Consider the following 66,440-nt stretch of genomic DNA (forward strand, 5'->3'; position numbering starts at 1 on the left):
ACGTCTGTCCTAGTTCCCATCCCAGCGCTGTCAGCAGGGGGTTGTCATCGTGGGCCCGGCCCGCTTCACGCCATCCAGCCAGAAACATCGGTGGCAAAAGGCTTTCCAGCAGAGAAACCCCACAGAGAGAGAGAGAGAGAGAGAGAGAGAGAGAGAGATGGCCCGGTATAGGCAATTTCTTCCTGCTCAATGACGAATACCTGTTGCCTTCAATTGATGCGGACTGGAAGAAAAAAAACATGCCTGAGATAAAATAGATGCAAAAAAATTTAGAATAAATAAATCAACTGCTCTCAAAGGTATTCTGAAATGTCATTAGTATTCCAGAGAGAGATGGGAGCTAATTTGTCGTGTTATGAGCAGAGCAAAGGCTGGTGCCTTTTCTCTTCCTCTTTTGCACGCTAATTATGCTGTAGTTGTTAATTAGAAATACCATGGATGGTTTTTCAGTGCAGGAGTAGCTAATGTAGTCTTGACCTTCTAACAAAGTATTCCCTGATCAGTCTTTTCCCTGACAGATATATGCAAAATATTACAAATCTCTGGGATTATGCATGCTGAGACTAAACACAAACACATGTGCAAGCACATAAACACATGAATGGCGCTATTCATTTGTGTTTAACCAGGTTTTATCCGGGCCAAAGTGTGGTAATTTGGGACACACTGGATGTAAAGTACACCGCTCTCTTCCTCTCCACCTCTAATTCTCTCTCTTCCCCTCGCTCGGCTTCTCTCCTTTGACTCTCATCCTGTTCCCAACCAAAACTAATCCTGACTTCATTTCAGGATCTCTCCTCTTCTTCTCTGACCGGCCTCCGCTCGCCACCCCATCCTCCCACTCCACCTCCTTTCTCTCTTCCTTTCCTTCTGTCTCTCTAGTCTTCTGTCATTCCTCAAGTGGCACTAATCCTTCCCTTCTCTCTGTCTCCTCTCCGCTCTCTTCTTCTTCCCTTCCTCATTTTTTATGATCTTTCGCTACTGGAGCAAAACTAATCTGGATACCATCCACAGCAGTCTCTTATACGCCCCCCCCCCCCCCCCCCCCCCCCCCCCCCCGATCCCCCACTTCCCACACCCTCGTCTCCTCCTCCCTATCTCTTTGTAGTATCTCCCCCGTAACTACAGTAGCTCATTCACAGAACTTCCTCCACCATGGTCGCCTCATCCCTCCCGCCTGCCTGCCTCCCTCACCTAACCCGGGCTGATCTGAGCTGCGGGCTTCGCATGGATGGGAGTTACATGAGGCCAGACAAAGTAGAGGGGACGAAGATGGATGAGAAGAGAGATGGAGGAGAGTTGGAGGAGCGCGCTCTCTCTCTCTCTCTCTCTCTCACTCTCACTATCACTCTCCTTTCCTTCCTGTTCTCTCTGGTTCTCTCTATATTGGGCTGCCCATTAGTGGTGGTTTACCACAGCTGTTGTTGTGCTTTTCCCTGCGGTAATGCCTCACACACTCACACACTTTCAGGTTCCCTCCGCGCATGTGTGTGTGTCCGTGCGGTGTGTGCGGTGTGTGTGTGTGTGTGTGTGTGTGTGTGTGTGTTTGTTTGCGCATGCAGGGCCCTTTGTGAAGGCATGTTTTATTCAGTTTAAAACTACACATCCATCTCGCTGCCTCTCTCTTTTGTCTTTTTCAACTTGTTTTGTGTTGAAAACAGAGTACCATTAATGGAGGGGAGAAGGGGGGGGGGGCTTCCCGAGAGAGGTCTCTGGCATGCTAATTAATTGTCATTTGAACATGTGCGCAGTGCACATCGATGTGGGTGCATCACGCACACACACACATGAAGGACAGGGTAGTGATGGAGAGGAGAGGTCCGTCCGGTACGATGTTATTGAGCCAAGGTCAAGCACGGCACACCTCCCCAGTCCCAGGCTCTTCTGCACCTATGCCCAGCGCAGCTACGCCCAGCGCAGCTACGCCCAGCGCAGCTACACCTAGCGCTCAGTGCCTTAAAGCAAACACAAACACGCACTTTACGGACAAGGTTATGGGGACGCGCGGATTCAGAACAATGCAAGAGACGAGTAATTACGGCGCGGTGAGTGTTGTTGTCCCTTAAGGGTCCCTGTAGTTCCTCTCATCCGTCTCTCTGATCCCTGCTAGCCCAGTAGTAGGACTGCAGAGTGGAGGACCGAAATGACCCAGCCCAGTCTCTGGAAACTCGCCTTCTAATGGTCTTTGTAGTTTTCTTTGTTTTTTTCTCTCGAGCCGTTATCTTGTAGTTCATCTGGTTGGTCGTGTTTGCTCTTGCGTTGCCCAGCCAAGAATTGTGCAAGAAAAACAAGAGAAGGGCTTTAACCGTGTTTGCCTCTATTGCATCAGAACCAAGCCTCTGCATCCGAGACACCAGAGTAGTGTTATGTTAAACTCTACTGACTCCCCCCCAAACCCCCCCCCCCGACATACACACACACACACACACACACAGACCCCTTCCTAATGCTCTTGTAGTCCTCTTCTTACCCTGCTTCCACACTCTCCAATCTTTGCTGTTTTTTCCCAGATGTCTTCAAACTCAAGCTTCCTACAATTACCACTTCCTCTGCGTTTCTCTCGCCCAACTATTCTAATTGATTCTCTTTCTTCATCTCTGGATGTATTTTTTTTGTGTGTTTCTGGCTCCTGCTGTGAGCAGTCCAAAGCGGTCATTTCAGGTTGGAGAGCTGCGATTCTCCCCCACTTCTTTCAGTCTTTGAGTCCTTAGGTTTTCTTTTTTGTATTTTTTTTATTTGCTTCCATTGCTGAGCCCCCTCCTGCCCCGTCGCGTACACACATAGTATACTGTCTATCACGCGCAACCGCGCACACACACACACACACACACACACACACACACATGCACATGCACACACACACACACACACACACACACACACACACACACTCACATACACACCCACTCTCATACACACTCACTCAGACACTCCATTTTCCTAAATACCTTTGTCCTTCCCTGAAACCGATGCACACACACACGCATGCATGCACACACACACACACACACACACACACACACACACACACACACACACACACACACACACACACACACACACACACACACAAGCACAACTTTAACACACACACACACAGCTATCCATGCCTACCGCTCTCTCTCTCTCGCGCGCGCACGCTCTCGCTCTCTCTCTATCTTTCGCCTGAATTTAAAACTAGAAAAAATTACTTTACCAATTTCGCCGACATTTTTGTAATTTGTTTTTCGCCTCATTTCGCAGCGCTCAGCATTTGGGGTTCTTAGTGGTCGTGCCTGTGTTGGTAAAATGGCGGCTTGCAGGAAAGTAGGTGGCGGGCTGTCTGTCTCTGCAGTGGGACGTTCTTGCTACTAGACAGACACGTGTGCACACACACATCCAACGATGAGTGTACACACACATACGCCACCATGACCGCCATTTTGTGGTGGAGCTCACCATAAACACAATGTTCTGATCCACACTCCACACAGCGCTCATGTACCCACAACGCGCTATGTTTTCAGAAAGAAAATGTTTCATGGTTTCACGGGTTTTCATTAAAAGGAATCTTGTGGAGGTACATTTAAAAAAATACTGTTTGTAAAATAAATGTATTAAAATACTAAATGTCACTGTATTTGAATTTAATTATTTCGTATGAAATTATACATTTGGTTCGAAGTTAAATAAAGGTTATAAAGGTTAGTAAAAGGTCTATGTTACTTAATTAGTTGGCAAAATATTTCAATAATAATAGTATGTATTTGGTCCGCCTTTTTATAGGTTTATACATTTTTGAAAGTGAGGCTTTCACGTCAATAACCTTCCTTAAATAGTTTTTGTACATATTTTGAGCATTTAAATTCATTCATCGACATAAACAGATATATTTTTCACCTTTTTACATATATGCTGAATATCAATGCTGAGTACACCGGTCCGTTAAGAAAATAACTTGCAAACCTTTAACCTTTGCGTTATATTTTCAGTTGTCCGTTCACACGCACATGCATTGACACACACAGTCTCACACACAGAGACCCATTGAACGGGGAATGTCTCTGACCCAGCATGCCATTTAATGGTTCGTTAACCCACGGCTGGTTGTTAGTTGTACCGAACATTATAGTTAGTGGTACACGTCTTTAGGGGTGTCCTGTGAAGACGGAGGCCCGAGACCTGTGTACGTACCACAAATACTTTCTCATTCAATAGATCAACTTCTGCACCTGTGCCACAATTTTTTCAACCGATTGCTTTCCTCTGTGCTCCATTTCCCCTCCGATGATCTCAGTCAATCACTGAAGATTAGAGCTAGTGTTGTAGATACACCCGTGTGCGTGCACTATTATCACGTCGATCTGCATCTATCACTGGGGAATGTGCATACTGATGCACACACACACAAACACCTTTATGTGCTCTTTTTATCAAACAGTTGACCCGTGTCCTTTTCCAACTGTACCATCCTGGGAGCCGTTACCATCTGCGTCAACTCCTCTGTCTCCCTGCCCGCCTTTGTCCCGCCTCCCGCCGCTCTCGTGAGCCCATCCACCTCCCCATCACACCACCGCTCCATTATCTCCTTTTAGTTCACCCCCTGCTGAGTGTGATGCCCAGACACAAGCACCCCCCCAATGCGTCTCTCCTGTTCTCCTTTTCTCTGTGTCTCTCTCCCTTATTTACCTATCTTGCTGACCTTCCATCAGTCTCTCATACTTCTTGGTTCTCTTCCTGAGTCCCCACCTCCCAGCCTTTCATCTTCAGTCCATTTCTTGGCTTCCCTCTGTCATCTTGATCCACCCCCCTCCACGCACACAGACACACACATAATCTCTGCTATTCCCGGCTCTTCCTTATTTAGATAACACTATCCTTTCCTGTAGCCGTATGATTCCAGGCCTTCTTCTTTATCCGACCTTTACCAGAATTTGCATAGAGGACATCTTTAAGGTTCCACAGCAAGAAGTTATTTTTCATACTGTTGGGCTTTGAGTAACGGCAAATGCCATGCCCCGGCCATTTGTCAGTGTGTGTGTTTGTGTGTGTGTGTGTCTCTCTCGCTCTCTCTCTCTCTCTCTCTCTCTCTCTCTCTCTCTCTCTCTCTCTCTCTCTCTCTCTCTCTCTCTCTCTCTCCCTCTCTCTTTCTCTCTTTCTCTCTCTCTTTCTCTCTTTCTCTATTCTCTCTCTCTCTCTCTCTCTCTCTCTCTCTCTCTCTCTCTCTCTCTCTCTCTCTCTCTTTATCTCTCTCTCGTGTTATATTGGAGCATGTGAACTCTAATTCAGTTGTTCTATCCAGAAAGCAAACACTGATATATTAGCAACCTCTTTGTTGAATCAAATCAAATATATTTCCTTTTTATCTCCCTCTCTCTCTCTCTCTCTCTCTCTATCTCTCTCTCTCTCTCTCTCTCTAGCGTCAGAGGGATCCAAACAGCTACAAGGTGAGATGTGACCTATCAACATGACTTATTTTAAACAAATGTGTCTTAATCCTGTAATGCAAATGCAGTACAAATACAATACAAAATCAAATTGCTATTTGATTAACAAATAATAATCTCTCTCCCTCACTCTCTCCCCCTTTCTCGCTCTCTCTGTGTCTCCCTCACAGAAGCCCCGGGGACTCAAGGCCATGCAGGTCCACGTGGGAGAGTGTCCCTGTTGCTTCTCCTCTGCGTCCCCCTCCTGCTGGCTGTCTGAACCCCCTGGTTCCCCTCTCCTCCTCACCTCTGCCCATGTCTGTGTGGAGGAAGTAGAGCTACGGCACAGACAGACACCAGGCACAATGCCGTCCGTGCTGAGCTATGGTGAACCCACACGTCTTACGGGACACCAGGACAACTGGGCTGGGGAGGGCTTGTGTCCCCCTGTGGAGGGGTGACTACTCAGGGAGCTGTGCTCAACCATTTGGGGAACTCTGCAGGTTATTTAGCTGTTCCCTTATCCCCCGCCATGAGTCTGGTCTTCACAGGTTCAAGCAGACTCACAAACATGAATGGGTTTTACGTCCCTGTACTCGTGTGAAGACAAGACTTTTCTTTTCCAAAAAGGGGTTTAATTATTAGTCTTTAATGTGCTATTCCTAAGCCAGTCTTTAGTAGTGTTCCGTCAGAGTGCCGCCCTGTAGCAGACCCGTCCTACTGAACACCACATCCCACATCCAGGCCCCTCACCGAGACACTCAATGATATGATTTGTCTGCCCTCCGTCCCTCCCTGGACCTGATGTACGGATGTCTGGCCGCACACTAAGTTTATAGCTGACTATAAACTGATGAAATCACATCCAAGATGGGACTGGTGAGAAGTCTGTGGAAAATACAAAATTATGATTATTCTGTAATTTATGGAAAAGCAAAACATGTAGCGTGGGGGGCAGGGCTGTTGCGCCCCCTACTGGGATTAAACTGGTCTCACTGGGAGCTGCCTGGGTTGGCCCATGCAGAAAATGGACACTACAATGACTTTCTCCAGTTAGTGGTTGGTCAGGGAGCTAAGAGCCTGGACCCAGGGCCTGGCTGAGGGTAGTTTGACCGGGGGCCCGGTGTGCTGCTTCACCATCCGTTCTGTCTTCTGGGGGTTAATGGGGGGTCTTGGGGGGTCGGGGGGCCGTGGCTCGGCCCACTGTGTACAGACCCCTGTAGTTTCATCGTGTTAACGTGCCTACCAACCATCCAGGTGTTATGCACCATATTTGAGAATGTCTACTGAGCACTTATTCACGCAATAACTTTTTAAATAATAAACCATAAAGCGAGATGGATGTATTTTTTTCTTACATGCAAGATATTTTAATATAAGGTTTCCTGCTTTAGAATAATCTGGAATCTTAAAATTTTGTGGAAACAATTTTGCTGGCGAATAATTAGTAGGCCTGTGTGGTAGATATTGGATGACCATGAATTATTGCAGAAATCACAAGGGTTTGTTGTGTTTTTGCTAACATATTTTGGATACAGTTTCCATGTTGATGTGTTTCTGATTTAGTTTGGTTGATATAGTATCCACATTATTTTGTTTTTTTGTTATTTTTAAGTGTCAAATTCCAGAAGGTTCTTTTCCAAATAAGAAAGGTCATACAATTTTGCTTTTTCTTATATATGCAAATAGGCACAATAACATTTGTAATACATGTCATTTGAGACATCCTTAATGCACACATATTGACTTGATATGTCACATTTATTGTCAGGAGATGTTATTTAATTTGGTTTAAAAAAAAAAGTGTGATGATTTAACTCAATGATGTATGAATTATTCTAAATAGAATTTAAATGTTAGAAACTGTAGAACCTTGTTCAGCTTTTTTAATTTTACATGAGTCTCCTGGTTCACCTGACACTGTCTTCCTCCTGTGTCATTTACATTTGTTTGGTTTCACATTGTAGTGGAAAATGATGCCTCTTCTATGAAGATTCAAGCCAATCTGAGCCCTTGTTTTATACATGGCCTGTCAAAGCAAATTAAATGATTGCAACAAAGCCTGTCACCATTTTTTAATTTAGTAGATATCCTGAGCAGCTGTCAACACAGTCGTGCACACATCAAGTGAAAGCCATGCGAGCATAGCTGTGGGTTGTCCTCAATGTCCTTGGAGTTAAAGAAAATAGAATGAAATCAAACGTGATTCACTACGATTACCAATGTGAGTTTTAATCAAGGGAAAGCCATTGTCCAGATTACTAGAAGACTCCAGAGAACTAGTACATTCACCAAACAGTAATAAAGAAGTATTAAATGCTTTCTTATTCATCCTTCCTCTGGACAGATACTACACAACCTCAAATACACGTGTGTTGTTTGAGGTTAAACTGTATTGGAAATTCTTCACAGTTGTGCTAATACTTAACTAATACTAATCCCACACAACCTACATTGTGTAGGATTCACTCAGGATGCCTTTCCAACCCACTTTCCTTAATAGCGTTATTTGTTATCCTACGGAACTTAATAAAACAAAATTGAAGATATATGTATTTTTAAATTGCACATAAACATTTGTCAATATAATAATTTTATAATTGCAAACTGAATTAATCAAACAAATATATTTTTAAGTTATCTTATTGCCTGATAAAACAGAAATAAAACATAAAAAACACATTGAATTTAGATTTTTTTTAGATGCACATCAGAAAACTGTAGTATAGAATGATATATAATGATATATTAACAATTAAATGTGATCCAAGATTACCCGATAGTTAGTGCAATCAATGTTCACTTGTTCCCTATGGTCAATCTTTTGTCCATTAGGCGCAGCGCCCCAAACCTTCATTAGAACTTTGTGATTATTTATGGGGTTTCATTGATCTTTTTTTTACCCCTGATCCATTCCCCTTTTCAATATCTAGCTCAGGAAGACAGATGCTTTGGTTTATCTTATATTCCAAGTATGTGGGAGTATGAGACTGAGATGATATGCTTGCAGGGACTTTCTAAGCATTTGAAAGTCTCTCAGTATTTTCCAAAGCCAACATGTACATTGGGTTTATAAAGACATATGGTTCAACTCTGGGCATTTATATGTGCCCTTCATATCCTGTACCACAAACAGCAGGAACATCCATATCAGTTCTTTTTGTGAACAATTAAAACAAGGTTTATATTTAGCTGTTCACCTGGGGCTGTGTTCTTTGAAAGCATTACAACATAGCAGCTCTATGCATAAAGTAATATGATATGTTTAGCATATCTCTTTTATCTTGTATAGTTATCAAGAATCATATCATTTTATTTGAATGCTGTTTTATTTGACTACTGAATACTTTTTTTGACTCGAAGTCTGGGATTTCCTACCTGCCACAATATGACCTATTATAATTGACCACCACTATCCACGTTGTGGATGTTATCTTCACTGATCATCTTTAAACAGCAAAGTCAGATTTTGTATTATTTATTTGACTTGTATTCATCATGTCCTCCCATTTTCAACAGCGTCCATACATAATCATTATTAATCTAAATTAATATAAATCGCTCTTGATATCCTTGTTTTGATATCAAGGACCAGCGGATGATAAAAAAAAAAAATCATTCATGGCAAGAAGACAGGGATGACCTCCAGTCCCACAGCATTACCCGGGGCCAGGGGTCGGGGCCGGGGCCGGGGCCTGGCTCAGACCAACGCCCTCCTGCTCCTTTCTTCCCTCACTTTCATTTCCTTTCTGGTGCAAAGCAATTTGATACAGAACATCTAATTTCCTGCGTTCTGCTTGCTGCTTAGAAATTTGCATCGACTCAATGCTTGTTCTTCCTTCTCGATGACTTCTGAAGTCCCGGCGTCCGTTCTGTCCTCTGCTGGGGCCCCTCCCGGCCCCTCCCGGGCCCCCGGGACCGGCAGAATGCTGTCTCATGCCGCATCAAACCCAATGTTACACCGCTCCAGCTCTGGTGGAATTGGATTAGCGTCGTAGACGGACAATCGCTTTGGAAGAAAAAAGACATTCACCAAAGCAGACGTGTTTGGGAAGTAATGGCAAGTGGGTTATATTTTCCGTGTTCAAACCGTTTATTGTATGTGTTTTATACGTTGAGGTGCAAAAGTGTCACACTGACTCCACATTATCTATCAGGCTTGTGAATTGATTGTTCTCAAATTACAAATAAGCCTTGTATGAATTGCAAAACGTGGGCAATGGAATGAGTAGCCCTATGGGTTATTGAAGTCTCCTCAACATTAGGCCTACTAGTCTACTTCAAATCAGGACTACATTAAAGGATGAGCAGGATGAGCGATGGGTTAGTCAATAAGAGTCTGCCGCAAGACCAGGTGACATTAAGGACCATCCCTCTCTGTTCATGAAATGTAGACCAGTGGCTTCAACCTGTTCTACCCGTAACTACTGCAGGTGCATGGGATTTTATCTGAAATAATTGTCTATTATGAAAGTTGTTCAGTAAATATAGGCTTATGGAAGGTTATTATTTAAAAAATAGTGTTGTCTTGTACATTCCGTCCTGTTTTCCATTGTAATGTTGTCCATTGATGTTTTATGTTCAATTATGTTTGCTAAATAAGCCCACTGGATCATGAGTGGAAAGCCTTTCTCTTTCCACTGTCCGCCATGACCGGCCATGGCCTCCTGTAGTGATCCTTGTGTATAAAGGGGGAGCATTGTCAAGTCACTGCACGTGCAGGCCTTATATCTTTTTTACCGTTTGCACGAGGTGGTCCGTCCGCGAAAGGTCTTAAAGACAGCAGACCGCAGTAAAAAGGTGTGTGTGTGTGTGTGTGTGTGTGTGTGTGTGTGTGTGTGTGTGTGTGTGTGTGTGTGTGTGTGTGTGCGTGTGCGTGTGTGTGTGTGTGTGAGAGAGAGAGAGAGAATGCAGGCATTAAAGTCAGCAGTTTGAAGTTAGGGCTACTATTAAGTGTCCAGTTTGGTGTTCTGACTAAAAAATAAACGATTCCCGAAAACCGCTCATATAATACAATAAAATTAGAATCTGATCGGAGCGCTAAATATGTTTTCTTGCATATCGTTTTATTTAAATACACCGGTGGTACCGGTATAATTCAGTCGTATATCTGCCTCCAGCTTGGACACCTAGCTGTGGGTGATTGTAGTGTTAGCGCACCATGCACGAGTCACCGGTTTATTAGATCGGCCCTCATCGATCTCTGCAGCAGGCCAGTGACTAATCTGCAGTTAGGAAGAGGGGAAATCGATCACTTGTGGATTGAATCATGTTTGAAAACAGAGAACGTAATTCATTGTACTCACGGTCCTTAATGGAAAACGTGAGAACAACGCTCCCTGGAGGTTAACACTGCTCATTGCACCATTACACATTTTGAATAGTATTCCAATTATTAAGCGTTGGAGAGCCTATTTACAACGTTGACGGCGCATATATATCTTAGTACTTGCAATAAATGGGTCAATACATTCGAAGCAGAAGGATGAAACATCATATTTTATTGAACACATGGATGGAGCAATTAGTTTATACTGAAATACAACAAGGTATACACATGGAATTGAACAAGGGCGCGCACACACACACACACACACACACACATAAGCACACGCCAGACAGCAGTTGTATCTTGAACAGTTGAATCCTTCAGTCATTTCCCGCCTCCTCCTCCCCCTGCCCTACATCAGACGGCAGGTGAGGTGAGGGCCGACCCCAGAGGCCTGAGGCCCAGGCATCAGGCCCTGGAGTTGCGCTCCTCTTCCTCGTTCTCCAGCAGGTAGGCCGGCCTGTAGCGCGTCACGCCCCTCGCGTCCACCCTCTGCAGGGACTTGTTCCGAGAGGTGTTATCCATGCTGCCCAATGACGTGTACCTGTTGGGAGACGGGCATCGGTTCACAGCCAATCAGGAGAGTGGAACCAAGGGCCACATACAGAGGGAGGGACGAAATTTCATTGCCGGACAAGTTGACATTGTGGCCGGTTCTCACCCTTTGTCGTAGAGGACGCAGTAGGGAACATACAGCGTCCTCAAGAAAGACCAGATGTCATGGTATGTCCAGTCCTGAGGTGAGCACCAAGGAAACACATGTCACAAGACCACATAGGATGAGCACTGAACAATTAACATTACTAAAGTATGGGGTAGGAGCATGTAGTGGCTAGGGCATACGTTTCAGTCTCTGAACCCCTACCTTCTCATTAATATCAGGTACGGTTCATAATAGTATAATCATAATAGTAAACAATAAGTTATGTATGTTGTGTGTGCAGGCATCTCACCAGTAACGGGTTGACCCTCATGTAGTCGGGCCAGCCCGGGTCGGTGGGACACATGGCAGTGAGGGTGTGTGAGTAGGGGTCACTCCTCCTGGTCCCCATGAGGACCGCCTTGAGGGCCGGCCTCCTCTCCTGCACCTCACTGAGTGCCTGGCGAATGCTGCCCTCCACCGAGAACAGCTCCAGGTCGTACCTGGGGGACATCGCTTCCGTTCAATTCATCAAAGACCATAGAAGATCCACTTTACCCTCACACCAAAGATGTAGCAATACTCATGGCCCCTATACCAATATTTTAGTAATAATTTGTGATGCTTCATGAATCCTCTTTAAAGAGCACAGTCTGACCTCTTGATTGTGTCCTGAAGGAACCTCTCCATCTCTGGGAATGGAGACACCACACGTATGTACAGAGCGTTCAGCTTGTCTTTACCATCCGGAAACTTCCTGAGGGGGGGGGGAGGGTGAGACAAACACAGGAGAACAGAGGAGAGAGGGAGACACATATAGAAGAAGGTTCCTTCCAGTGTCTACTGAATAAATGTAAACAAGTTGGAAAAAGCCGTATTAACTTGTTGTGGTGTCTTTTACTGTGGGACTTCTTGTAACTGGGTTTCTCAAATCCATAAAAAACCCTACAGTCGCACCAACTTTTGCATCATTGTTATTCACACCACCACCGAATAAGCCTACTACTACTGCTACTACCAAGGGCAACTACCATAGACACACAGCCTCACTACGAGTAAAGTTTGAAAACAAGTGACTCTCCCGCTATCTTTTGGCTGGTAAGCATCAGTCAACATAGAATGCTAGGCATCCCCCTACCGGGGGCTAGCTGTGTCAGTGAGCGTTGATGCTTGTGGCGGTCTGAGAACACTGGAAGTGGGGTGTGATGGATTGCAGCTGATTAGGAAGCAACCATTCATGTAATGAGGGGTGGCTAATGTTGTCTCGCCAGCTAAGTATCCGCCTGATATGGAGACTGTAAAGTACCTGTGCTGCACGGCAGTCATTGCTACGCACAAAGAGTAATGGCTAACAATCTTATTTAATGTAAGTAGACTCGTCTCTGCTGTCAGCAGCGAGGCAAAAACAAGTGCATCCTATTAACACTGTGTCCTCTCCTCACCTGTTAATTAGTAACAGTGAGGCGCTTGCTCTGGCAGCAATCTTATTATTAATACACGGCTGGGTTTCAGAGGCGGCTAATCAACTAGTGAATCCCTGTAGCATTCCCGGCCAACCTTGTCAACGTGTCTTAAAAAGATCTTTATTCATTTAGTGCTTGTAGAAGATCACTCCATGCCGAGGTGCTCTCTGTCGGTGATCTGGTTCTAGAATATAGCTTATAAGCTCAGAGAAACTAAGTTGAAGCCAATTATTTATCACTGCATGTTGACATGAATCGACTGAACCTCACCGCGTCTGGCCCCAAGCACAGAGAAATGAAATTGTTGCTGTGTGTTCAGCATTCTAATGCCTAATTCTCACCAATAACAGTTAGACCATAAACTATATAAACCATATATTTTGAAACCTAAAGGGGCGATGGAAGTGAGAATCTGTTTCTGATCCTCGAATTTACCATTCATATCTGTAAGACCCACTTTCAACGCCTTAATATCAATTACTGGTTTCAGGAAATGGCGAGGAGTAATGCACTTGATCTTTCCCTCTGTGCTCACAGCATTCATGTCTCTGACTGACTGGTAGTAAGTACTTAAGGCCCCTAACTCTCCTCTTTGTTAAAACACACCGCTCCTCTCCAGTCAGCCTCACTAGTGATAGCCTTTATTGAACCCATTCTCCCCGGTCTTCCTCTGCGTTACCGTCTCAGAGCAGCATAGTAGAGGTGCAGCAGGGCTGTGCAGTCCTTCCCTCCGTTGAAGCCCACACAGATCTCCTCTGCGGTGTACTGATCCAGCGCCGCCTCCATTGTCTTCAAAGCAGTCAACACTTTATCCCCGAGCGGCGTTCCTTTAGGAGCACAACATGAACATAACCACAAGAAGTTATTACTCTTTTCATCAAATACTAAATGTGTCAACAAAGGTTGTTATGACGGATTATGCTTCTTTGAAAATCCATGAGTATACATTTTAAAATAACATATATATATATTTGGATAATAAACTGTACAGTAATTCTAATCAAAATTCCCAATACTCTGTTCTGTACTGATTTTTGACCCACGGTTCGATACATCCCACGATATTTTTTTTTTTAAAAAAGCAGTTTATTTAAACAACACTTTTAACAATTAACTTAATGTAACATTTAATAACAAATAATTTGGAACACTGAACAGATTTGAACCGAAAGAATAATATTAAAGTATATCAAAATTAATAAATAAATAACCAAAAACAGTTGGAGGATGCTTGCAGGTAGGTAAACAAATCCTCAACTAGTTTTATAGTTTAGGCTTACATATTTTAAAATATTAATGTCAAATAAATAATAGTAATTTGAATCGGTTGGTAGCACTAACCAGCGTTCCCGCTAGAAATAAACGGACATAAACGGTCAAAGCGACCTGAATAAGTTTCGTTTTCCAGACATTTTGATCATATGCCGGTCAAATATCCTATTATCACTTCTTATTAGGCTATGTAGCTTAAATAATGACATAACCAGGCATTATAGAATGCAACATGTTTAATAGCCTAACTTTCAAATAGATGGGAAAATACATGAACGTCTGTTTCGCAATAATGAGGCATAGTGTTACGAGTAGCTTATGCGTGTCAGCGCGTCAGCGAGTGAGTTGACGAGTGAGGAGAGAAAGCGGTAGCGCGCGCGCGCGTGCGTGTGCGTGTGTGTGTGTATGTGTGTGTCAGTCTAGTGAAGAAACGAACGAGTCCGGTTGTGTGTAAGAATAAAGTACCCAGCCTGTCGGAATCTGTGGCCGCTTCATTGCGACCTATAAGCAGACCAACTGCCGGTCAAATAATGGTGCAACGGTTCACGGGTTACCCGTAATCCGTAAGGATCAACCCTCACGGTTCGGGATGCGAGTGATCCGCGGATCGGCTGATAAAAAAAAAAGTTGTGCGTTCACGTGATCAGCGCATGAAGGACCATTCCGGTATTTACAACATCATCAAGTATCGTAGCGAAATACAGTTTCTGTCGTGTTTTATTTGGCGCTCCGTAAATCCCATTGAAACGGAAACCGGAACCGGAAATGTTTGTTTGGTTGTAGTCTTTTCGCTCGGTTCTCCGTATCAACAGTAGGGCTAGAACCGAGCGAAAAGACTACAACCAACCCCCCTTGCAATGAGCAATGAGTCTTCCAACAGAAATCAATGGATTTACAAAATGCCAAATAAAACGCGATAGAGACTGTATTTCGCTACCATACTTGATGAAAAAAAAGATGAGGATGTCACTGCCCTGGGAGAGCGTAGACTCTAAACTCTCCCCAGGCAATGCAGACATCTTGAATTTAAAGTTGTAAATCCAGGGTAAGGGACTATTTACTGTCCATGTTAAAAAGAAGGAATAATGCCTCAGATTGCAATTTTTTAAAATATTGACTATGCTTAAAGGAAGAAGGATTATTACCTAATTTTTCACTTTATTTTGTTTTTACACATTTGAAGATTTTATTTAAAGTCACATTTGTCTTGTTATCTTTTTTGTTGTTGTTGATCCGAAAATGATCCGACTCGTGACTCAAAAACCGTGACACGATCCGAACTGAACCGTGAGTTTTGAGATCCGTTGCACCAGTACGATCAAAGCACACAAAACACTAGGGACAGGGATCACACAGGCTAATTTTGTATGCTTGGCCCACTCTGGATAAATGTCGTTCAGATCGCATTTGAGGACTTTGCAGGCTGTGGAGAAAAGCCATCCTCCGTAGCCACGGAGTGCTGCCATCACAGCGAGGGCGTCTCGTCGCAGACTTACGACATCGATAAGAGGAGCGATGTCAGCATACTATTATTTGGACAGATTATTAGCAAATTTCAATCGGACAATTAGACCGGAGAGATACAATTTTGTCGGACATTTAATATTTTTATTACCGTACAACGGAAACCCTCATTCATGGCTGGATCTAGACTGGAAGGATAATGGGAGTTAGAAATACCGTGTCGCGCTTCTGCCTTCTCACACAGCGAGACAGGTTTGTGGCTCGCGAGTGTCAGAATATGCGATTCTGCTTTCGAATCGCATATTACAGCCCTATCATCCAGTCAACCCTGCTACTTCTCTCCTTTGTTCAAACAGCTGTGCATACTGGTCTCCAGTGTTGTGACTGTTTGCCATTCTCACCACTATGGGCCAGCGTGTAGACCTCGGCGGTGGCGATGGACACGGGGTCGCTCACCAATGGCACCACGCTGCCCTTGGGCAGCACCTCCAGCAGCTGCACCTGGGCTTGGTCCACCACCTCCTGGCTGTTGGAGTCCAGGACCAGCCTGACCCGGTGGTAGTTGCTCAGCCAGTCGGGGTAGGAGCCCAGGGCCACCCTGCGGCCCCAGTCCGCCTGCAGCCTGCTCAGCGCGGGGGCGATGTCGACCTCGTCCGCGTCCACAAACACCTGACACAGACACATGGTCACCTGGAGGCTCACATACGGGGCCTGGAGGAGAGGCTGGGAAGAGGACCAAGCCCCCGTACCCACCCTTCGATAACCTTCTATTGATTCCGGGGCAGGGCTGCCGGTGTGGGTACATCAATGGCTCGGCCAGTATTTGGGTTCAGGGGTCCATTATATGAGTTATGTGTAGTATTTTATGTGTCAGCTTTACTAACACCTGGCATTAAGGCAGAGAAGGATTGCATATGAATTAATATATTATTAACTCAATATTGCTTATTGTTAAGGGAATATTTGAATATATATTGTTAGTAAATGCTACGCGTGAACCTCCTTAGATGGCGCAATTTGATTGGTTCGCTATCTCGGGATATTGGGCAATATCCCATCATTGAGATCTCAAACTTGGGGTATTGTGACGGTCGTCTCGTCACATTAATAAAAACAAATAAACCGCTAATAAAAACAAATAAATCCCGGCAAAAAGTATTATCTTGTTTATTTTTGGAGTGTTCACGTGTAGGATATACTAAAGGCTAGTATATACTAAAGGTTTAGGGAATAATTAGGTGAGTGCTGCATGCAGCGCTCAACTATTGCTCTTCTTAAGTTTTATTCTTCTTTATTATTCTCTAAAGACTCCATTCCAATTTTAAAATGTTCAGATTAGCTAGGAATCGCGTGCTTCTTTTCAGATTTCTTTTAAATATTTTATACATTTTAAGATATTCTACTATTGAAAAACATTTTTTTACAATGGAAGTCAATGGGAGGATGGCGGAGCCGTCTGCCCTTTCTCTGACACTTACTACTTCAGACTTCGTAACTTGGTCAATATTTTATTGTTAAACTTCGTTCAAAGGTTTAAGAAATCAACACACTTGTATCTTCAATAAACTGAAAACAGAATTTCGATTACCTTTATACCTTTTTTTTTAAATCACATTTTAAGTTCCATGTCAGCTTGTTTTCAGTTGGTCTCAATGATTTACGCTGAGGTTAGAGCGCGAGGACGTGCAGGCAGTGATGCAAGATTGGTCAGTTTTTCTCGCTCAATTGGACTACTTTTAATAACGTTAGGCTGTAAAAATTTGCATTAGGAGAGTACATACAATTTCGGCTGGTTTAAAAACAAATATGGCGGGATTATTATAATTCTTTCTACAAACATCAATCAATTCCATACCTTTCATAAGGCATATCATTTGTGCAGCTAGTACCACTATTACTTCAGCTACCACGACTACTTCAGCGACTACTACTACTACTACTACTTCAGCTACTACTAGGGCTGGTAAATTAATATTCGAATTTCGGATATTCCTCGAATATGGGAAAAATATGTATATTCGAACGTGAAAATGAATATTCGAATAATTTACAAAATATATATTTTATTGCTCAGGGCAGCGCGCGCATTGATTCTCCTCCGTTGTGTCCCATGGTGCGTCGCTTACTGGCCTGCGTGTAGCTGCAGTCACGTGTCACAACAAGGTAGCATGGACTGCGCTCCACCACCTCCACCTCCCCACCTCACTGTAGACACCGATAAATGTATGAAAATGTATGAAACACAAACCAGCGAGCCCGAAAAACAAACCGGGGAAATGGAATCCGGTGAAGTCAAGAACTCCACCACGGACAAAGTGATTGTTAAGCCAGATAATTTAAGAAGTACTGTTTGGCGCTTTTTTGGATTCTGGTCAGTTGGAGGTAAAGTTGTCGACAAATCCAAGGCTGTTTGCAAGTTATGCGATGCGGAACTGGCATATCACTCGACTACCACAAATTTGAGGATGCATTTAATAGTTGTTCACCCGACCGAATGGAACAAAGTTGGTGAAGACGAAGCAGACGGCCCGCTTCCCAAACAACCCAAGCTAACAGCGTTTTACAGCCCGACCACTTCTCTTCCCGCTGCAAAACAAGAGGCCATCACTAAAAAGTTAACGGAGTTCATTTGCAAAGACATGCGGCCAATCAGTATAGTTGACGGCGTAGGTTTTCAGAAATTTATCCACGAAATAAATCCACGCTATCAAGTCCCTTCGCGTGGAACTGTTAATAATAGGATTGTTAAACTGTATGATATAATGGGGTACTGTTACAATAACAAGTCCTATTCTCCGCGGGGAAAAAATAATTAATTAATTAATAATAATATTCGAATATATTCGATATTCGGACCATTCTTTAAGACCAATATTCGAATTTAATTTCTGGGGAATGTTACCAGCCCTAGCTACTACTACCAGTCCATTACTACTACTACTACTACAGCTAGTACCACTACTACTACTATCTTTCAGCTTTGACAGTATTACAGTTTAGCTTCCAGCTTTTGTAACAATGTATTTCAGCACTTTGCTTCTTCAGGTAATGTAATTCAGCGTCACTCAGTTTTCCAGGTGCACTGCAATACATTTGACCTTTCAGATTTTTCAGCAGTGCAGGGCAATACATTTGACCTTTCAGATTCTTCAGTTCAATTCATTTTAAATTTCTGCATTTTTGGCAATGCTTTGCGCTTTTCATTCAGCTGTCAATTAATTTTTTCCAACCATTTACATTTTCTTAAACGCTGTGCATGTTTACATTGTTTGCTCCATTTAGACTTTTGAACTTTTGTTCAAATCCCTTCAATTGATTTAAGCCATTTAACATTTCTTTACGTCTTAAACTATTAAAATATATTTTCAACCTCACTTTGCACTACATCACTCACCGCTTTTTCTTCAGGAAATGCATTTTCTAGTTATCATACATTGTTTCATGTACCGATACCAGCTCCCTGTAAGCGCCGCCTTTTAATACAGTTTTAATAAGCGTACGAACGGTTTATCGCCTCAACACTTAATCAGCTGTTGACTATGTCACAAAATAACCAGTTGCTTACATGTAATAGACCCTTCCACAGAGGCCTCATCGTGGGATAGACACAGGAGGAACTCGTTGCACTAATTATGGGTTGGCTCTTTGTATGCACCAGGGCAGTAAACTACACTTGTGAATATAACCATAGACATATTTACATAAAAGCTGCATTGACTGCTTGGACCCGTTGCTGGGACATTGCAGTGTTGCCGATACCTAACGTTAACGATACCTAAAAGTACCAGACCTGTCATTAGTGTTATGAGTGACAACTTTGTTTGAGTTACGATGACAACTCTGAATAGGTGAAAAGGGTATGATGTGTTTAACCTAAAGAGGGGGTAATCTCATTTACAACGTAGAGGTGGGGTTGGGGTGTGGCTCCCCTTAGAGGATGCTTGTAAGTACATCTAAGTGAATCACAGGGTACCTCATGATACGATACGATACATGGCCCGCGATACAGCAGTTCTGCAATAATCAATATATTGTTCGACAATCCTATAACGATCCATCACGATATATGCCTAATGATGAATACAAAATGACTGTGAAAAGGTAAAGTGCTGGATTTTGGTCTTTATTCATGGTCCAAACTGAGTTTTCAGTTACTTGTCTATGGCTAGTTAAAGGTCCCATGGCTTGCCACTTTATGGATCCTTTAATATAGATATTAGTGGGCCCCTAAAACAGTATTTGAAGACATTCCCGAAATTCAGCCGTGGTGCAGAATTACAGCCATTACGAGCCAGTCGCACATTGAGCTTTCCCCAAACGCGCCGTTTCGGTGTCTGTAGCTTTAATGCAAATGAGGAGGAGAGAGGCGGGTCAAGGGGGGGGTTGGGGTGTGGCCCTGAGCAGCATGCGGCTACGGTACCATGCCCTCTGTTTACAGTGGATATATCGCAATGGCAAGGCGCACACAGCCTTTGGCCGTGTTCTGTAAATATTCTAGAACACTCCGGGTGCTCCGGCGGGAGTCCTGGTGCTCTATATCTAAATAATATCATATTATACATAGATACCTATATCATATAATATATATTATCATGGCAAAAAGCTGTGTGCGCCTCCAGACGATATTATGAATCTCAAACGACTGTGTCGGGTTCTCCGACGTCTCTGGTTCTTCCACTTCCACATCAATCTGAAATAGACTGAACTGCGACATGGAGGAGAAAGGGATTGTTGCCCACGGTTTTCTCCCGCTGGAGCCTCGCTGGCCGCTGCCGAGGGACCACCGCCTTGGCAGCAGGCAGCAGTGCCTCGACAGCGGGCTGCGGGCAGTGGGGCTCCGGCGGGAGACAATCCCGGGCAACAATCCCTTTCTCCTCCATGTTGAGGTTCATGTACTTCAGGGAGTCAAAGCCAAAGTTTCTTTCCCCCCAATTCCTTCTTAACCATGGCTGAGATAACCCCCACTACGAGTCTCGTTGTGGAAATACAAGAGACGTCAGAGAGTCTGACGTGTATTGCGCCATAACACCAACAGCAGAACGGTTATCCAAAAAACAAAGAAGTGTACAACACTTGCGTTACAGTCCTGGAGCTCTATATCTAAATAATATCATATTATACATAGATATCTATATCATATAATACATATTATCACGGCCAAAAGCTGTGTGTGCCTCCAGACGATATTATGAATCTCGAACGACTGCGTCGGGTTCTCCGACATCTCTGGTTCTTCCACTTACTCAACAATCTGTAGACTGAACCACGAAATGGAGGAGAAAGGGATTGTTGGCTGCGATTGTTGACGCGATTATCTCCCGCCAGAGCCTCGCTGCCGAGGGACCTCCGCCTCGGCAGCGGGCAGCACCGAGGCACCACCACCTCGGCAGCGGGCAGCGCCGGGGCACCACCGCCTCGGGGCGGTGGTGCCCCGTGGCGGTTGTGCCTCGGCAGTGGGCAGCGGGGCTCCAGCGGGAGACAATCGCCGGCAACAATCTCTTTCTCCTCCATGTCGCGGTTCATGTACTTCAGGGAGTCAAAGCCAAAGTTCCTTTCCCCCAATTCCTTCTCAACCATGGCTGAGATAACCCCGACTACAGTCTCGTTGTGGAAATACCAGAGATGTCAGAGAACCCGACGTGTTATGTGCCATAAAACCAACAGCAGAACGGTTATCTTAGTAACAAAGAAGTGTTCACTTGTGTTACAGTGTGTGTATTCACACACACACGTGGCGCTTGCACGGTCGTAGCTCATTGGGCAAAGCAGAGAAAGGGGAGGTAACAGGCGCGTCTGAGCTTTGTTTTTTCAAAGGCAGAGCAGGATAGCTAGTGCTCGTTTTACACCTAACGCCATTTATAGCTACTGGGGGACCATAGGCAGGCTAGGGGAACTCATATTAAGGTTAGAAAACCTCATAAAGTGACATTTTCATGCCATGGAATCTTTAACTTCCATTCAAGTTTCCTTCCTTCATGTGTTGAGCACCACCTCGAAGAGCAGGGAAATCAGTTTAGAGTACCTTATTTTATTAATTAAAATATCGATATTACGGGCGAATATATATCCCCGTATCGATATTTTTCCCACCCCTACTAAGTGGTCAATGGAGGTACCTCTCGGGTGTGAAAGCTGGTTCCTGAGCCGGCAAACAGGTGCTCCACTCCGCTGAAGGCTCTTTCCAACAGAGAGGGGATGCCAGGAAAGATGTACACGTTACGCACACTGACCTGTGGAGGACATCATAGTGAGATCATCCCTACTTCCTTACACAACATTGTGAGGGTTGTGATGCAGTACAATTCCAACTTATCTGAGAGTAATTGTTTCATAAATGTACAGTTTAAGTATCTACATCATTAATAATTACAGGCAAATTACCGTTTTTTTTTAAGCAAAAATATATGTTTCCATGTATCTAGCAAATCATTAGTGGATTAATAAAGGCTTCAGAACACCATCAAGTTAAGAATTGGTATCATGGTATTTTACTAGAACAGGGCTTGGTTAATATTGATTGTTATTGTGCGATCACACACAAAGTATGTTGAGGCAGAGCAGGGAACTCACGAGAGGATAGCGGAGAGGCTGTCTGGTCTGGGGGTCCACTCCGTAGTTGAGCTTGGCAGAGTGAGGCACCATTGCCAGCTTCGTAGCACCACTCTCCTTGTCCACCTTACCGAAGAACTCCTCCACCAGCCTCGCCAGCTCCGGGTGAAGAACGACCTCTTCCTGGAACGCCATGGCGACACTCTCAAACGTCACGTCGTCATGGGTGGGGCCTATGCCTCCCGAGGTGAGCAGGTGCGTGTACTGGGGGGAGAGGAGGGCCACCTCCTTGGCGATGATCTCCTGGACGTCTGGAACCACGGTGATGCGCCGCACCGACACCCCCAGCCTCCGTAGCGCTTGCGTCAGGAAGCCGCTGTTGGTGTCCACTGTGTGGCCCTGGAAGGACGGGAGTAAAATGCAGATCATCTCAGTACTGCCAATAATAACCAATAGACAACTAAATAAATAAAATAAGGGTCTCCCAGCCTAAAGTTTTTTTTTAGTTTTTTTTCAGTTCAAAGTTCATTGGCCCATCTACCATCATTGCAAAATATGGGCCCTTTTCCATGGCCACTTTGGTCAGTCAAACCATTACGCATTGATTTGCGTATCCATTACTGGTTGAAACGCGCCCGACCCACCTCCCAGCAGGTAGAGGTGATGTCAGCCCTTCTTGCTGTTTGGAGCGAGAGGTTGTCTCTCAAATTGTAATAATACAGACCTTTAATACAATGTTGTGCGTTGTTGTGTCTGAGGCATCTTACATTCTTATTACTATATAAACATTATTAAAAGGGTAATTAAGGTTTAGATAGAAGCGCATCAGCGGTTAAAGTGTGACGATATTCGCTTGCCAAACAAAATAGCCTGTTGAAAAACAAGAGATTTATTTCTGATAAGTCTTGGTCTAAAGACTGGGCATTGGACAATATGTCACACTATTAGACCGCTGTTATTGATATTCAACATGGTTAGTTCCCAATATCAAGGTAATTTTGTCATTTGGCACTAAGGAAAATATTTGTGGAACAATGTCCATGTGTAATCTAGTTTTATCTGAAATGAATCGGCTCTCAATAAACTATGAGATTAGTTTTAAAAAAGGAGAAGGCCTATTGAACGTCAAAACTGAATTCATCATTGTGGATATAATTCTGTGTGTTTTGTCTGTCAAAAACAAACTAAATACTTAATGTTTTAAAAGTGTTCAAATTTGACAGTAGGCTAAAAATATCTTTCATTGACTCTAGACAAGTTAAACAACTTCTTTCAATCGGGGTGCCCTGTTGTAATGGAAACGCAGATCCCAGCCCAGGGATCTGTCGTGCCACCTCAAACCGAGTCATGCCATTTATCCATTATAGAATAATGGAGAAATGGCCGTTTTCTAACCCCACTCTGCTCACATGTGAATTGTATCATAATAGTGTCTGCTAAATACTTAATAGCTTGTGCATCATCTCACCTTGAGTATTTCGTCCCCGATGATGAGGATGGCAGCAGTGTTGGATTCATCTTCGTCTGTCTTTGCTGTCGAGTACGGTCGGGTTTCCTTGGGACTGTCTGTCATGGTTGCCTTGGTGAGCTGAGCTGCCATTCTCCTCGTGCGAACCGCTGCTCTGCTCAGCTTGGCAAATGCCAGCATCTAGTGGTAGGAAGTCACAAGAATGATACAGCATCCATAATAAGGAGTAACAAAAAGACCTCAAAGCTCTAATACATTTTTTGTGACTCAAACACTCACACTTTTCTGTATTTTGTATTTTCTGTATTTCCCTGCTTTATTGGTCCCGTTATTGGTGAAAGAGGTTCAAACCGGATATCAACCTTTGATTAGTGTTGGGTTACTATTGACACAGCCAGGCTACAGATAACTAGGTCATGTTGGTTTACATTATACTATGTATACTATGAATGAAATGGTTCACATTAGAGGTTATCCCCTTATATCGCCTGATGGATGTTCACTGTTGTAACGTGAGGCAGCAATGAAGGCAAAACGATCGTAGAAGGGAATTAGCTGGAAGACGTGTGAACTCTTATGTAGAATAGTTTGAGTGCAAGGTGGGAAGAGGGAGGTGACTAGACAGAATCGCAAGCGCAAGGCTTGGGCATTATCACCAAAAGATAAGGAAATGGACTACATTGCACATCGACAAATGACTTGCGTTCGTTTTCTTCTGAAAGGGGCAAGGCACGAATTAATCGGATGACGGAGAATCTGATTTAGCAAAGGAAACAAAAGGTAGCCGGCAGTTACTTCTTCAAGAAAAGTGACACACTTTGACCTGTTCGGCTGCCTTACAAGTGCAGTAACTGCGACTTCTGTGTTTAGCAGACCATACAACAATCAACGGATGACTTTACGTTAAGCCATCGCTCCTAACAACGAATACAATTGACCACAATACACACTGTTGTCGCAATCAATTCAAGCTTATGTACCTAAATGTTTTCCACAGCTTACCACTTGGACCGCATCTGTCGTCCTTGCGTAAGCACCGCCTCAATCAGGGAACAGCGGCACCGCCCAATCACAGACTCCATACTACCCCATCGGGGCTGGTACGGACGTAACCACCGCCTCGATCAGGACCAGCGGCACCGCCCAATCACAGACGCCGTACTACCCCATGGAGGCGGGTCCGGACGTAGTCGCGCCCCCGAGCTCCGCAGAAGCGCGCTAGCTGCTCCATCCTTCTGGGAACATCATGTGTGATGAACATGTGTTCATGCGTTTCTAAGACACTGCACATATTGGTAAACGGTATTGCTGCCGATGGTCGGCATGCTCGTAAAACCCAGGTAAAACCACCCGAACGGATACAGACTCTTCCTGGATGCTCAGACAGCTCTTGTTCTCTCAGTCTGAATAATGGCATAATGTAACAAGTCTGCCTCTGCTGGTCATATGACAGATGGCAGGTGAAGAAGTGTGTCCTTGACTCGATGTGGGTAATGTGTGTCATTTAACGACTACACACTGGCAACAGAGTACAGTATGTCTCCCGGTAACTGGTGCATTGTTGTCCACTCACAACTCTTGGATGCTACTGGATTCAGCATGTCTACTAGGACCAGTAAGAACCATCATTTCCACTGGGCCAACACAATTTCCCCCGCCATGTGAAACACTTGTTGACCCTTAACCATAATCAGCCCTAAAACGTCTTGAGACCCTCTGTCACACACTATACCACTCTCAACAACCTCTCTATACTATTGCTCATGTGTTCTCGGTAGTGTCGTAGGAGCTTATCATTTACACTCCTGCGCCAGGTAAAGCCAGACTATTAATAATTTATTATATTTATATTATTGTTATTATTAATTATTGTAATCTATGCTGCTACTTTTTTTTTTTACTTTTTTTTTTTACATATTTTTACTTATTTTCAATTACTTTATCTTGTATTGTTGCTGCTATGTGGCTGTTGAGGAACCAAGCCTAAGAATGTTACTCTTGTCTATTTGTACAATAAGATGTAATAAAAGCAACTCTGATTCTGATCTGACTCTGAGAGGAGTCACCCCCCGCTAGGTGCAGCAGACCGGCCCAACGAACCGGCCCTGCAGACCAGCCGAACAGACCGGCCCAGCAGACCCGCCCTGCAGACTGGCCCAATAGACCGGCTCAACAGACCTGCCCAGCAGATCGGCCCAGCAGACCGGCCCAGCAGAACGGCCCAACAAACCAGCCCAACCAACCCGCCCTGCAGCCCGGCCGGCAGACCGACCCTGCAGATCCGCCCTGCAGACCGGCACCGGCGACGTCACCCGCCCAGGTGCAGCAGAGCGGGCCCAACCAATTCGCCCTGCAGACTGCAGACCGGCCCGTTGACGTCACCGTCTGTTCGCGGAAGCGTCTGCTCCGTGACCGCGGGTTGGTGGGGGGGAGCAGGAGCGGAAGGCAGAGAAGAAAAGTTGAGACTCGCTTCTGAGGAAGTTAATCACTCATGTAAAAACGAGTGCCTACCAACAATCAGTAGGTGTCCTGTTGGATAAAATCAAGTTGACTTGTTTTGCGCCGTCGCTCGTTGGAAAGGAGGAACGTATAAAAGAGGAAAAGTGGAAGAAAAGCTGGTGAGTTGTTCGTCCCCGTTCACCACACATTTTGAGACATGGTTAAAAGAACTTCAGATACTGTCTACTAGATGTGGATTTGGTAAATGCATGTTATACATTTTGAAACCTTAACTCAAGTGTATTGACCAACTTGTCAACGGTGATCACCATTGAGGATTGGTGATGTCTTCATTATTTGTCAGTATGTGTACAGTCCTCTGATTCTGGCAGTACGATACAATGGAGCCTATCGGGTTACTGAAATGTTAACGCATGCATGCTGCTGGAGAATAAGGGATGTTTTCGCTCTACAACTGGGTTCCAATGACATTTATTCTCCCTGTCAAACAGTTTAAACAATCTATGGCCCACTACTACTTGAAGGTCCACACTGGTTAGGCTAAGATTTAGATTAAGTCATTTTTAGCAACAAGTTAACTCCATTGGAAGTTGCTGTAACGTTAGTTTTAATAATATACTTATGTCAGAAAATCTAGTGTCAGAAGATTATATTATAGGTAGTAAAAGTAACGCGGATCTCTTTGTTGTTCTTTGAAGAAAATAAAGTATGGTTTTATTATTATAGTCAATAATCTATTAATAGTCTAGTAGGCCTAAAGCTTAATAGCTCGTCTACTGCTATTACAGAAAAGTATAACATATAAAAAATAAATTAAATAAAAGGATAACATCAGGTTGAGAATAACGGGGTCACACACTTTGACAAAATAAAGTACAATTTAAGGACTTGTGGGACAAGACAGACAGACAGACAGATTGAAACCGACTCTAATGTTTGTTCTGATTGAAAGTAATGGACAGAGAAACGTAAGCTTATCAGCCTTGGCCACTCTGCCCAGGCTGACACCAATCTCGAGGGTTATCCGTCACTACGTGTGTGTGCGTTAATCGTCTCGTGCTTCTGAAGGTGTTTGTGTAGTATGTCACAGAACAGGACATGCGAGACAAACATTCTCCCGTGTAGATTCAAACATGCACACCGGAAAGAACACAGGCAATAAAACCATGACATAATAAATGAGTCATGAGATGAAAAAAAAAATCCATCACAGCAGTGCTTATAACACTTTCTATCATATCACAAATACACACTCCATACAAAAGTAGATGCGTCCAGTTTGACTGAAACCCCATCAATCGATGGGAAGCCCTCTGAACGAGTGAGTGACACTGAACAAGTGTCAGACTCTGCGTACACAGCAGTTTCACTCTGAGGTGTGGGTTGGTGCTAGTGTACCTCTTACCTGTCAATACCCGACAAACCTACACTTTATGGTTCTCTTTTAAACTTTTGGAATCCCAGACCGAGGTTTCTGTTGTATTATGATGAGTAGACCACATTCAAACCTTTTGTTGTCTACAGATAGCAATAAGCTAGCTGTGTTAAAAACATGTCACAACACTCTGACTTCAAAGAAAAGGCCTTTTTCCACACTCTAGGCTTTGTTCTAGGTCAGGACCCACCTGCGACCAGAGGGGTCAGGTAAATAGAAGGTCAGAGATTTCTCTGACTTCTTGGTTTGAAGTGTGCATTGGTATTTTTCTCATAACAACAATAAATGAACACAACATTTGTGTTCAATGTTGGGGTAATCAATTAAACATACTTTTGTTTAATTGATTACCCACAAGCAGGACGTTGTGGATTTGACGGACCAATAAGTTCCCTTTCGAAAACCTTATCTCGATAGAGGAAGCAACCTCCAGAACAGTGAAATCAAACAGGCTTAATGAGGAGCAGCACCACCACAGACATTGGATGGATAGTGAGACGGCGGTGGAATAGGGAACAGGGCACACAATGGGTTTTTAGACTAGTGAGAGGCGGAATGGTTAAACATAAAGCCTGCACTTCCGAGTAGAAAGAAGCAGCCCTAGTATTGGGTGCCTGTGTCAAATGGCTCCCATTTAATTCTGACGTTGTTTTGGCACAGGGTGACCTTCACCTCCACAATAAGAGCAGCTGCTATGTCACTAAATTAGCATGCATAACACAAAGTGGTTTTATCACAGAAATGGGATGTTTTTCTAATTACTTGTTTCATTATTAATACTGAATGCACTTTTCTTAGAAGCAACTTGTAGAGCTGTACGCTAATAAACATGGATGCAGTCTAGTTCAGCAGCACGTTTTTGCTGCGTGTTCTGCTACAAAAGATGCTAGCTGTGTCTTTTTCTGTTCCCCGGCAGTGAGAGAGCGAGAGAAAGAAGGGTTTTTAGTAAGCTCACATGTAATCGGTGAACAGTTGAATAGCTGAACGCTCCTGCCGAATGCCTCTCTAATCTAATGTTCACTATCACTCCTAATCACATCGATTTCTGCCTCCCTCCCCAAAAAAATCCAATTCCCTGCCTATTTCTAGATCAGTCCCATCACATTGGAGACGCACTGGCTAATTTGATTGTGTGTGTGTGTGTGTGTGTGTGTGTGTGTGTGTGTGTGTGTGTGTGTGTGTGTGTGTGTGTGTGTGTGTGTGTGTGTGTGTGTGTTGGCAATTATATGTTTTTCAGCACCACACATTGTAGTCCTTCATTTATTACTATGACAATCTCTGTGTTATTTTCAAACCCTCCGGCCCTGTAGGGCAAAGGGCACTCGTACGGACCATCACTTATCTACTTATGTACACAGATGCAGGTTGAATGGAGTGCACACACATACAGAGATACACACAGAGATGCATGCACAGAGGACGCAGCAGAGGACAGGGGAGCAGGTCTGACGCAGCACTGTGTGCGGTCTCTCTGCCTCTCTGCCTGAGCGGTGGTGGTCAGGTTGCGTTGCTCTGCATGCGAGGGCAGGTGACAAACGAGAACTGTGCTCTGCAGGATGCAAGCTGAGACACAAATATCCTCCGTACGCAGCGCCTTCTACAATTCCTCTCATTCCACAGTGGCTCCCTGTCGGTACTTGCACCCGCTCTTGTTTTGACTCATTTATTTTTTATAGCCTTGTTGTCCATCTCTGGCTTTGTCTCAAACGTCACATTTTACTGTCTGTGTTGATGTATATAAACATGTGTGTGCTCGCTCAACCGGGCCGGTCATATTAAGTGTATGGTGGGGGATCACATGACTCCACAGCTGATCCTGGGACAACGCAGGCTGGGCAACAAATGGCTGCCAGGGCGGCAGTAAAGCGGACTGTGATTGGATGCTTGATCATCTTGATGTCCTTGTGCATGTTCCATGTGTGTGCAGTGTGTTGATGTGCGCTGTGTTGGTGTTTTTAGGGCTACAGAGTCACAGAAACAGTGAATCAGTGTTGGCCAATGGAATATGTGGTAAGATGATGTGTACCATGTAATGTGTTCCCCTGCAAAATCAAAACCACAATGACACAGTGGTAACGGAGAGGCGGCTTCTTCTTTTTAGATACCGACCTCTCAATGATAAAACACACATAATTTCATCCCACAGATCTTCTTGAGTTTACAGATGAAAAACGAATCACTTATAAAAATCATCACATTTATTAAGCATGATTCATTTGGCTGCACCGTATGATCCCAATGGAGAATAATTGAACACTTGATTGTGGCAATCTGTTATACATAATGAATTTGGCAACTATACGTATAACATGTTTTTAACTCTTGCAGAAACAACTTGAAAGTGCTCTGTGTCAACCCTTTTGGCAGAGAGGACTATAGAAAGGTCTAGTTGATCCGATGCTGTCATGTGTCATGAGTCAGTTTACCTCGGGCAGGCTCCCCTGGGTTACTGGTGGGTGCTTGGGTGCTTTCACAATTGTCTCATGGTACTACTAGTTATAATAGGTAGAGTATGTTGATGACTCACCTCTCCAATGACACCAAGGCTCCTTTAGGAACACTGAACAGCATATTTAGTATCGGTTGAGGATTAAAGGATATATTTGTCTGACAGAAAACATTAACAGTCAAATAATTAATTTGACTGTATCTCATTAAGTCAATTAATAATGGATAAATAGTGACGGATACTGATAAAACAAGTCAAATAAATGATATGGTCATTATATTATCTAAGATATACATATGTATGGCGATATATTACCTCTACATGTCCATTGTGAATTAAATTGATTTAAATATCTTTAGTATAATTTATAATAAAAATAATTATTACTTTGAAGGATTGCTGTGGAAAGCAGAACTGCAGGTGTGTGCAGTGTCATTTGAGGACGAATGGTTTTCTGTACCGGGTGCTTTGGTTGGAAGTTGGATTTTTCTTGTTCTGGTTTTAAACTCTGGTCTGTTTCCGTTTCTCTGTTTTTCTCTCTGGCTATATCTGCTATAGAGAATCAATATGTGGTTAAGATGTTTTGTGTTTGTATCCTGTGCTTTCCCCTCAGACATCTAAGCCCTGCAGTAACCGTCGCATAGTTTTATGTTTTTCTTAAGGTTATTCACAATGACCTCAAATCAGACTCCATCCATACAGCCGGGGAGTCGCTCCGCTGTCTCCCCTCTGTCTCCCCTCTGTCCAACCCTCCCTTTTCTCCCTCTGCATTTCTTATGTTACTTAACATAAATAAGGGAGGAGCATCCTAACAACCCACATGGTGACTCTCGCTCTATCTCTCTCTCTCTCTCTCTCTCTCTCTCTGTCTCTCTCTCTCTCGCTCTCTCTCTCGCTCTCTCTCTCGCTCTCTGTGTCCTCCATGGCTCACCCTGGTCTGTCCTTCCTGTGGGTGACTTACTGTTTGGACAGTGTTTTACTGTGCTGGTGCATATACAGCTGACTGACTAAGGCTGCAAACGGGAGAAGTGAGGTGGGAGAGAGGAGAGGAAGGGAGAGAGAGGAAACAGGATGGAGGAGGAGGTGGAGGCGGCAGCAGTGTTTGTGTGTGTGTGTGTGTGTGTGTGTGTGTGTGTGTGTGTGTATGTGTTTGTGTTTCATAAAGGATGCAGAGGGAGGTGTGTGTGTGGGAATAGCGGGGGGGGGGGGGGGGGGGGGGGGGGGTTAAAAATCACCCAACCCGACCGGGGGGAGGGGAGAATGCACGCTCCATTCACACAGAGAGAGGTGGTAGGAAGGAAGGCAGGAAGGGGGAAATGAGAGACAGGCGCGAGCAGAAGAGCACAATGAAGGACAATCTTTGCCCAACCGTCCAACTCTGCCATTTCCACATGCGCTGACAGCGAAGGAGAGAGGGATAGAGCGAGAGAGAGGGAGAGAGAGAGAGAGAGAGGGAGAGAAGGGGGATGAGAAGTGAAGTGGAGGAGCAATAGCATTACAAAAGGAAGGGGGTAAAGGAGAGATGAAGAGCATGCTCGCCGGCTGAGACTTTGTGAATTAACCGAGTCTAACGAGCAGATCAGAGGAGGCGCACGCTTCCCTGGAGTGGAGGGACGAGGAGGAAGTGGAGCCAAGAGGAGTGATCGGCTGCAGCAGAAGAACCATTGACATTACTCCTCTCCTGGAGCGTTGGCTTCTAGCCTGGATGGATTATCAACACGGTGCTCTTATGAAGGAAGCCTAACTATTTACGCTTGTGTTTGGGTTGAAACAACAGAACATGAGGATTGGACGAAAGAAAAGTGCAGTGCAGAAGAATTGTTGCGTTGTTGATCAAATGTTTGTGGCTCATTTTTACTTTTGACTTTGTGGAGATAAGCCTTGCTTAAGTTATTATCAACGATCCAACCATAGTTTTTAATATTCAATATTCAGGTTGTTTTTATGCAAGTTTTTAAACCTCTTTTGATGTTCTTTAGTTATCGGCGAGTGACTAGTGTTGTTTTCTATTGTCTTCTGTTAGCTACAGTAACGTACCGTTGAAGCAACACAACAACTCCAGTGTGGTATGTCCCAGCCGGGGTGAGTGCATGGAGCCAGTGCTGTCATCATTGATCGGGGCTGTAGGGCTGGCTGGCGCGACGCAGACCCAACTTTGATCATTTCCTGAAGCCTATTGATCGCTGTGCGTGTGTGTCTGTGTGTGCAGCGTCTGTAGCTGGGTCTCTGCTGGATGGAGTAGCTCTTGTATGCAGACGTGTGGCCGCCCTGCATGCCCGTTTCATTATCAGATGGCTAGCCTCTTCTCTTTTCTTTTTTTTTATCGAATTCTGCTGTTGTTAGGTGAACATTTATTTATGCAGGCCTTTCTTTTGATGTCTGTTGCCATGGCAACTGTAGTCGCAAGCAGACAGAACAAGATGTAAAGTTTCTTGTTTTTCATTGTCTCTATTCTGCCTCCTTCTTATAAAAATCTGATAGAAAGGAGCTGGTGCTTGTTCATATAACCGGGTACGTGTCTGTGTGGCGTGCGAGCCGACAGTGGACTTTCCAGCCCTGGCTGGAACTGCTTTGGTATTCACAAGGCAGTGTGTGGAGGCTGTCTGGTTTCAGACAGCGAGTCAGGGTTGTTTAAGGACTCCCCTCCCTCCCTGCACAGTGTCTTAGTCACACGGCACAGTCAAACCAGGCTTTTGTCACTGCTGCCTAAGTCATTGGCTCACATCACCCCTTTTTCAAAAGAAAATAATGAACACATATCGATTCATTCATTCATATATTTTTTTAAGCAGATTTGATTGCATGAATCTGATTTAGATTAGCAGTTTTACTTGGATGGTGCCGATACTCTGTACTGCTGCTTCTAATGTCTTTATGTTTGTAAAGCTCCTCTAGTTGTTTTCTATTGGTGTAGTCAACTCAGGGTGTCCCTTTTAGGTATAGGAGTCCACTTTTTCTCCTCTCATCTGACCTGACCTGTGCTCTCTCTTCGTTGCGCTACGTTTGTCCTTGGCCACTGCAAAGGTTGTTTCAAGTTAGGGGGTCTCAAGGTCAAACCACACCCGTCCCCCCCTCCTCTCTTTTAGCTTAGTGTTCCTCTGCTGTGTTTTTTATAACTTCTACAGCCATACTCTGTACGGTCTGGGTGCTCCCTCCTGGGGTGCTTCATGGCGGGCCAGACGGATGTCTAGCTAGTGTCTGCCCACGTTCCTCCACGGGGCTAGGCGGGTGTAGGCGGGCATCATCTGTCCCCTGGTGATGCGGGGCACCCACAACAAGCTGTTGCTCTCGGTCACACTAGCCTCTTGATGTGCTAGCTTCAAGGTTTTGGTTTGCTGTGAGCGTCAAACATTCATGGGGGTTGAACAGCGTCATTAAAGGGAGCAGGTTTTATAACGGTTGCATTACATACCTTTTCTGCTCAGAGGGTCTTGCTGTGTGGCCCGGAGACTGTTCATGTCAAGAGACTGTTGTTTGCCTTTTAGCTGGAGCTATGCATTATGTGCTGGTCAGTATGTGCACTAGACTGTAGAAGATCTAAGAGATTACTCTGTGCTCAGCAGATCTGAAAGCCAAGATAAGAAAGGAAGTGTGGGCGGGCGGGGTTGTAGTGGTGGTGCTTGGTGATATCTCATTGGGCTTGGTGGTATCTCATTGGGCTTGGTGGTATCAAATTAGGCTTGGTGGTATCTCTTTAGGCTTGGTGGTATCTCATTGGGTTTGGTGGTATCTCATTGGGCTTGGTGGTATCTCATTAGGCTTGGTGGTATCTCATTAGGCTTGGTGGTATCTCATTAGGCTTGGTGGTATCTCATTAGGCTTGACGGTATCTTATTGGGCATGGAGATATCTCATTGGGCTTTGTGATATAGTATTGGGCTTGATGGTATCTTATTGGGCTTGGTGATATCTCATTTGGATTGGTGATATCTTATTGGGCTTGGTGGTATCTTATTGGGCTTGTTGGTATCTCATTAGGCTTGCTGGTATCTTATTGGGCTTGGTCCTATATTTTTTGGCAATGACAATGCACTTTTCTCAGGTATTATTGCAACCCTTTTTCTTTTTACTTTGAACAAGACTGTTTCCGTGGCAGCAGCAAGACAAAGCATAAGCAGGCTTGGCAGGGGATTGTTCATCATTAATTATTAGAGTTGGGGGCGTCGGCTTCACACTGAGCTTAGATGATCCTTCAGCAGCATTCAGGGAATCTTGGGTCAGACGTTAAGAAACTGACCAATCAGGGCTCATTACCATCATATCAAAGCCCGGCGGTAGTCCTCGTCATCGCCAGCCAATGACCTATATTCTCTAGTGTTACATCACCACCGTGCTACCGCAGTACGGCGCGGCGCTGTACCAGACCTAGACAACATCTCAGACTCGCTAATGCAACTTCAACCGAACTCTCAATGGTGCTCTTAACACACTCACACCAAGGTGGCCAGTTTATGTTTTACAGAACTTCTAACCAGGTGCAGCCTCCCTCCTGTTAGCCATATCAGGAATCTCAGTGAGGTGACAGGCTCCTAGTCTTAATCCAAACCCGGTGCTTTTTCTGTTAATTTCTACTGGTGTCTGGAAACAAAGAAGAAAAACAATAGTTGGGCCCAATCCATACCTGGTGTTGTGGAGGCAGAGGGGTGAGTACAGTAGGCGCGCCCAGTAGAGAGAGAGGGTCAGCGCAGGGGGGCAGCCTGGAGAACGGGCAGGCCAACGTGGGAGGGGGCGCCGGGGAGCGGGAGATCATCTGGAAGAGGAGGGAGGAGGTGGTGGTCAGGGAGCGGGCGGAGGCGCTGGAGAGACAGCAGCTGGCCGACTACATCGTGTGGAGGAAGAGAGACGGCTTCCAGGAGAGGAGCAGAGCAGCCGCAGGAGGAGGAGGAGCTGGAGACAGGGAGAGAGGTGCGAGGAACGCGGAGAAAGTAGGGAAGGAGGCGATGCCGGAAATCATCTGGAGAAAGAGGGAGGAGGAAGGCCAGGCAGAGAGGAAGGGAGCCCAAGCCAGTCAGAGAGCACAAGAAACCGTGTGGAGGAAGAGGGAGAGAGAGTGAGAGAGAAAAAATAGGAGTTGGATGAAAAAACAGTTTTGAAAGGAAGTGAACTAGACTGGGCATATGTCCATAGGTCTCCTCCTCCTACATCAGTCTATTTTTACTCCCAGCCTGCAGGTGCACAGTGAAATATTAACCGGGGGGGCGGGGGCAGTGTGAGCGAGTTTGTTGTAAATGTGTGTATGTATGTGTGTGTACGTGTGTCCCTACCTGATATGCTCTTAGGCAGCTAATTGGATTTTATGGGCCCATGTCAGGCCGCAAAGTACTGCCACAGGGAGCTGCTGCACACATACTGTACATGTGTGCACATATAATACAAACACTGACAAGCACACACTTAAACTGACTGGCAAGGGGGGAAATAGGATTACCCCTGCATGTACATATGCACACAATATCTCTTAATACAGCAAAACACACGCTGTGTGTCCAATGCCCTACCGAGAGACGTCACTCATGCTGATTCTCCATGGTGCTTGCTACGGCTGGATCTCTCACAGGGAGCTGTCTGGCTCGGGCCTGAGACACCCACAGGTTTACTTTTACATTATAGCAAAAAAAAAATGATAAGCACTGAACACAAACCCTGATGCAGTTTGAAGACCTAAAGACAACATGATCTGCGCTAGTCCCGCAAACGCTCACTTTCTTCATCAGTCTTCAGGCGCGCCGCGCACTGGAAAACACTGCAGCAACCCTGGACCACACTAGGCTCTTCTGTATCCGCAGATAAAGGTTTTGTTTTTGAAAGGCTTTTGTGTTGGCCGCCCAGCAGTGGGAGCTGAGACACGAGGACAGATGGACACAGCCCATACACTGAGCAAGATAACCAGATGGCTGGGTGTGAAGGAGTGCTTTAAACACCACCAGACAAAAACAAAAAAAAAACTGCAATTCTAGCGCCTGTGAAGTTTCACAGAAAATCGTGCAATGGAGCTCGTCCCAAAAACCAAGTACACCTTTTTTCAGAGTGAATCTCTGAGCTCCACTGATGAGACAAACTCCAATCCCTCCTCTCTCCCACCCTCCACCCCGGCCACCCCCTTAACCCCTTCACCGGGCCTGCCCTCGTCCTTCTCCTCCTCCTCTCTCACCCCCATCCTGCCTCCGTCGTCCCCCCGCCCGGCCGAGAACAGCCCCACCACGCTGTGCTCCTTCTTCCCCAGGATGGGCTCCCTCCGCCTGGGGGTCTCTGCAACCCTGCTCCCTGGCCGCTGGGCGTCCAGCAGGCCCCAGTCGGCGTCCGGCCGGCAGCCGGCCGCGGAGTTGTCTGGGGACGAGCGGAGCAGCACAGGCTCCTCCCCGCCGCCCGCCCTCCAGCTGTGTCACACCCTCCTAACTGCCCCCTCTCCCCCACCTCGCCCCCCCCTGCAGGACATGAACCGGCTCGGCGGGGCGTCCAGGCGGGCGCGGGTGGAAGGCGGGCAGCTGGGCGGAGACGAGTGGACCCGCCACGGCTCGTTCGTCAACAAGCCCACCCGTGGCTGGCTGCACTCGGACAGCGTGGTCAGCACGGCGGGGGTTTCCTACAGCGTCAGGGTAAACACCTCTCCTGAGATGAGCAGTGCTGAAGCCATTACAAGTAGGACTTGTGCTGCTCTATGCGGTTAATGCTCTCCTATGTTACTAGTAGGACTGGTGCGGCTCTATGCAGCTAATGCATTCCTATGTTACTAGTAGGACTGGTGCTGCTCTATAAGGTTAATGCTCTCCTATGTTACTAGTAGGACTGGTGCTGCTCTATAAGGTTAATGCTCTCCTATGTTACTAGTAGGACTGGTGCTGCTCTCTAAGGTTAATGCTGTCCTATGTTACTAGTAGCACTGGTGCTGCTCTATAAGGCTAATGCGCTCCTATGATACTAGTAGCTTTGGGGTCTAGTTTCCTTTAATAAATTGGCGTCTGTGTCTGCTGTATTATTTTCTCCCTGAGCATTTTAAATGGATTAAGTCAAAGTAAGTGCTGCTCAGTTGTTTTCCAAGCATGTGATGTAGGAAGTTTGGGCCGTGAATGCATCTGTTTCCTGTTTCCTCTCCAGTACATGGGCTGCGTGGAGGTCCTGCAGTCCATGAGAGCCCTGGACTTCAACACCAGAACTCAGGTCACCAGGTAGGAAGGCGATCCACCATGTCCTTCAAGCTCTTTGTGCCCTTGTTCTCTACCTCATGCTTCATGTCTCGTGCCTTGTGCTTGTAAGAGAATATGGTGGTTAAAAATGGACACCGTGGATGCTGCTAAAGAACATTGTTTTTCTTCCTCCCTCATCTCGTCTCTTCATTCTGCTCATGCTCTCGGTTTCACTTCTTGCCTGTGGTTTAATTCTCATGATTTGTGTTAGCATTCTCTGCCGTATGCGGCCTGCTGTTTCAAGTGAGATGTTTGTTGATGTGGCATTAAAAGTAACAACAACAAAAAACGCACAGTTGCCGGGGACGATCAACCCTATTGCTCAACGCCAGACCTCATTCAGGCTGCACACAGCTGCAGATTCCAGGAAGTTGTGACTCTGCGAGCACTGGAAAGCTTACCGGTAAACCAAAGCTTGTTGTGGTGCGTGTTTCAGAGAGGCCATCTCGGTGGTTTGTGAGGCGGTACCCGGAGCTAAAGGAGCCCAGCGCAGGAGAAAGGTATACTGGGCGCACACACACACGCATGCACAAACACATGCACATGCATGCACACACATGAACACACACTACCCCTACTGGTCATTATTTATTTATACGCCTTAAGTGGGCTGCACTGGGAAGGGTACTCCACATAAGAGCTGGATATAGCTTGAGTGTCCACTCTGTGGTCAGCCTGTCACTCAGACTCACTCTTTTGTCTTACAGACAGACATATGTGCACACACACACACACACACACACACACACACACACACACACACACACACACACACACACACACACACACACACACACACACACACACACACACACACACACACACACAAGTTTAGGATGATTATACAGTCCTGTGGTAAATGATCTACAAGCAGGTAATTACTAATCACTCTCTTTCCCTCCCTCTCTCTCTTTCCCTCTCTCTCTCTCTTTCCCTCCCTCTCGCACTTCCCCTGTCATGTCACCCTAGAGAGGGAGCCTAGAGAAGTCTGCTTGATGTTGATTTATAGAGACAGTGTCAGACTAGCGTGACTGACAGCACAAACCCAGATTGGCTCCATCAGTGTTGGGATACGTGTGTGTGTGTGTTTGTGTGTGTGTGTGTGTGTAAAAGCACCAGCCTGCCCGTATTCAAGGCTTGAACATAGTCTTCCTGTAAGCCTAAAAATCTCAAGCCAAAAAACAGGCTATAACAGGTGGCGACAGTAACCACAATGCTGGGTTGGACCAAGGAATGTCTTCTAATTGAACACCAAACACAAACCCCAGTTCTAGAAGTGGACCAGAATAGATCTGAATGTGTTTGATACAGTCCTGAGAGCATGTGGCAACAGCCTTAAAACAAAAATAAATTGAAATATACCATACAAGCTACAGCTAAAATGTAGCCACAAGATCATGAATAGTGCCGTCAACAAGATGTCTGACCGAATAGCCCTGGCACAGTCAGGGACCCCTCTGGGCCAAGTGTTTGTCAATTGTCTGTCTGCTCTCTCTTTGGCCACAGTTGGTCTGGTCAGACAGGGTCGCTTTCTCTTTGCAGCTGTTACACACACACTCACACACTCACACACACACACACACACACACACACACACAGGGAACATTAAAATAAAATTTGCAGTATAATATAATTACAATAATATCCCTTTATATAAATTCTGTAACCAGTCTTATGTATTGCATCCTTGTCTGCCTGTCCCCCAGCCATCTTCCCGCTGTCTGACGTCCATCCTGGGGAAGAGCAATCTGCAGTTTGCCGGCATGACAATCAGCCTGACGGTGTCCACCAGCAGCCTGAACCTGCTGGCGGCCGACTGCAAACAGGTGGGCCTGTAGGGGTGGACCACCATCCCGCTGGTGTGAACTCGCTGAGCATGGAGTATCTGCCTTCTTAGGCGTGTGTCTTTCTACGCGATGTGGGTGTTGGTCAGAGGGCTTTTCTATTCAAACATGCCAAGACTCAATCCTGCAGCATATTGGACTTCATTTTAGACGCCTGATGTGGGTAAAACATCTGTCTAATCATCCTGTAATCAGCGGATATGGATCAAAAGGCCATTCTGAACTCAAGCTGTATATTATTTGTAACATACTCATATGCTGGATCATTAGCAGATCAACAATAACATTCCACTTGTTTCACACATCAGTGCCATTTGATTGATGATGATTGATGATCTAAAGTATGTCTGTGTTAATCCACAGAAAAACCACAACAACTGTTTATTGTACAATTTTGCATATTTCCCTTGGCTGGTGAACAAATAGCACTTCACCATCCTCACAGCTACCATGATGCCTTGGGGTGGGATGTGCTGCTCCTAGACTCCTCTAATGAGCTAATGGCTACTGTATGGTGCCCACTTCTGTGGTGAGATATTCAGTGTGCTGTGCACATGCATTAAAAGACACATAACACATAAAGACATGGAGGGCTGCACACACCCAGTCACGAACCAATCCTTGGTGAAGACCGCACAATGTGCAGTGGAGCATTAGCACGTGTTGTTATCGACCATGGTGGGTTCCTACTGCAGAGTGCTACTGTGGCTGTCTCTGTCCCCTCTTTATTTTGTTTTGCAGATGTAGCGGTCCGTTGTATTAGGTGAAAGAACTAGTAATGGCTCCCATGTCCCTTTCTCCTCCCAATGCCTTAAACTCGCCACATCGCATCAATTCTCTCTCTCTCTCTCTTTCTTTCTTTCTTTCTTTCTTTCTTTCTTTCTTTCTTTCTTTCTTTCTTTCTTTCTTCTTTTTGCCAACAGATAATTGCCAATCATCATATGCAGTCCATCTCGTTTGCCTCTGGAGGAGACCCAGTGAGTCGCTACAACCTCTCCACTCCACTCTGCTCCCTCTCCTCCCTCACTTAGGCCCTCTCACATCCTCTGCCTACATCTTCGTCCTTCTTGTCGGCCAGCAACTAACAGTCCCAAAGCCCTCAGCCTTTTCTGTTCCGTCATTCTTTATATTTATACAAAAAGAATAACTTCCTTGCTTAAAGTTGCAATGTGCAAGGTTGGGCCACTCCAATAAGTATACCGTTAATGTTCAGGATGTAAATAAACTAAATAACAGTGTTGTGTCCTCCTCAACTCGCTTTGTAACCAGCCGGCTCTGGATAGCGTCCAAAGGGCTTTATGAGTGTATATAGTAATGTTATTCCGAGAGAGTTATGGCTGGCCAGAATATCTCATATGTAGACTTACTATCGGTAATAGGATGTTTTTTTATTGATAAAAATGTTTAAATCACTTAAGATCAGTGCAGATGTGTGCAGGTAATTTAAGTTACGAGCTAGAAGAAATGTTACGTATTGAAATGTTACGTATACAACTTCAACTGGTCTCTGCCCTTTTAGTCTTTTTACCCCTTGGTTCTTCCTTAACCTTTTTCCCCTTTTAAATATTATTTACCTCATCCCCCCAGTGAAATTTCCCCATCATGGCTCTTCTTTGCCCTTCCTCATGGTCTTCCCTTGTTTCTTTCCCCTCAGGATACGGCAGAGTATGTAGCGTATGTGGCCAAAGACCCCGTCAACCAGAGAGGTGGGTGGAGCCCTTACTTAACAAAGCACAGACTGTTAATTGTATCCTCACCATCATGTTTATATCAGCAAGCTTTCCAACATATGGATCGCTACTTGAACAGTCTGCTAATCAATCCATCCGCTCATTGCGTCCGTATCGAGCTAGACTTGTCTGCTGTGCTGTTGATATTTTTCATTACAGCAGCTGCTATCTCTCAATCTCTCTCTCTATCTCTCTTTGTGGTGCATTTCCTGAATGCAGCGTGTCATATCCTGGAGTGCTCCGAGGGCCTTGCACAGGAAGTGATCAGCACAATTGGCCAGGCGTTTGAGCTGCGCTTCAAACAGTACCTAAAGAACCCCCCCAAGCTGGTCACACCCCACGACAGGTCAGTCAGAGTACCTTCACACTCCTCTTGGATCCAGCTGTCCTGTTATGGCAGAGCAGAACCTCTGGGGCCAGACACTGACCACTGACAGGGGCCCGCAGCGGGTGCAGCGATAACCTCAAATATCCAAATCCATTCAAAGAGTGCACTGTAGATAAAGAAATCCAAAGATGAGGTTAATGGATCACTCATTTGTTTAAAAAAATGGTATTGGGGAAGTTTTTTACTTCCTAGTTGATTGTAGGAAATTATTATTATGATAAGCTTTGAAAACAACCAGTCCTTTGATAGATTAACCTTGTATACCCCTTCTAACATGGTATTTCTCAACATTCCTCGCTTACTGAAGTCTTTGTGATCTCCAGAATGGCTCCGTTCGACGGCTCTGCGTGGGAGGAGGAGGACGACGAGGCCTCTGCTCCCCCCGAGGTCCCGTACTACAACAACTTCCCTGGGAAACAGCCTCCGCCTGGAGGGCTGGTCGACATGAGGGCTCGGCCCGGGGCCACGCTGGTACATACACACACAGACACACAGAGACACAGACACACCGAGACACACACAGAGACACACAAAGACAGAGAGAGAGACACACACACACACACATACACACACAATCTTCCGAAAACCAAACTGTTAAATCACACAAAAAGCATTACTTATTTATACATCTGTGCCAGTAGTTCTGTATATATCTTTTATGTTTTTATTCTTTATTGCAGCCCTATGTCCAGCAGGGGCAGAACGACATCCACAAACAGCCCCTTCCTCCTCTGCCAGGTATAGTAGCACTGTCTGTAAATTAAAACTTTCTGGTTAATATTATACTCACTTTATATGTCTCTTACTCTTTTCCCTTGATTGGATTGAATCACAACTTACACTCCCTCCTCTTAGGGTTAAACAAACAATCTAAAGTGTAGCATGTTTTCTTTCATCTTCTGAATGTCAGCAAATCTCTTAACTAACTCACTATTCGTGGAATCAAATGGATGCAGCCGCGAATGGCTTGCGGTGAGCGCTGGCTCTCTGAGCATGTCATTTGCTGTAGACCGCGGCTCTGAGAGAATGCCCGCCCACACATGCAAGATGTTGTTTCCTTTGTTGAAAGAAAACCAAAGACCTGAAATAAGAAGCTCTGTATTGTAATACTTTTTAAAATCTTGGTGACTTGGTGACAAATTGGTGACAAAATTTGTGTAGTCATGTTAATTCATTTCTCAGGTACCTGAGTTCTAAAATTCTTCTTTCTTTTTGTTAGTGGGGGCCAAAGAAGGTGGGCGGGAGCTCTTTGACGACCCATCGTATGTCAACGTGGATAAACCCCGCCCTCTAGCATCTGCGGCCAATGGAAACGCTCATAGAGATGCATTTGACATGAGTAAGAGTACTACTTCCAATAAATGTTTAAATGTTTAAAAATGCCCCAAAAAAAACATTGGCAATAACAACACAACACGTAACCCTCAGTGACCCGTCTCTCTCAGAGCCCTTTGACGATGCCCTCGGGGTCTCTGGGGGTCTTGGCCCGGTGTCGGCGGCGCCCCCGCTGGTGGAGCAGCTGCAGTGCGAGACCTGGTTCCACGGCAGCCTGAGCCGCAGGCCGGCGGAGAGGCTACTGACGCGGGACGGGGACTTCCTGGTCCGGGAGTCCGGGACCACGCCCGGGCAGTACGTCCTGACGGGGCAGCAGGGAGGGCAGCCCAAGCACCTGCTGCTGGTGGACCCTGAGGGGGTGGTGAGTCCAGGCGGGGGGGGAGCGTTGTTGAAGGATTAGTACAACGCATTTATTTGCTGTCGTATCTTACTACTATATAATTGCAGGCCTGTCGGACAAGATACTCAGACATGTTGGTCAGTGCGCATGTGCCAAGCAGCCTGCAGCTCACACACACACACACAAATACACCGCACGCATGCACGCACGCACACGCGCACATACACACACATACAAACACACACACGCGCTTGCGCGTGCTGACATTTGAACAACAGCATAGGACACCGCATACACACACACCACACAAACATGCATACACGCAAGCACACACATGCACACGCAGACACACACTGCACACACGTGCGCACAGACGTTGTAAGATAACGGCAAGATCGATCCCGCATCACGCAATGTCTTGCGATATTGATATCCCTTCCATCTGTTTTAACGGCCCCGCCCTCGACAAACTCCCAGGTAAGGCGTTCTGTCTATAGACAGTGTCTATAGAGTCCACCACAAGACTACACTTTGTTGCTAAAATTAGTATATTACTCTCTCCCTTGAGCCTCCCGAAATGTCTTTACACTTTGTTGCTCAAAGTTAATATTACGCTCCTCCTTGAGCCTCCCGAAATGTTTTGCGATATTGATATCCCCCCTCCCCCTGCCGACTTATTTTTCAAATTTTTTGTGTGTATGCTATGTGTGACTGTAGGGTACTGCTGCCTGTCTTGGCCAGGTCACTCGAAGAGATGTTTAATCTCAATGACGTATTCTTATGGTAAAAAAATAAATAAACTTAAACTCTCATGTCAGGTAGCCAATGTACAATCCGCAATCTTGCCCTCACATCCCCCCTTCTCCCTCTCCCCCACCCCCACACAAGCCTGTGCTTTATTTCACTATAGTTAGGTAGGTTGCTGCCTTAGCTGTTGTTACACTTTGTTTATTTCACTAAGGTGCTTCTGTAAATGTACACAATGTTCAGCTGTTTGTTATTATTATTTTCAACTAACCAATAATAGTTGCCATGCATTTTTTAAATGTCAATGCATTTTGAGCCCTGAATAACAGTAAAAACTTTTGAATAATTGATTTGCATGCATAGTATACTACACTTTCCATTGAACAATTACCCCTGTAACCCATATATTGACTATTTTATAATGTAATCAAATGCTCACACACTAGCTGCTTTCAGACACACGTGTAAGTCCTGATATTCTCCTGCTATTCTCCTGATGGGCCGTATGTGTGAACAACATATCCTGACATTTGTACCCTGAAAATCTCCTGAATAAGTAGTATTTTCTCCGTAGGTAATGTAAATTAAGTTATATGTGAATGAGGAGTTGAAAGTCTGTATTTCTCACACTACTTGAGTGGGCGTGTTGATGACGCTTCTGCATGTCATTGAGTGGACCCCTAAATGATAATCAGCCTGTTGACTTTTGTTCGCTGAATGTTTAAAAGATATTTTAATGTTGGCACTGCTTTTAAGTCATTTGTGTTGAACGCTAAAAGATAGGCCTTATCATAACCCTAAAAGTATACATCATACAATAAATTACAATACATGAGGTCAGAGCTGCACGCGTATAGAAAATGTTTTTTTATTATTATTACTGACAACAGTCAGCTGAACATTATAGGGTCCCATCCTTCCACTCCCTGTTTTCTCAGTTAAACACAGAAATTAACTTCATTTGTCCAAGTATTTGATATATGTGAAATGAGGCAAAAAGTACACTCTTTCTCCGGTAACGCAGTTGTTCGCAACGCCTTTCATCTTTATCGTTTCTTCTATTTGTTACTACCTCATGCTCCAATCTTTCATCATCGATGCTTCAGATTTTGTCGAAGCAACAGAATATATGATGCATCATTTTAGCAACATTTAAGATGATCGCGATGAGTTCTGCTCGTTCTGCCTCCATTTTGTCTATGGTTAAATCAAAACAAATTACAGTGACAGCGGCCACACTTAACCAGCCTCTTGCGAACTTAGACCCTACGTCATATCCCACCCCTTGCAAGCCCACCCCCCGTTGATTCTACATATTTCTAAAGGACATTGATGTCCGCATATAAAGCATCAACTGTGAATCACCCTGAGGGTCGAATCTCCTGATATACAAATGCAGCAACAATTTGTGAAAACGGCTTATAAGTAGAAAATGATTATGCTTGCTTCCTAACGGAAGAAGAAAATTATTATGCTTGCTTCATTACCTAATAGGTGAACAAAAATGTTATACGTTGTAACATTATTGGCAAAATATTATTATGCCATGCGCTCAGAAATTTGTTACATTATCGACTGGGTTTTCCTCATTATAGCCATTGGTTTAATTACAACTAGAGGTTGAGCACACGCAACGCGGGGGCGGAAACTCTAGTTTTAATAATTTCTAGTCATTTGAGTGTGTTTATTTGTGAGTTTGTAGTTTATTTTGTAAGTATTCTTCTGTGATATTTGCTCTCTCATATTTAATTTGTGTTGCATCATATATTTTCTGTATTCATCGATGGCTGCTCTCCCTCCGCCTTTCTCCTCCTCTTGTTGAAGCGTCCCTGCCCTGTGTTTTTATCGTGCCTGTCAGAGCACACAAATAAGGTGTTTCATTTTTTGTAATCAGAGGAGCTCACCGCCCTAATGTGTTTGTGTCTCCTCAGGTGCGTACAAAGGACCACCGATTTGAGAGTGTGAGTCACCTCATCAGCTACCACATGGACAACAGGCTGCCCATCGTGTCCGCGGGCAGCGAGGTGTGTCTGCAGCAGCCGGTGGAGCGCAGGACCTGATCGCACACACACACACATATATACATACACACAGAACCATACACACACCTGGACGTGGAGATATGTACAACCCTGCATTTACAAACCGAACCCTACCGCACATAAACACTCCCAAAATGATACACTCCTGAGGAAACTCCCTAAAAGGCAAACATATAACAAAAGTGTGGTCGGTCCACATACAAAAGCAACACTACACAACCACACGTGCAGACTTTTGAACTTCAAATAGACAAAGCAATCGCAAAAGAAAAACCAAGAAAAAATGACCTGCCAAATTCCGCTGCTTACTGCTGTCGCAGGCAACATGCTGCTGTCTTTGGACAGCAAGACTGTGAACTCTGCCATGTCTCTCCCTCCTACCCCCTCTCTGAAATTCCTCATCTAGAAACAAGTCAAAGTGCTGCTGCAATGTCTTACAGCCTACTGTGAATCTGGTGCCAACCCCCCCCCCCCCCCCCCCCCCCCCCCCCCCCCCCCCCCCTGCTAAATTCAGCTTGGTATCTTAAGTATTGGTCACTATTCAAAATGGCAGCCACTCTTTTGTAAATACTCAAAATGATTAAAAAGAAAACTTAATTGTTGAAACACAGAAGAGTTTTATAAGGGACGAGAAGAGGGGTGTCGTTTGGGGGGCTGGGCGCACCCTAGATGCTGTGGTTGGGTCCATTGGACCGGTTGGACCCCATCTTCTAGGATGTAATGGGGCTAACAAGATGAAGCCTGCTCAGTGAGGATGCATTGCAAAGCTTGTTTCCGCTCAAATCAGGACTCCTATGCAGTCTCCTACACTGTCACGACCCTTTTAATGACTTTTGAACTGTTGAACCCCCAATCCCCCCCCGAATGATGTTTGGCGCTGTCAAGAAGGGCAGCCTGTATGCAAAAAGGGGGGATTGATATGCCAATGCACCCTTTCTCAGTAACCATCGTGTTCTACACACAAGTTGTATTTTGCTATTCCTTTGCCAATATCAATTTGTCAGCCCCAGACTTGCTTTTGATATCACAGATCTCATGTTAAGCACCGTCCATACTGCTGTCTGCCCTCCCAGCCCCTGATGCACATACATGCATTCACCTTCTCTGCACTCCAACGTTCTAACCAACGCCAAAGAATGGGTTGAGTTTGGTTGCCCAAGGTGGAGAAAATCCATGGAGCTTATCATTAACCGCTAAAGCCAACCGCATGTTTATCTGTTTGTGCGTACGTAAGAGCGGTGCTCAGCAAACGGATCCGCTCTGTTGTACAGGGTACGCACTCGGACAATGTCTGAGTTCAGTGCCATCGAAAGGAGAGCCCATCGCAAATTACTTATGATGTCATCTAAAGACGTAATTTATTCATTGTAAGAGATTGTGAGCAAGATCATGCTGGCATTTGGCTTGTCAATGTTTTTATTGTTTTTTTTAAAGTTTGCATAGACAATCTGTGACACTGTCTCTTTGTGCTTTGGAAGAACAATTTAATGGTTGGCCCTCCCAATGCGCGAGGTCCCCTGAGCAGTCTGAGCAATGAATTTTCCTCTGCAAATGTGACGCTTATGTTTGGTTGTATGTTTGCATTTAGCTGTTTGTTTAGATCACAATGGAGACAATTGACCTTCTCATACAGGGAGGAGGGTTTATCGAGGCTTGTTTTTTTAAAGAAAACGTTTTTGCTGCATTGCTGATATTAATCAAATGTTTTAGCCTTACTTTTGCTTGGAGAAGTCAGAGTACTGTTCTTAGTCTCTCTCTCTCTCTCTCTCTCTCTCTCTCTCTCTCTCTCTCTCTCTCTCTCTCTCTCTCTCTCTCTCTCTCTCTCTCGCTCTGTCTCTGTCTGTCCGAGTGTTTTCTATCTTTTACTCTGTGCCTTGTTTGTTTAATGTGGTCATGTTGCTTCAATGCAGTCACCTGATGTGCTTAGTTCAACAGTAGTCGTCTACAGGAGAACTTTAACACACACCTCAAGAAAAAAAAAAAAGGACACTCCCAGATCACACACACACACATCACCAGAGTCTGTGATGGCAATCTTTCTCTCCTCCTAATGCACATGCTAAGGTTAATAGCTTGTTGTCATGGTAACCTGATGTCACGTTGTTTGGGGGGGTTCTTCCCTGGCCATATCTTAATATTGACGATCTCCCTCTGGGATGGGTGGTTATTAAAGACACGTGTGTTTTGTATACACTTCTGAAGCCAGATATCGAGAGCTTCCAGGTATCGCTCTTATTAGTCCAGTAAACTCAGTTTAAATATACCAGATTAATGGCAAACTATTGTTAGGATTTGTAGTCCTCCAGCGTGACTGTGGACCGTTAGAGGTGACTCTTTTGTGTTTTACCAAAGGGACAGCCAGGTCTGTCACGACTCCATCTAGTTCAGGGGGTCATGTAGGTCACAAAAAAAGGGTTTGTGTGTTAATGTTGGTGTTTGTGGACGGACCCTTGTCTGTAACCAGTGAATCAATCTCGTGTTCTCATTACTCATCACAGTTGCCTTTTGTTGCATGATCATACTTTTTACATTTCTAGTTGTCGTTGGTGGTGTTACTGTGTATGATGTTGATGTACCTTATTGTATTAATTTGTTTATGGAAGCCAAAGGTTACTTTTAATTATAGCCTGCACAAACGTTGATTTTTACTTTCTTGCTTTTTTTTTTAAACATGTTTGTTTACACCTGTATCTGTAAAAAAAAAAAAAACCTTGCATATAGAAATACATGTATGATTAATCTGCCTTGGTGGTTTCATTTTAATTTTAGTGGTTTCACTTTAATCATGTTTTCTGCTGATCTATACGTATCGATCCCTGACTAATTGGCTAATAACATACAAAGTCAGAACATACATGTCCTTTTGATTGCATATCAACAACAAGCAACTCTTTAATTAAAACAGAACAAACCTTGCTTCTAGAATAGGAAGCGTGGGCAGGTGGTGGACTTACTTCAGCTCTGCTGGAACCCTCCCTTTGTGTAGCAGTGGAGCTTGTGTACTGGGGGCTGATTCATGGAGGATTACAGCTGAACCCAGCCACAGAACACAGGAGATACGTGGAGCGGAGGTAAAAAAAAGGCCCTTATTAGTCTGTTTGTGGTGTTTCTGAAGAAGAGTGGAGAAATCTCTCTCTTTCCCTCGCCCTCCCCCTCTCGCTCTCTGTGTATTGGATGTGATAGAAAGCTGTGTGTCAACAGAACAACTCAGCAGTTCCACTGGTTCGGTCACCCTGTCTTCCACGCTCTCCTGCTCTGCCAGTGCTGCTGTTCATCCTCATCCTGGTCGGTCTCCACCTGAAGCATGCATCCCGAGCGTCCTCTCCCCCAGGCCATGCCCTCCTCCCTGGGGCAGAACCTTCGTGACATGGCCATGGGCCTGGGCCGAGGCAAGAACCTCCTGGGTGGGAACATCGCCTATGGGTTCATCCGGTCCATGAAGGAGTGCCTGTACTTCCTTCTCTGCTGCTGGTGCATCAAAGAGATCCTGGACTGAGTGACCACAGAAGATAGAAGATGAAATTGTTCAACAATTTATTCTCAACCTTTTTGATTTTGTTACTCTGTAGCCTCCCTGAGCATACCCTTCTCTACTCTGGATTGTATATCTTACTTTTTATCGGACAGGAAGGATTGAGTAAGCGAAACTGAATGTAATGGTGAGTGTGTGACGTCCTGATATAATACCAAACTCAATACAGTTGATCAACATTATCACATTGTTCTAAGTTTATGGCTCTGATATATTGCTGATCTAATAAATATTTTGTAAATGTTGTATTTCTTGGTTGTACATGTGGTCATTCTTAATTTGTTTCTTTGTATTTTTTAGATGGTGTAGTAAAAGCTCCGCGGGACAACTGGTTGCGTGTTCATAACCGGACGTACCTCATGAGGCCAGCTGAGATATGTCACTTCATTGTGAAGCTGGCTCTAAAACCACATTGATGAAGACATAAATACACTGAAGGCTGAAGCAATATGAACTCATTTGAAGAACTGTGATTAAATAATGTTTTCCTGGGTACAATTATTGTGTTACTTATAATTATGTATGTTCTATTCTAACCTTCTTACCTTAAGACAATGTTTTATTTTCTACTTTCGATTGCAATTTTATTTTGTTTGTACAGAATTGTTATATTTATTAATTTTAGACATTTCTGTATAATAAGGACAAGTGTTTGTAGCATATGTTACTCCTATCACTAACTGATACATACAAACAAATCCAAAATATGAATAGTCATAGTTCTACTCGAACCTGCAGGCCTATTTTGGTATAAAGTGCTTCATTCGTAGCGTAAAGTCAATTATTGAATTAGCATTTGTCACTTTCATCTGCTCGCGTCAATCTTTGGATCCCTTCCATTTGTTCGATTTATCCCCGTGTTGTGATTGGCTGAGCTACTCAATGGTGGGCGGGCTCAATGTGAACAGTCGGACAACAGGCCAGTAGGAGAACATAGAAGACATATGTTACAAGTTCAGAAAATAGTGGAAAGGACCAGTATTAATAGTGTAGGTTTAGAGCTGGTCTACTGGAAGAAGGTAAGGACGGCATGCATTTAAAGGTGGTTTACCTTTTGATTCAAATCAAGACAGATTGACAGAATTTGAGCCAATATTTTGATCGCGCTGTTTGACAGCCTGACAGACTTTTCCTGGTTGCTCATGTGTTTTCAGAAGACTACTATATCCACAGGTAGGCTTTATAGGAGTATAGATGTGTACATTGATTGAACCTTGGCCTATAGACTTTAACAGACAGTCGATGGACCGATATTTCTTTAGCTAGACCGATAGTGCTATATAAAGAAATGATCGAGATGTTTCTGTGGATACAGTTTGATAATTATGTTTCACTTCTCACTTTGGATGATTTATAGACTATAGAATGTAACATCTTGCAGGAAGCTGCAAGAAACAACATTGCCTAGGTTGCGTAGCAAATATTCATGATCCGAAGGATGGAAAGTTATCTGTTGACTCTCGGAGAGGCCATCACTGAGTTCAAAACGTACAGAACATTACCATTTTTGGTAATTACTCGGTTGTCTTATTAATATAACTGATAAGCACCCACAACGGGAAGTGGGTAGGACAACTCAGGGCCTATGTGGACATAAGTTATTTCAAAATGGAACAAATTATGCATTGTGAGCATTATGATTAGTTATTACAAAAAAGTTGGACGATTCAAAGTTGTTATCATAATTTATTACAATACCAATGTCCAGTCTACAGAAATTGTCTGGAAACTGAAAGAGGGCAAGATGGCCTCGATGGGGGTAGGAATTCGAGAGAGCTCATGGAATGGGAAACACTCTTGACTATCAAAACATGTAGCGGACCAGCTATTGCAAATTATATTTTCCTCTTAAAAATGATTTATTGTTTTTATAATCTGACCTTAAACATCCTTCAAAAACGTGCTGCTGCTTTGTCTTCCCTTGAACAAGATAGGATCTGCGTGTGTCTTCGCTTCAGTCAATCTTCCCCTGGCTATATTTAGCGGATATCTATTTAAACCCATTCCACTATATACTGCACAATGCTCTGTGGGCCCAGGGCTCCATTCTCAAGACGTTCTCAAGGGGAGCACCCGATTGGAGGACCTCAATTGCGTCTCTCTGAGAGAACTGAGTGTTTCATTTCACAATACTAAAATAATCTGGTGTAAAACTAACACAACTAACTAGTTTGGCATGCACAAAAAAATGTAGTTATTTGCTACAAATTACTTATTTATTACAGACATCCTGTTTCCACTACCGTTTCATGAGAAGTGCTGTTAAGCAAGTGAAAGAAGGCTACAGATGCTAAGGACCACCCTTTTCCATGGCAGTCGATCATGTTATGATGTTATGTTATAGATGGTAAACGACATGTAGCCTAATCAGTGTTTGTACTTGCTGCAGCTAAAATTAAGCCACAGCATGTCGGTATGATTATATTCACACATCAGAAAGACTGATCTTTTAAAGCCACTTGTAGCTCAGAGACTTAAAAAAGGGAAATTGAATCTGTTGGTTGTATAGGAGCCCCTGCCTTAGTTACACTTGTTTCTGCACAAGCATTCACCAGCTCATCAGAACACAGGGGGACCAACAACATAGGCAAACTACTAATTAGCCACTGAAAAGCCTGTGTTCCTGCGCGTATAAAACACAGAGGACACCACCAGAGCTGTGTGTTAGCGACACCCTGACCCTCAGGCTCATATATAGTGTAAGGGAAGTAAAGTCTATTCAAATACTGTACAAACAGTATGGAAATCTATCTGGGCAGCAGAATTCTGATGTGAAGGGTTGTGCTCTCCTCTATGCATGACCCTTGAAAGAGCATTACAAAATATCAAACACATGTAAAACTTGCTTTTTATAGATTTATTGATATATAGAATTATTTGCCTGCCAATGGTTTTATTGACATCTCACAATACTGCTCTCCCGATCGCGTAAATGCAGAAGGGGATAGCTCAATATATTTATCTCATGAGGATGTAATATTAAAGACTCTTTCACATATTCATTAAGGGGTTATTAACAAAGAGTATGCTATACACTATCATATATTGTATGCAACATGCCTCTAATGCTTTACTCCGCCTCATTGCAGGAAAACGCCACTAGAGGGCAATGTCTGACAGTGGCTCCGGCAACAGCTGGACCCTCCTCTCGCAAGAGGTGTGTGTGTGTGTGTGTGTGTGTGTGTGTGTGTGTGTGTGTGTGTGTGTGTGTGTGTGTGTGTGTGTGTGTGTGTGTGTGTGTGTGTGTGTGTGTGTGTGTGTGTGTGTGTGTGTGTGTGTGTGTGTGTGTGTGTGTGTGTGTGTGTGTGTGTGTGTGTGTGTGTGTGTGTGTGTGTTCAATAACGCTCTGTCTGTTGGTGACCCTAATGAAGTTTCGTTGATATAAGAAGGCTTAGAAGCAAGACTTTTTTCTTGCTAATTAATTTTTTAAGGTCACTCTGAATAGAAATGGGTTTCCGTGATAAGGAGTGAAAAATAGGTGATGTACAACTTTGTCATTTTGTTGTACTAGATATTTTCTAGCTCCACCCTTATTTGACAAGGCATGTTAAGAAAATGACAGCATGACAAATATTGATATATTTTACATATTAGTATCTATGTATAATATTCCTCATAGTCATATTGCTCTGTTTCTATGTGTGTGTGTGTGTCTGTGTCTGTGTTAGGAGAATGTTGCAACCCTGAGGCCTCTGGCAGAAGGAACCGAGCTCCATGGAGACGGCAGTACGTCTATGGCTTCACCACACACACACACACACACACACACACACACACACCTATACACACACACACACCTATACACATACACTGCCATGCCGCAGTATCGAGAAGGGCCTACATTTGTCTTAGCTTGAGTTAAACTTCTACGCACAGCGTTTTAGGTGAAGATTCATGTTGAGCCACAGATACACAACGCAGATGTTCATAGAGCTGCTGGCTCTACTCCCACATCCCTGTAGTGAGCAAAAAAGTACAGCCTCCAGTTCTGCCCAATGGACGAGTCTGCTCCTTTGTAAAGATGAATATGCATCAATGTAGACATACACAGGCTTACTCTTGCTTGTGGGTTATGTGTGTCTGCACTGTTGCGATACAGAGAGCCAGCCAACAGAGGTCGCTGTAACTGCCAAGACAGAGCATCCTTTGGAGAATCAGCAGGTCAGCCAACAATGCATCCTGTTCTACTTTTCTCATCCTAATGCCATTATTATAAACTGCAGGATTTGAATATGAACTTATTCCTATTCTCAGGCTTCAGAGGAAAACATGTCTGGGCAGTTTGAAGGAGAGGGAAGCCCTAGCATCGCCCAAAACCCAAGCCCCACCACCACCCCAACCACGACCCCTACCAGCGACCCCAGCCCCACCCTTATCCCTACCATTGAGACTCCGCCCCCTCCTCCCTCTTTAGTTATTCCTGCCCATTCTCTCCACGGAAGTGACGCACACAGCCAATCAGAGGGGCTTCCGGAGGGCCCCGTGGAATCCAGCCCCGACCCTGATTCATTCTCAGACTCCTACACCCACATCAGCTCCTCCTCCCCCCACGAGCCCCCCATCCCAGAGCTGCTGGGAGGTCTGGAGCTGACGGAGGAGGATGAGGACGCAGACCGGCCCGGGTCCGAAGGGGAGGGCTCTGAGCAGGGGCCCTCTCAGCCAGGTGAGGCTGTAGCAGCGCCCTCTCAGCCAGGCGAGTCTGTAGCAGGGCCCTCTCAGCCAGGTGAGGCTGTAGCAGGGCCCTCTCAGCCAGGTGAGGCTGTAGCAGGGCCCTGTCAGCCAGGTGAGGCTGTAGCAGGGCCCTCTCAGCCAGGTGAGGCTGTAGCAGGGCCCTGTCAGCCAGGTGAGGCTGTAGCAGGCCACCTGGTGCTGCTGGAATCCCACCTGACCCAGAGTCTCAGGAACAAATGTCTAATGCTTTCATGTATTCACACCCTTTATTGTAAGACTTAATTTGGTTGAATATATTGCAATAATAGTAATTGTATTGGGGGGGGTTGTACGTGTGTGTGTGTGTGTTTTTGTGTGTGTGTGAATGTGTGTGTATGGCAAACATATAATGTATCTGTGACAAAGAAGCATTACATCACATGTGTGCTGTTTAATTAAATCAATCAACATTACATATGCACAAACACAAATGTTGTTCCAACACACTTATGTAAAGCATAACTTCTTCCATAACCTCCGGCCTCAGGTTCCTCTGTAGATCCCCAGGTGGGGGAGGAGAGAGGACCAGAGGACAGGGGGGCGAAGGGAGACACTGAGGGGAGGAGGAGGACCCTCCTGGCCTCTCTGGAGCAGATCGGGAGGAGGGAGGAGGAGGAACCCGAGGAGGAGTTTCAGTTGCCCCGGAGAAACGACGACAGCGGCTTCTCTGTGAACAAGTGCATCCTGGGAGCTGTTATTCTGCTGGGTCTTGGTACCATCTTCTTATCAGGTAGGCTTTGCTTTGCCTGGCTAATAGGAAAAATTGCACAGTGACATTTTGACCCACTGTTCCCTGGGTAAGAGTGACTTTAGTTTGCCAGTAAAGTGGAATCTAGCTCTGAGACTGAGTAGGAATTTATGCCTACAGGTGTCTTCATGGACCTTGATGAGGGTAGGTTGTGTGTGTGTGTGTGTGTGTGTGTGTGTGTGTGTGTGTGTGTGTGTGTGTGTGTGTGTGTGTGTGTGTGTGTGTGTGTGTATGTGTGTGTATGTGTGTGCACGCGCAATTGTGTGGAGCCGTATATGCAAGCGCTGCATTTGTGTGAGCAAATGAGTAGTAGCATGATCTTCACAATGTTTATGTAGACATTTGTGCATCTTCCACCTGCTTCTACTTTGCAAAGTATGCATGCTTGCCTAGCCTATGATTTATATCAATTTATGAAGTATTTTGTTCTCCTTTTGAATGTTTCCTTCTCATGTGCATCGTGTCATCTGAAGGGACTGAGCTGGGGGTTAGCGTTGGGTCAGAAACAGGGTTTAACATTGATCCAAACATCCCTGGTAAAGGATAGGTCTCCCTCTGGCCTCCGTCTGATCACATGTAAATCACACACAGGATATAATCACATAGAATATATAATGATCACAAAGCATTCTTGCCTTTCCCCCATTTGAATGGCTCATAGTAGAGCATCATTGGGAGGGTCCATTATGGAATATATCCAGAATCTGGATGACCCAATCCTTTTTGAACGATGCATGTATAATTTCTTTATTGCTTAAAGTTTTCACTTGCAATGCATGCTATGATATGATGTTTCCTTTGTATGATCTGCAGACAGTAACTATGCTTCAAGGGACCTGAGAGACACAGAGCAGCCGGTCAAACAGGTTTGTCCGCAATCTTTCACTTATTTCTAGTCTGAAGCTGTCGCTTTAGCGAATGCATCCAGGCCCGCCGCTCCATATACGCAGAGTGCGTAGGGCACCAAGTACCTGGGGGGGCACCAAAAATTGTGGTTTGTAAAAAAAATAAAAAAATAAAAATAATTATTACATTATTGAATTAAAAAAATATATAAATTAGTTATGAAGAGGCCCACCGTTGTTTTTTCTTAATTGCATAACCTATCACTCAATTTCGGCAATTATATGTTTTTACCTAATATATAAAAAGAGGCTCCCCTTCCTACCGCCCGCCCCCCCCCCCCCCCCCCCCCCCCCCCTTTATTTGTAAAGGCAATTATCACGTTCCATCAAGGTCCCAGACAGGGAACCTTAAAGGAACACCTTAAAGGGACTTATGTGGGAAACCATTTATTTAATTGTTCCAGTATTGAGGGAATGCTGCTGAAAACCAGGCTGCAATTTAATCCTTTGGGGTGATAGCGCCTGTCAATGGCCCTCCTCTAAAGATGCTTGTTTTTGGCATTGATAGGCTCAGATTATTGAAAATATCTGTAGAATGAAGTAACACTCTTTACCTTTGATCACGGTCTGTTATTGTGTCCAACCAAGTCTAGCTCATGGAGAAGTCTCCAGAGAGAGTGGAGTTGTTGCAGGAAATGGTGGAAACATGAGAGAGCTGGAGATAGTAGAGTTTGTTGTGTTGGACCAAATAAAGCATATTAGTGTAATTTGAAGGATAGTTGAGATTGTAATGACAATATGTCATTCCTGCCATTCCTGTTTGTATACAGGAATGGCAGAAACCAGAGACCCCACAAGCAGCAGTGGACGAGGGGATGGATATCCTGAATAAGATGGTCAAAGAAACCCAGCAGATTGCTGCGCTGCAAGCCAAGACTCAGGTACAAGATCCTCCTGACTACACCAATCTCACACACACGATGACTGTGTGTGTTTGCCGTCTGTTTGTGGCGAGAGTTACCCAGTGTCAGTGTGGCAGTCTGTTAGGGTCACCCAGTGTGTGTGTGTGTGTGTGTGTGTTTGTGTGTGTGTGTGTGTGTGTGTGTGTGTGTGTGTGCGCATCCAGTGTTTGTGTGTGTGTCAACCAGTGTGGAGTATTCTCTAAAAAATCCTCTTTGTTTAAACCAAGCACAGGAGGAGCAAAATGCAGCCAGAGGACGGGCAGCCGAGGGAGCCCAGGAGCAGTTGAGGAGGAGCAAGAAGGAGGAGGAGGAGGAGGAGGTGGAGGTGGTAGAGGTGGTGGAGGAGGAAAATGGTACGCTTAAGAAAGAGATCTTAAGCGCACTCTCCCTATGCTTCAGAGAGGATGGCGACCTCTACAGCACTCTCCAGTCCCAGCACTACAGAAATAAATAGGAACACTACATCACTGAAAGAATGTTAACTCTCCCCAATTTTCACAGGGACAGGAGTTGGGATGTAGGCTGGGAGGAGGGAGGAGGTGGGGGAGGAGAGGTAGAGAGTATAAGGTCTGCTCTTTTGGGGTGGAGACGCTGGGGGAGAGGAAGAGAAGGTTAGAGTTTGTTTAAATATATCTTCCTCTAAATATTTGAACCATTTATAATGTTTTGTCTATTTTCCCCCTTTCTTTATTTTCTCAGTCCATGAAGCCGCGTTGCTGCATCCTGTGAAAGCCACAACAGCGCCCCTTGGTGGCCAGAAAGGGGAGAGCAGGCCTGCTACAAGCAGCACAGAGGGACAAACCAAGAAACCCTCGCATGTCGGGAGGGAGGGAGAGAAAACAGACTCGAGGGAGAGAGGTAAAACTGAAAGGAAAGACGAGGAGTGGAAGAAGCCCAACCATGACCAGCAGGAGAAGATCAAGGAGGTGAAGGGAAGAAAGAAGAAGGAAGAGGGGAGAGAGGGAAAGGAGCAAGGCCACAGAGGGGACATACGGGAGCCCTGGAGGGAGCGAGGAGATGGGAAGGAGTGGAGAGAAAAGGAGGAGAGGAACGCCCAGAAGGAGGAGAAAAGGTGGAAGAATGGAAAGCATGAGAAGTCCGATAGCGACCGAGTTGAAGAACGAAAAGGTCATGACAAGGAGAAGAAGAAAGAAAAGGAGCGAGGGGATAGGAAGGAGTGGGTAGGAAGGGATGAGGAGAGAAACAACCGGAAGGAGGAGAATCAGTGGAAAAGAGGAAAGGAGGAGAAAGAGGGGAAAAAAGGAAAGGATGAGAGCAAGGACCGCAAGGAGGAGAGAGAGTGGAAGAAGGGAAAGTCTGAGAAGTTAGATAATGATCGTGAGAAGGAGCAAAGAGGTTGGGAGGAGAATAAGGACGGGACAAGAAGCAAGGCGCATGGGAAGAGGACGCAGGAGAAGGAGGACTGGAATGGCAAGAAGGAGTGGAAGAAGGGGAAGGATGCGTACAAAGAGAGCAGCAAAGAATGGAAGGAGAAGAAAGAAGGGAGGGAGAAGGGAGAGCAGAAGGACTGGAAGAAAGACACCAACCGCAGGAGTAAAGATGAAAAAGACCAGCGCAGGGAGAAGCAGGGGAGGGAGGAAAGGAGGAGTGGGGAGGGGAGGGAGGAGAGGAAACCTTGGGAGGGGAAGGAGGAGAGGAGGCGTGGGGAGGGGAAGGAGGAGAGGATGCCTTGGGAGGGGAAAGAGGAGAGGAGGCATAAGGAGAAGAGGGAGCGGCATGATGAGGGCAAGACCAAGAGAGAGGCATGGAAGGAGGAGAGGAAGGATGCAGATGTAAAACAGGACAGGAAAGTAAACTCTGGCCGGGAGGAAGACGTCGATCATAAGAAACAAGAACAGCATCGCCACAACCACCACCATGAGGAGTCCCTCTGGCAAGCCCCTGGGGGCGGCAGGCCCACCCACACCCGCCGCCGGCCCTCCTTCGGTCAGCCGGACTACTGGGTGCACCAGAGGCAACGGCTCCGGCAGAACAGGCTTCCATCGCGCCACTGTGCCAGCGTGGAGGACTGTGCCCGGTTAGAGGGCACCCTCCCGGTCCAGCTGACTGAGTTTGAGGCCCTCCTGGAGGGGTACCTCGCCAAGGCAGAGCAGGGGGCTGGAGTGGACACCTCAGCCGGAGAGGAGATCCGCACTCTGGCCGCAGAGTTCTTCAAGGACGGGGTGTTTGTGCACGACCAGATGAGCTTCAGAGATTACCTGGAGGACCTGGCTGATATTCTGGAAGATATGGTGGACGGAGACGATAGCGAGGAGGACCAGGAAGAGGACGACAGCGACCTGGAGGATGAGATGGAGATGTTTGGGAAAGAAGTGATGAAGAGGTTTGCAGTGGAGCGGTCTTCAGAGAAGACCTCACAGCGTACGACAGGGAAGTCCAAGAAGGAGAACGCAAGGGGGCGTGGCTGAAGACTGGACTGGTGTGTCGTTGATAGAACGGCAAGTTGGAATGGTTTGGAAGGGAATATTAATTAAGGGGTAATCATCAAGGGAACATTTTATATGGACCATGGACCACATAGAGCCTCATGCTTTCTCCATCTATTTAAAAGCGTTTTATTAATCTCCGTGCCTTGGTATGCTTTAAATTACCCTTGAGAGCACTTCATGTTTTGACATGCCAAGTAATTACTGTTTTCACACACGTCTTAGAAATGTTGAAGAGAAGGGGAGGAGCATGAAGGGGTAGGGTGTACGGGGGAACTTAACAATAGCAATAAGTCACTTATACTTTGATTTGTCTTTTTTTCATGCCAAGCCACAATTAAATCGAAACTCTAGTGATGGATGTCCGAAACCTGCCTGTTGATTTAACTCAACCCACTGATGGCGTTGGTCCATAATCTCAGTCAAACAAACAAAGGCTACAAAAAGACTGTTGGTTGACTTGTCATGTTCAAGCCTGAACAATGTGTGAACTGGTGTGATAACCTGTTTATAACCTAACGCCATGGAATGCATGATAATCTGTTTAATCCTGGTTTAAATGTATTCTTCACTACCGACCAATAGTTCTAAGGGATGTTTGTTACCTGCTCCTGTGCAGCAGGTCCACTTGTGATGTCTTATTCACCCTTAACGATGTCTGTGAGATGTTCTTTATGCCCACAAATAGTTTTACTGAAGGGAACCTTGACTACTATATAAAAGTTAAAAGTAAGTGTAATGTTTCAGGTATTTTACATGTTGCACTAAACCAACACAAGTGTAGAATGCGGTACTAGCCCATACTAGTAATATAAATAGTTAATTTATTGAATTCAGATCAGCATAAGAAGTTAATAGAAATGTGCGCAGTATAAAATAACTTGTGGATCATGTATGAGATCTTTTCAATGCTGGATTTGTACACTAAAATGTCTTTAATGTAGCGATAGATTGAGCCATTATTTATAAGAGTGTGTTCTGTGCACTTTCAGTTTTAAAGCGAGCATACCTGTGTTGTTACTGTCTACAAGGCTGCTTGTCATAGCATTTCAGTAGTTCACAGGAAATGTTCTCATCTTTGCATCAAGGCAAGAACCAATGTGTATTTGGCAAGATGACTCACTCTTGATGTTTGAATGTTTCTTTTGGGAAGATGATTAATAAATAAACCGTTTTCCCCCAGTTATGGAAAACTGATTTGGTCAAATTATTTTTTTGTTGTTGGTATACACAGCATTTAGCCATACAACACGGAAGTTTAAATACTCATTTCAAACTATTTGACATGACACCCTTCCTAAAATCCTTAGCTTCGACTATATTTTTAAATACTTGAACAGAACCATGTCTGTGTATGCAATATTTTTCATATGATTACATTTTCAGTGGGATTATTCCGTTGGAAGAATTATGGAAAATAAAATCAGACTTGTCTATAAAAAAATGTAGTCCTGCATAAATAGGATTTACATACAGAGGGCCTCTACTTTGGAAGGCCCAACATTTATACTCTACCAGCCATTGGTTTGACCATTCACTCCCAGGCACACCAAGCTACCATGTTCAGTTTGTTCTGCTTTAAAAGCTCCTTCAGGTTAAGGATATCCGGAACCATCTCCAATGGTATACCAATGAGGAACGCTTGACACATAGTTTTGAAGCAGGATCTTACCCTGGGGCCAATGGAGGTAATCCAAACGGTTTCATAAACTTGTCATTATCTTCTTGGTTTCCATCCCTGCTCAAATAAAACCTCTCATGCATATTGGCTCAGTAACAGACTTGTAATAGTTGCCTCACCAGAGTGGCCAATGTTCAAATGGTGATTTGTAAGCCATTTCCTAACATCCAATTAATCCTAAAAATCACAACGCATTGCACACATATCATTAGGCTTGTAATCTTTTTAATAATCATTTGGTTAATGAATAATTGTTGGTGTTTTGTAAGCAGTTAATTCAATCTTTACAATCTTTCTTTTTAAACGGTTTCTGAGTCCTGCCTTTCTGTGAAGGCTGCTGTGGTAAAGATTTGGGAGTTGTCGAGATAGACAGTGCAGAAAAGAGCAGCATGTTGAAAATATACAACACCAAAAAACAGCCCCTCCCTCCCTTGGACCCCCACCAAATAAGGTAACGCTGTGTGCATGAACGTGATTGACAGGCCGATGGATCCCGAACCAGGGATGCCCGGGTCAGGGTCAGCAAGAAGTGTTTTGAGATCTTAACGTCCTCATACACACAGGCGCAGACACTCATCTAACAGTAAATCAATACAATTAAAATGTAAATGAATCTCATGGTTCCACATGTTTGAAATGTGAATATACCCTACCCAGGCCTAATATATACCCTCACAACACCAAAAGAGACGTGCAAAAGCTACGTTTCAATCGGACGACTGGGTTGCAAAATCTATTTTGTCTGAAAAGCAATGTGAAGCTTTGGCCTACATATTAAAACATAATACATTTATATGAATCATTTCCAGGACAAATCAGTGTAATTTCCAACCTCAAAGTCAACAAAATATTACAAACGTGAACATTGAAACATAGCCATTTGTGAATATAAAGTTAACAGTGATTGAGGCCATGTGCCGACCATAGAACAATATCTGTTGAGTACATTTTCATTGACATTTTTTTATGTATTTATAATTGTGTTCAGTTTAGCCGAGGGAAATGTCAGAATGTCAGGAAAGGTATGTATTTAATTAAAATTGTATTTCCGGGAGTGTGTTCATGCAGATCCACTCTGGAGCCTGTGGGACGGGTAGGTGTGTGTATGTATGTGTGTTTGTTTGGTGTGTGTGTGTGTGTGTGTGTGTGTGTGTGTGTGTGTGTGTGTGTGTGTGTGTGTGTGTGTGTGGGAAGGGGAGGTATCTTCCTTATTGTGAACAGCATTTCATACTTCAGGCTTGCTATTGGGAACTTTGCTGTGACTTGTTAGAAAAAACATTAATCCTGTTATTGCAGTTAATGTGTGGGCATGTGTGTCATCTATTGATCGAAAGGTCAGTCTTACCTTTCTGTATCTCAGACCCAAAAAGAAGCATAGAGCAAAACAAGTCAAATCCAACCACTTCTGCGTCAAGGATTACACAACGACACGTATCCATTGTATATTACTCAATGCATAAACTGTATTTTAATGTAGTATTTAAAAGTACTTTTTAATTTGGCTCCCCACCTCAAGCTGTGATGCAGTAAAGGTTGAGTTCAGTCACTTGTGTACCGACGGGTATTTTTCCCACACAGGGGCCACGTCTCTGGTTCACGTCACTTCTGCTTGAGAACATCTGCAGCCGACAGGAAACTGTGCCAAGGAGCAGGAGAAGATCAGGTCACACGCGAAGGAGATTTCAATACAGCAGACACCGTACACTTTAATAACATTATCTGTTATTAAAATAGCATTACTCATTACTCATTACTCATTACTCTTAACTCATTACTCATTAAGAATAGTAATGCATGTTGTTTTGTGTCAGAGACAGATATTCCATTGTAATACATCCAGAATTCAACTCAACATGAGTACAGGACAGGCCTCTAAGTCACTGGCCTGTGTATTTTCTAAATAGATTAGCCTGATCTTTCCCTGGAAGGCAGTCCTCCATGAACACTCCCTCTCATTCGGTATTGTTCAGGCCTGAGATATAAAAGAAAGCAGCGACAAGATTTTACATGTTCCTCATTCAGGTTGGAGAAAGCCGTTTGCAGCAATCTTGCAGAACAATTTGTTTCCATTACTGACAGTAAGTGACTTTAACCATTATATATTGTATAGCCTAGGCTATTCAATATAATGTAATGATTATATTAAGCCTTCATAGACTAAACATAACAGATGTCCTGACATTCTACATCTTTTAGTGGTAATATGTGTCACTTTGGTTAATTTCTTCAGTCCATGATGAATATTGCATAATTGCCTCCGGCTGTATTATCCGTGCATGGTGGCCCGTGTCCGGTTCTGCTGGTTAGGAACCTGATCCCAATCTCTTACACTTCTGCTGAAACACGACCCTCTGCGTGATTTATTTATTCTCTCTTTTTTAAAGTCACCTAGGTTAGTTGTTGCTAATATAGGTAAAGGGGGGCCGGTCCCCCTGAGGTCTCCCTGAGGTCCGTGCGCCCCGGTACTGTCCGGGATCACATCCCGTGTTGGACAGACAATCCGCTGTGGTCGCATCCCCTCCGAGCTGATGGACATTCTCATCAGCCTGAATTATTGATGTGACGACAGGACTCAGACGGCTGGGGTCGGATGGCAGGACAGGTGTATTTAATGACTCGAAGGACAAATAAGTTGCCCTTCTGACTTTAGGGAATGAGAAGACAAGCTCCCATAGAAAGCCTTTAGAAAGCCTGACTAAATCCTCATTAATCTTCATCATTAATCTTGGTGATTAATCAGTGTGCATGGGGCACAGAGACGAGACAGTGCCAGGAGAAGATGGAGACTTGGGAGACTTGTGCCAGAGTGCACCTCGCCGGATAAAATGTGTGACCAGCTTCCAACAATCCTTTTCTGCTCCCAGATGTATTAAACATCTCCACGGGGGAGACTACAGATAAGGGAGTGGGGTGTAGGTTAAATCTTTACTGTACAAAGATCTGAATAAGAGTTTGAGGTCTGTGTTGGCTCTGTCTGTCTATGACGTTACACAGACTCTGCTCCCGGTTCATCTCATTACTACCAGGTTTAAAGCGGCTGGAGCCCTAATGGAGAGTGATCTGTCACTTTGATGAATGGTCCGGAAAGAAAACACAGCGAACAACAAAAACAGCAGACTTGTAGCGAGTAGGAGACGTGCTGGTCCCGTTGCCTCCGCGGGGCTCGAGGTAATAAAACCGTGTAAAAAAGGTGTTGCGTTTTATGAAATGATGAGTAGGACAATGGGGGGCGACAGAAGATCCATTGTATGCAGAGGTACTGTATCCTCATGCAAGGATGAGGGTGTGCGTGTTTGTCTGTGTGTGTGCATGTGTGTATGTGTATCTGTGTGTGTGTGGGTGTGTGTGTGTGTTTGGGTGTGGGTGTGAGGGTGCGTGTGTGTGTGTGTGTGTGTGTGTGTGTGTGTGTGTGTGTGTGTGTGTGTGTGTGTGTGTGTTTGGGTGTGTGTGTGTGTATTGGCGCTGCAGGGAGGCATATGAAACACAACCCTGTGCTCTGGTGCTTGTCGCGTTGTTCTGCTCTCCTCCCTCAGTAATTAGGCTAATGCCACAGGGCCCTAATTGGTGTATACCAGCATTGTGTGTGTGTTTGTGTGTCTGCATGCGTATTTGTGTGTGCGTGTGTGTGTGTGTGTGTGTGTGTGTGTGCGTGTGTGTGTGTGTGTGTGTGAGTGTTTCAGCAATGAGTTTCAGGGTTAGGATACTCTCAACAAGTCAGCCCAACATCACTCCAGTACTCATCCATTTTCTCACCACTACTCTGAATACTGTGGCACATTTTCTGCTGCTGCTCTCACAGCATTACTCCAACACCCAGCGCTGCATGTGTTCATGTGTTCATGTGTTGATGCTCTGGGTGTTGGATCTGTCATTGGCACAATGACTTACTATGTTAGCAGTTTATTCAGTGAATGACATGACACTCCCCTCAAACAAAGATTATGGAATCGGTTTTGATTTTTGTAAGTGAGCCTTTAACAATTAAAAGGGGTTTGTGGTTGTTTGAAGAAAATGTTGATTTACACTCATTTACAAACTGTAAAAGCCTTCTTACTGTCAACCTAGACTAGAGAGTGGTGTGGTTCATATGACCTGTTTTCTGGTGGGGAGGTAAAATGTAGAAGATGAATTAGCCATCAATGCTAAGAGTTTCTGGGCTGTCTATGTCCGACCCCTGCCTACTTGGCCATGGCTGTATTTCCTATCCACAAACCTGTCTATGTCCAACCCCTGCTTTATAAACCTGTCTATGGCCGACCCCTGCTTTATAAACCTGTCTATGTCCGACCCCTGCTTTATAAACCTGTCTATGTCCGACCCCTGCCATGGCTGTATTTCCTATCAGTTGCTGTTTGTCATCACAGGACATCAACAGGTGTCCCTCACAACATAAATGACCGGTCTGTACTTTACGTGCCAGGGCACGGGGACTAGGCTGAACGCTAAGATAACTCCACTGGTACAGTAAAAGAGTATAGAGCACACATTCAATCGTGTGCAGGTACGATGGTGTATTGATAGACGAGGATGTTATGAGCAGGTGTTAGGGGATGAAGAGCTCTGGCGGACACCTGGTGGTCTGCGCTCCATGGATCCACCTCTTAAACCATCTCTTCAGAGACTCCACAGCTAGGATCGTGGTTTACCAGCCATACAGAAGGGTGCAGTCTTGGGATTTTTATACTAGGACCATTTCTAGGACCCTTGTTTTTTTAGAGATTTAAATCTGTCAAGGTACTAATAGTTTCAAAATATCTTATAATATTTAAGGTTAATAATACTGAGATTGTAGCCTCCTCTATTGAACTGACTATCTTTGGACCACATTTTGACTTTGATATTTATATTATTCGCACTAATTGCACTATTCGTATTTAGATCTTAAGTTTAATTGATAATATATTGCTTTCGTTCTTGTGTGCATTATATCCCTCTATCCCTTTCTCTTTGCTCACCCTTTTCACATTGTTGAGCAGACCTCACACACTAACCATCTCACCGTAGGGTGCACTTTGATTTAGATTTGATTAATTGCAGGACCATCCTACCCCCGTTCTATCTCACAGCACGGTGCCCGTCGGGGACAAGACCTCGCCTTCCCTGGTCTGTGTGCATCCCACTTGCGTGTTTGAAATAGGTCATTGTTGTGCAGTAACTTCACGTTGGGTTTCTCATGGAGAATCCTGGTGGAACAATATATGACTTTATTTACCTTTGTCTGCTATCAAGCTATTTTCTCTTTTCTTGTCAGGTTTTTCAAACATGTGTAAAGTGTGTATGCAGGCTTGACGTTTGGATCAGGGGTCAGGGCTGTTGTTTGTAGATTATGTGCATCCTTAGGCCCTGTACTGCAAAGTCGTGCACACACACACACACACATACACACACACACACACACACACACACATACACAAACACACACACACACACACGCACACACACACACACACACACACACACACACACACACACACACACACAAACCCTGTGTGAAGGGATGTGCACGATGGCAGACGGACGGCAGGCAGAAACATGAAGCTTCAGCAGATCAGATGTCCACCACCATCGAGATCACAGCTTCCATTGTGTTAAACCTGAGGGAGCTTCCCCTGCTGTACAGCCCAGCCCCTCCTCTCCCTCCCCCCTCCCCTCCCTCCTGCATCCCCTGTGTATCTCTTTTTCCTTCTTCTCCATGCTGACATCAAGCTGGTCTTGTTTTTCTTCAGTAGTATTGTGTCTCTAACCTGATTAAAGGTGTGATATGTTAGATGTGTTTAAACGTTAGGGGCGAGGGGGGGCAGTGGGGCGTTGGGTTCAGCTCTAGACACAACAATATATTACCTATTTGACGTTATTCGGGAGGATTCAAATATAAAATGGTGTCACTGCTGTTGGTTTGTTTTATTATTCAAATGTTTGACTATCTACAGCTACACACGTAGACACAAAAACATGAACAAGCAGTACAGAA

General features: G+C 44.7%; 5 protein-coding genes and 1 long non-coding RNA gene across 13 annotated transcripts in view; 5 read left to right on the top strand and 1 right to left on the bottom strand.

The window, feature by feature from the left end:
• efna4 (ephrin A4) overlaps positions 1-7,428 on the top strand; it is a 33,244-nt gene extending 25,816 nt beyond the window's left edge. Inside the window, exons 4-5 of the mRNA XM_079753439.1 lie at positions 5,400-5,426; positions 5,597-7,428. Coding sequence (XP_079609565.1) covers positions 5,400-5,426; positions 5,597-5,685 — 116 coding nt within the window. The 3' untranslated portion in view covers positions 5,686-7,428. The remainder of the gene's footprint in view (positions 1-5,399; positions 5,427-5,596) is intronic.
• A 3,488-nt stretch (positions 7,429-10,916) lies between these two features.
• On the bottom strand, positions 10,917-24,710 carry flad1 (flavin adenine dinucleotide synthetase 1). Of its 3 annotated transcripts, none has more exons than XM_079739531.1 (10): positions 24,593-24,710; positions 23,591-23,770; positions 22,144-22,521; positions 21,690-21,803; positions 15,975-16,242; positions 13,517-13,664; positions 12,033-12,131; positions 11,688-11,877; positions 11,396-11,469; positions 10,917-11,278 (listed from the first exon to the last, which is right to left on the bottom strand). In XM_079739531.1, the coding sequence occupies exons 2-10, from the start codon at positions 23,768-23,770 to the stop codon at positions 11,143-11,145; spliced, it is 1,587 nt and encodes a 528-aa protein (XP_079595657.1). In that variant the 5' UTR covers positions 24,593-24,710; the 3' UTR covers positions 10,917-11,142. The 3 variants fall into 3 exon arrangements, with proteins under 3 accessions (XP_079595657.1, XP_079595658.1, XP_079595659.1); XM_079739532.1 differs by having other exon boundaries at positions 24,571-24,609; XM_079739533.1 differs by lacking the exon at positions 24,593-24,710 and adding an exon at positions 23,870-23,929.
• A 1,326-nt stretch (positions 24,711-26,036) lies between these two features.
• shc1 (SHC (Src homology 2 domain containing) transforming protein 1) lies at positions 26,037-46,007 on the top strand. 2 transcript variants are annotated; one of them, XM_079738987.1, is made up of 13 exons: positions 26,037-26,208; positions 36,366-36,530; positions 37,030-37,100; positions 37,555-37,618; positions 38,825-38,944; positions 39,886-39,939; positions 40,617-40,668; positions 40,912-41,038; positions 41,404-41,551; positions 41,761-41,818; positions 42,300-42,419; positions 42,526-42,776; positions 45,434-46,007. In XM_079738987.1, exons 2-13 carry the CDS (start codon positions 36,369-36,371, stop codon positions 45,560-45,562), a joined length of 1,356 nt encoding a protein of 451 aa, XP_079595113.1. In that variant the 5' UTR covers positions 26,037-26,208; positions 36,366-36,368; the 3' UTR covers positions 45,563-46,007. The 2 variants fall into 2 exon arrangements, with proteins under 2 accessions (XP_079595113.1, XP_079595112.1); XM_079738986.1 differs by lacking the exon at positions 26,037-26,208 and having other exon boundaries at positions 34,734-36,530.
• Positions 46,008-46,027: 20 nt separating this feature from the next.
• Positions 46,028-49,440, top strand: lenep (lens epithelial protein). 2 transcript variants are annotated; one of them, XM_079739006.1, is made up of 3 exons: positions 48,595-48,615; positions 48,746-49,203; positions 49,377-49,440. In XM_079739006.1, exon 2 carries the CDS (start codon positions 48,849-48,851, stop codon positions 49,038-49,040), a length of 192 nt encoding a protein of 63 aa, XP_079595132.1. In that variant the 5' UTR covers positions 48,595-48,615; positions 48,746-48,848; the 3' UTR covers positions 49,041-49,203; positions 49,377-49,440. The 2 variants fall into 2 exon arrangements, with proteins under 2 accessions (XP_079595131.1, XP_079595132.1); XM_079739005.1 differs by having other exon boundaries at positions 46,028-49,203.
• A 530-nt stretch (positions 49,441-49,970) lies between these two features.
• pbxip1b (pre-B-cell leukemia homeobox interacting protein 1b) lies at positions 49,971-59,935 on the top strand. Of its 4 annotated transcripts, none has more exons than XM_079749560.1 (12): positions 50,014-50,095; positions 50,231-50,249; positions 52,166-52,233; positions 52,745-52,802; positions 53,176-53,237; positions 53,331-53,739; positions 54,274-54,516; positions 54,655-54,678; positions 55,348-55,400; positions 56,210-56,320; positions 56,574-56,694; positions 57,041-59,935. In XM_079749560.1, the coding sequence occupies exons 3-12, from the start codon at positions 52,186-52,188 to the stop codon at positions 58,768-58,770; spliced, it is 2,859 nt and encodes a 952-aa protein (XP_079605686.1). In that variant the 5' UTR covers positions 50,014-50,095; positions 50,231-50,249; positions 52,166-52,185; the 3' UTR covers positions 58,771-59,935. The 4 variants fall into 4 exon arrangements, with proteins under 4 accessions (XP_079605684.1, XP_079605686.1, XP_079605685.1 ...); XM_079749559.1 differs by having other exon boundaries at positions 50,052-50,095; positions 50,194-50,249; XM_079749558.1 differs by lacking the exon at positions 50,231-50,249 and having other exon boundaries at positions 49,971-50,095.
• A 2,560-nt stretch (positions 59,936-62,495) lies between these two features.
• Positions 62,496-66,440, top strand: part of LOC307083432 — a 5,181-nt gene continuing 1,236 nt past the window's right edge. The window contains exon 1 of the long non-coding RNA XR_013812279.1: positions 62,496-62,547. This is a non-coding gene — a long non-coding RNA (uncharacterized lncRNA). The remainder of the gene's footprint in view (positions 62,548-66,440) is intronic.

This window comes from Pollachius pollachius (assembly GCF_949987615.1).
Source record: "Pollachius pollachius genome assembly, chromosome: 1".
NCBI classification, from domain to species: domain Eukaryota; kingdom Metazoa; phylum Chordata; class Actinopteri; order Gadiformes; family Gadidae; genus Pollachius; species Pollachius pollachius.

Coding starts and splice junctions, on each gene's coding strand:
- pbxip1b (XM_079749558.1), top strand. CDS start 52,186: ATGTCTGACAGTGGCTCCGGCAACAGCTGGACCCTCCTCTCGCAAGAG. Junction 53,238..53,330: donor ATCCTTTGGAGAATCAGCAG/GTCAGCCAACAA, acceptor TCCTATTCTCAG/GCTTCAGAGGAAAACATGTC. Junction 53,740..54,273: donor GCAGGGGCCCTCTCAGCCAG/GTGAGGCTGTAG, acceptor CTCCGGCCTCAG/GTTCCTCTGTAGATCCCCAG.
- lenep (XM_079739005.1), top strand. CDS start 48,849: ATGCATCCCGAGCGTCCTCTCCCCCAGGCCATGCCCTCCTCCCTGGGG.
- shc1 (XM_079738986.1), top strand. CDS start 35,922: ATGGAGCTCGTCCCAAAAACCAAGTACACCTTTTTTCAGAGTGAATCT. Junction 41,039..41,403: donor CTGGTCACACCCCACGACAG/GTCAGTCAGAGT, acceptor TGTGATCTCCAG/AATGGCTCCGTTCGACGGCT. Junction 42,777..45,433: donor TGGTGGACCCTGAGGGGGTG/GTGAGTCCAGGC, acceptor GTGTCTCCTCAG/GTGCGTACAAAGGACCACCG.
- flad1 (XM_079739531.1), bottom strand. CDS start 23,770: ATGCTGGCATTTGCCAAGCTGAGCAGAGCAGCGGTTCGCACGAGGAGA. Junction 16,243..21,689: donor CCAGCTTTCACACCCGAGAG/GTACCTCCATTG, acceptor TGTCTGTGTCAG/GTGTTTGTGGACGCGGACGA. Junction 11,279..11,395: donor TGCGTCCTCTACGACAAAGG/GTGAGAACCGGC, acceptor GTCTCCCAACAG/GTACACGTCATTGGGCAGCA.